The following is a 60,948-nucleotide window of genomic DNA, read 5'->3' on the forward strand; positions in this document are numbered from 1 at the left end:
AAGGGAAGAAAAGGAAGTTTCAGGGTTTTAGGGTTTTAGAGAGAGAAAGTGTTAAGGTTTATAGAGAGAGATTCATGTACCAGTTTGGGTTAATACGTAGTTGTTTGATTAGAAAAGTGAAACACGTACTCTACGTATTCCTGATGTAGCACGTGATTATTTAATTTTAAACATATTCCGATTTTTAATTTTATTTGAGTCGAATTATAGCCAACGAATCTATTATTATTATTATTATTATTATTATTATTATTATTATTATTATTATTATTATTATATTGCTGTTGTTGCAGACTTAGAGTAAAAGTAGCTAGTGGAAGGTGGTCTTTGACTTGACCTACATCAGGGAGCCGTCGTCTGAGTTGTGCATGAAAAAGTGGAGAGTGGTACTTGCAAGACACTCCAATGCTAAGTCAGTGCGGGGTTAAACAGGTTTAAATGTATTGGAACTTGAATATATTTGAGGGGTGTCAATGTATTTATAGTAGAGTAGATAATCACATTTGTTGGAGTAGTTCCATTTTTATTGATGGATAACCATTCTCTCTATCTTGGGAGTTTGTTAGGATTTATCTTTCAGAAAAGAAATAGATAGTTGGAGAGATTCGAATATACAATTATTTAGATAAACATAAACTGTCCCTTTGAATTGTGCCCAATCTCTTTAAGGAGATCGGGTATGCGGTAGAGATCACCTTTTTAAATGGATTTTTTATCTTTATTGGGCCTGACTTTTGTGCTTTGGATAGGATATGAACAAAAATAATAGATTAATTCATAGTATTTATATAGCTTAAATATTTTATGCATGTTCATACTATCATAATTTCTCCTAAAAAATACAATAGTGAATTTTTATTCAAGAGCCAGATTATGTCCATCTAAAAAATTTCAAAATGTGTAATTTATGAATTTAGGTTTTTTAAAATGAGAAGATTAATAAAATGATAAAGTAAAGATTTTATCAATAATTACATCTAAAATTATATAATTATTTTAACGGTAATTAATGAATAATAAATAAAATGAAAAAATAACTTAAAAAAAAGTCAATTTTTTTATGTAAACAGATCTGGTTTTTGGCGGTTAGGCCTTCACCATTTCTAGTCTACTTTAAGGCCCATATAAGTTCTTGGACACGGCCTAAACGGATATTAGGCTTTTAATTCTCTTGGGTTTAAATTCTCGCAATGGTTAGAAAAGCCCATGTGATTAAAACAATACTATTGTATGGATTCGGATTCACTAAAGTTGTATTGTTATTTTTAAAAAAAATATATATTATTAATCACTATTGAATTAAAATAATGGGGCTCACACATAATAAATGGTATAAATTCAAAGATGATTAAAGTATTATTTTATCATTTTACTAACATTGTCACTTTAGAAAATCTTTTTTCTTATTGTATTATCTAGTAAATGATAAGTGGATCGTTACCCAAAATAAAATGATAACTGGATCATACTGTTGGATTAGTAGCTCTTCGAATAAATCAATCGTTCAGTCCAATCCGCTTAAATAAGTATTGGAAATTTATATTTTATATTATTTATTCAATAATTTATTGGCCAATAACAAACTCTTAAATAGAGCTCCAATATATAATAAATTAGTTATTGAGTTATCGAACTAAGAGACACCACAAAAAACGAGAAAAAAATCACTTAATCCAGTCCAAAATAAATATAAATACACCCGATAAAGTGTTTAGTGATTACCATGTTAGATTCTTAATTAAAGTTATTAATTATTATCATATTATGTACCTCTATTGAAGTTTTACTAGGAGAAAATAAGAAAATCCGTGATTTGTTTTTTTTTTCAAATTTATATTACCTAACATGTAGAAAGTGCTAAATAGTGAATGAATAAAATTTTATATGCAACACAACATATTTGAGTGAAGAGCTTAATTAAGTTCTTTTTAAAAAAATAGTTTAAACAATAAATGGTTATATTAAAAGTAGTTTATAAATAAGTTATTTTGTATTTGGATTTTTAGTTCTAAAAATATTTATTTTATAAAAATGTGATAAAAAAATAGTAGTATTATGAGAGAAGTCGTTTTTTTAACTTCTCTATAAGTTCTTAAATAACTTTTTAGAAAGCTGCAATTTGGTTTTGAAAATTGCACCAGACATTAATACTACTACTTTTCATAAGTCAAAAGTTTAAAAAAATTACTTTTGAAACTTCCCAAACAAGCCCTTAACTAAATCTAACTAAGTTATTATAACAACTTTTCAAATCACGCGCTCCTTCTCTTTTTTCCATTTTCTTCTCCTCCTCCTTCTTCTCCTTCTCCTCCTCCTCGTCTTTCTTCTTATTCCAATAATTAATATTCATTGCTGCCGGTGCTATCAAATTGAATTGGATTTAAGCTTTACAGTGTATCTGGATGACTGCATTTCTATTTCTCTGGTCTCTCTAGCTCATTGCTGCTCTTCTCCTCCCTTTTGCTTAAGAACCTCCCATTTATCCTCTTCATTTCAATGTTTAATATCTTATACTTATACTATATCATTTTTTTCTTTATTTTGTTTCTGAATATACTTGTGATGTATTATTTATGATTCTATTGAGATTGATTTTTAAATTCAATCTGTGATACTTATTTTGTATTGAATTTTTGTTCTGAGTTATTGAATTATTAGTCCGTATGATTGAATATTTTCTGCTACAATGAATTGAATTTATTTATTGAAATTTTTAGTTGAATTTTGCTTGTTCTGTATCATATTTTGAATTGATTAAAATGAATGATAGAATTTTTATTGTTGTTAAAATTAAATTTTTGTTGTTATTGAATATTCATTTGATTAAAAAGAGAAAAAAGGAATTAAAAGAAAAAGAATAAAAAAAGTTAGTGTATTTACTGTTGGCCTGTTGCTATTGTAATGAGATGATGATTTTGTTGTTTACATGAATATTGCATTGGTGAATGGTGATGATTGAAATTAATCTTTATATGTTTTATTAATCATGAACTACAATGATGAATTTTTGTTATTACATTGAGTTCAATTGTTGAATTTTTTCTCTTATACTCTGACTATTCCTTATCTTGATGATGATGAATTTGAAGAACTTCTTTGAGGATCTCTTCTTCCTTCTGTTGATAATGAAGATGGTAATGCAGAAGTTTGTGAAACTCGTGAAGATTTTATGATTGATGAAGAATAGAGTGACTATTAAATGCCTTGTTTAGATTTTAGTTAATTAGTTGTTCATTATAGTAGTTTGGTTAGTTTATTTGTTATTTGAATTTATTTTAGTGTCATATAAATTTGTGAATTATGAATTTATGTTTTAATTTGAGTTGTGACTTTTGACTAGTTATGGTATATATTAATTATAGTCCTATGGATAATTTGGTTTATTTGAGATATATTTTTATTTGTAAAATTAATTTTTGGTATAAAAAATTTTATAACTTTCATATTTTACGAGTTACGTTTACATTTCGTCTTTCGATTCAACAAATTACAATTATGAATTAGCTTAGTAAGTCCACGTAAAAACTACAAGTTTACTATCTTAAATATATCAATTAATTAAAAAATAAAATAATTTGACAAATTATATTTATAATTTGTATTAAAAAATTGGTATAAAATAAATATTATACTTTTGGAACTAAAAGAATAAAGGGAGATTCTACTATGCTGAAGCCAATTGGGATGACATGCGTGGAGAGAAAAATCAAAGGGAAAGCTAACTCTTTACTGTGTAGCAGAACATGAGTCTCACATAGCTTTATTTTGTCGGGTACCTACCCAAGTGTTTATGATTATAACGTTGGGTTAACTAAAGTGTTAATTTTTTTGTAACTATTGTTGGCAGATATTGCAAAAACTGTGATGGGTTATTTTAAAAAAGAGTAACTCAGATTCAAGAGGACTAACAGGTTTGGGTTTAGCCAAAAAATACCTTAGTCTTATTACTAAGAGTGGATTGTAAAATTACCAAAAAAATTATTGGATTGGATTGACAAAAAAAGGAGGTATGCTTATTTTTTGTTTTGCTGAAAAGCCTTAAATAAAAGAGCAATGCTAGGGAACCAAAAAGGTATTAGTCAAAAACCAACCAAAATATTTTTGGTGAATCCAAAATTTCTACGAGTTAATATATATGGATGTTTCTTCTGTTAAGTATCATAATGTTTCTTTTTCATTCTAAATGGATGTTCTTTTATATATTTTTCGAATTTTTTTATATTGCAAATGTGAATGTGTCTATTTCTTTAAGAATTTCATATTTTTTTTAAATTTTATAGACAGTTAATTATTTTTGCTAAAATATAACTGGATATTTTAGGATGTTTTTTTCCATATTAAATGAATGCTTTTTTTTATATTTTTTGATAAAACCGTCTTCGAGTATTGCTTCCACAGCCTACCAAGGGGCCAAATCGCCAGCGGGTCGAATCGTTGTGTTGTCCGTTGTGTATGGAGATTCCGGAATTTTGGTTGGGATCGATTCTACCTTGCGGTAATTGAGTTGAATTGGCCAGTCATAGAGAGGCGGGGAAGATGTTGCAATTTTGGAAGACTACAGCAGCGTTACCGAAAATAAAATCAACGGCTTCATAAATGTGGCGGTCGCTGTAGAATTGACGCATGGAATAGACGTAGAGTGTGTTTTGGTAGCCCTCGAAGCTGCACATGTAGAAGGTTGATAAGCCAGCTCCGCTTCTAAGGGAAACTGCTTGGTGCTTGCTTGGTCCTGCTGTGTTTCGGAATGCTATGTTCACTGCTACAAAATAGAAGCGGAAGCGATCGGAGGAGGGTGGAGAGGGCTGAGAGAGGTCTGTGTATGTGATTGTTAGAGGTGGATAAATTAATGTGAGAGAGAAGAGGAAGGTTTTTATAGGTTTCAATTAGGATTAGTTAATCAATTTTAAATTTTTTAAATTTTGAATTTAAAAAATTTAAAATTAATTATTAATATAAATTAATGTGGTTTTGTTTAGTTTTTGGCTGGTAACCTTTTAGTTCCAAATACGTTTTTCTAAATAAAAATGTCATAAATAAAAAGCCTATAAAAATGTATAATTTAATAATTAAAGTTGTGACCATATTTGTTGGCAAGGTAAAGGATAGTGATAATATAATTTTTGAATTGAAGATGAAGTGTTAATTTTTTTACGAAATTAAAGAGCATTTCTTAAAAATTAATTGTCAATAACAATCACCTTTATTTACTTGTAACGTAGAGAGTACAGTACTTCCAATTATTTTATTACTCAGTTTTCTCATTGTTACATTTATAATTTTTTTTAAAATTGTTAATAATTTCAATTAACATAGATAAGTGAATGAAAATACAAATAAAAATAATAAATATAAATATGAGGAAAAAAAGTAAAAATAAAAAAATTATAAAAATAAATTAAAATAAAAATACGAAGGCTATGAAAATAAATAATCATAAAATTAAATAAATAGTAAAAATTATTAATATACATAGTATGGCCTATAACAGAAATAATAATTATGGTATTAAATATTTTTGTTCAATAATTTTAAGTTTGCAAACAGTCTATTAGAGTAATGTGTCATAGAAGAGAGCCTCATATCAACATTACACGTGAGATGAATAGTGAGAAGCAAATATTTTAGAATATAAATTTTTATTGTATTTATGAAAGACCAACAAAAATAATGAATAATGATATTCCTAGTTATCTTGTTCTTGAGACCGGTTTTTTCTTTTTTCCATCAAGACATTAAAAACGGAAATTTTTTTTCTCAAGTTTTAGGTGGTCATTTTTTTTCCTCTTTTTATCTCCTTTTATTTTTTCATTTTTTATGTAAACAAAGTTTTAAATCAACCTGCCAACATTTGTCATAGTTATAGAATATGTTGGTGTGATGTTAATATTGTAATTGTTACAGAAAAAATATTTAAAATTTTTATTTTTATTCATGATGGTTATTAGTAAGACAATTATTTACTAATAATGTTGTTATAGTTATTATTTATGTTAGTTGTTATTATTATTAGTATTATTGTTATTATTATTATTATTTTGTTTGGAATAAACTGAGGTGGCTTATAAAATGCTATCCTTATGTGTTCTACGAATTAGTGTTAGCTGAGAAAGAAAATATTAGTGGTGTCAGCGGTGCTTTCTGTCTCCTTGCTCTATGAAAACACATTTTCTGTTGTATACTTAAGTGATAATGAGCACCGATGGTGGTCGTTTTCGGTTCTACGCAGTGCGAAGGGGTCGTGTTCCCGGCGTTTATCGCTCATGGTAGGAGTGTGAGCAATAAGTCAATGGATATCGAAACAGCGAACATTGTGGGTTCCGTGATTTGGTTGAGGCTGTGGCTTGGCTGCGCAGTCAGTCACGCGTACGCATCGCTCCTCGCTGCCATCTTCTTTGATTCTTGTGCTGCAGAAATTCCATCAAATTCCGCTGAATGCTACCTAAAATAAACAAAATTGCAAAAGACTTAAAAGTAGCATCCATATTGGCAAAAAGGATAATTAATTCTTTATTAAATTCAACAAATTAGATGCAAATTCACTAGAAAAAGATAGGAAAGATGCTCACGCATCACGCAGCGCCGCAGTTTCTCTCGCCCGACAGCCAACACCGCCTGTTCAAACAGTGAGAAGAAGACCTTCGAAGTTGTTAGAGGGGGCCTTCTGTTCAATGTCTTCATTGCAGCTAGTATCTTCCGGAGTAGTTCCATCCAACAGCCAGGAATGTGGTGGTGGCAACAACCCTGTTGAACAGCGAGGTGAGATCCAAAAACTTTACTTTTAAAACTTTTATCGAAGTTTTCATTTAGCAAGCTTTTAATGCCAGAGTGAGTGTGATGTTGATGTGCAGTGGTGGAGCCAGTAAGTGAGAGGGCGTTCATGCATGTAGAAGACATGGAACTAATGTTGCTGAGAGCGTGTTCGTTCTTTCAAATTGGTCTCCCAATTTTTGTTCCCCGTGAAATCAACCCAAAGGATGATAATGTGCTTTTTGGTTTCACGGTGGTGCTCCCCCACAATGGAAGAGGATTGGATCTTGTGGCTCACGGTCCGTTGTGCTACGGCGAACGCTTTGCTCATCAAGAAGTTTTGTTCACAATGTTGGATAAGATTCTTTCTGCTACGGGTTATACTATTCGTGATTACAATCATCGCATTGTTGTATGTGTCATGGCCCAGTTAAATCAGGACAAGAAGAAAGAAGTTGACCGATTGAATGACCGAATTCGTAAACTGGAGCTTGAGAACGAGGAGCTTAGGGGACAAGTTGAAATATTTGGGAAAATGTTAGACGAATAGATTACGCCTAATAGTCTTCCTGTATGTGGTTCTTTTTTAAAGGTTCTTTTTTATTTGATAAGATGAGAGACTTGCCGTTATGGGGTTGTAAGGGACGATGAAAATGGTGTTTTGGTTGGGCTTTTGGCAACAAAGATACTTAATTTGGGTCCTAATAGAATAGGGTTTTCCGTTGGGTTCCCTCTAGGTTTAATGAAGTAGTTGTTAAGTTTTATTTATCAACTGGTTGTATGAAATATGTAAGTTTGTTAACCTTAATTAGATGAATGGTCATCAATGTAGTGAAAATGATCCTCGGGTCCAAAGAGGTTTTAAAATTTATTTTTTCAAAAATTGGTTTTCCAAAAAAAAAAGAGATGCAAGAAACTAAATTAACAAGCTAATATTGTCCAAATAAACGGATAGAATAATAAGCTAATGCAATTAATCGCTTAAGTTTGTAATCAAGTTGATGACCGGTCTTTTTTTCAAATTTGTTGTTGCACCAAATCGGAATAAATTTCTAATTCGATGATTAATAACTAAAATTAAGTATCCATTGGTGCATCAAAAAATCAGTACTAGCAATATTTCTAATTATCAGTCAAAGAAATAGTTGTTATAAAAATAATTTTTTATTTGACAATCACTTATAAAGTTTTTGATAATGAAAGTTAAAAAATCAACAAACCTAAATACACTAATGAGTCACCAGTCCGTATTTTCTTTTAAATTGTTTTGCGTGGAGTAATAAAAGTTTGTCTAACTTTTAAAAAGATTAATTTTATAAAGGAATGTTACAATTAAAATTTTTGTACATGAATAGTAACCGTTAAATTTAATATTTGTATTTTTAAGATTTGAGTACATGAATAATATAATTTTTTTGAAATTTTTAAACTATTAATGTTGTAGATGAGTGTTGTATTTGACATGTCAGTTAATGTATTTTTTAATAAATTTTGTCAATGAATTTATTTAAGTTATACAAAAAAAATAGTCAACACTGAGAACTAAAAAACAATATTCATCCACAATTATAATTGGAATTTATTTAAACATATTTATTATTCTTAAGAGAAAATGTGATTGGATTTATTAGTTATTAATTCATGCAGTCATTACAAAAGAAAGCTTTTAAAAATTATCTTCGGGTGAGAGTGGCGTGTACTTAAGCAAATGTTAGTAGTCATGTCAACGGTCATGTCACCGTTACCCTAAGGCCTATGACTGCATACATGGGGAAAATGCATAGCAGGTTGTGATCGAAAGAGTCATTCCAATCTGGTTGCTTCTTCTATAAGCCTCTTTGGTAAATAATTAAATATATTTCTTTTGGGAATAATATATATTTAGACATGCAGGAATAACTTTTTTTTAAAGGAATAATAATATAGTTGTGCCTGTTCAGTTGGGCCTAGGTCACTAATGGGCCACGGTATGATATGAGCCCATTTCATGATTTCATATAACACATGTGGAACTATTCATAACCATAGTCCATGCAAGTTTCGGCAATGGAGACATGTGCTACTGTGGAAGAGATACTTGGAAAAATGAACGAACAAGTTGATGCACGGAAGGAGAAAAATGACAATGTCTCTCTCGCAAGGTGAGTAATGCAATCCCAGTAATAAACCTTTGTGATTCTTGTTATGTGTTGTGTGTTATTTTTCCTCTGACAAGTCAACACATGGTTGTGTTTCGAGTAGTGAGGTCACTAAAGGGACGGACAGTTGTGACGGGACAATCGACGACTATCATAACATTAGGTTTATCCGCATGTTCCAGGAGGTTGGTTTTCTGCACTACATGTTGTGGCCATAGGTTTGAATGAGGTGTATAGTTGTTAGTAATTTTAGCTTACGTATGTGGCTGTATGGATATTGCAGATAATAAACCAAAATGAAATGAACAGGGAGGTGATGAAGACCCTGAATGACGACATTAGGACTATCTTTGGGATCCTAGTGGAACATGGGAAGATTCTCCAATCTCTGATTATTGCGGTTGGTCCACTGGCCGACCTGTAAAAAGAAGTCGTGCAAGGCAACACACGGATGGTAGCGTGTAGGAAGACGCGGGCAAAGGCAGCAGATGCACCAGAGGCGACTTTAGTTAGCAAGAAAGCTGTGGGAGTTAAACGTGGAGCCATAAAGATCTCACCGCCGTTGAAGCCCACAATAAGAGGGGACACGGCCCGCCAGAAGAAGACACAAAAGAACCGAAACAATGGCCCCACTAAATCCGCTAAGATGAAAGTAAGTGAAGTTTTTTTTGTTTTGGCAATTTACGTCCAAAAGTATCAACTTAGTTGCTTCATTATTTACTGTTGGTGCAGCGCAAGTTAACATTTGAAGACCAGAATTCTGCGTCAATAGAAGGTAGTGACGTTCGCCAAACTGAGCATAGGTCGTCGTTCATATATCACACACACCCTGCCTTCCATGTTGCATCTAAGATGCCGCAAGTAATGAATTTAATGTTTGGGTGTTTAGTAATATTTCTCTCTTTTGTGAAGTTTGATGGTCTTAGTCCTACTGGAATTTACTCACATGGATTTTGTGTTGCTTTGCTTGGGTAGTGTCTCGAGTTGGCATTTTGGCCACCAGAAGGAATGCATTTTCAGAGGTCAGAGTTTGCCGTGGCTGCTTACATTTTTTCTAAGAATCTGGATGAACGGTAAGTATGTATGCGGCATGGATTGGTGAATGTGAATTTTCGTAACGTTACACTTGAGAAGTATTCATGTATCGGAGCGTGACCATGCTTGTTTACCATTTCTTTTGGTAGGGAGATTCTAGTTGCGGATGAGCACGCACAGGGTGATCGGCGTGTATTATGGAGCCTGCGACTGGTGCAGTAAGTTGTTGACGACGTAAGTAGTGGTTCACATACGTTGTTGTTATACGTTGGTGTGTGGGAAGCTTTTGTTTCAGTCTTGGATAACCGTCTTTGTGTCAATAGGTTATCAACATGGTGGCCTTCATGCTCAGCTTCGACAACATGTCTCCTAAGTGGTTTTTTCCAACAACCTTTGCGGTAAGATTATGTTCCCATATCCAGTAAATTGTGCTAACGATTCTTGGAGCTGGAAATGAATTTGTCGTTACAGAAAACGCTGTGAAAAATGTGTAACTTTATTATTAGAATTATGACAACTTTTTCTTTTCGGGATGAAAGATAGCGATAACATAATTCCCGTTTGATAATTGAAATAATAGTTTGATTACATATGGAATAAGTAAAAAAAAACCAGTGAATTTAGGTTCGAACAAAATATGGTACGCAGTGATTTTTGATTTCTTATCCATGGTTAATTACATTATGCCTATTAGTGGTGTTCGGTGTTGTGAAATTTATTTTAAGCAATATTGGAATGTCAAAAATTTGCTAGCATTTATAAATTTTGAAATTAAATTTTAATTTTCAATGTTTATTATGAAATTAGACAACATTTTCGGAAAATTACTTGTCAATGGCAATCTCCTTTTTTCACTTGTGACATAGATAGTACGTCACCGTTAGTAAAACCTGAGGCGGTTGACTCGTGTATATGTATGATGTAAAATTGTGTTTCCATGTCCAGCAAATTGCGCTAAGTCCTGTGAACCATAGCATTGACACTTTCGAATTCATCCGGTCTAACTTTATGGGCTATGCGGATAACTTGCATCGGGTAACAATCTATTTCTGCATTTTGATTGACAATATTCCTTTGCTGTTATTTTAATGTTGTGTTAGAGTAGTGGATAAACTCAACTTCTCATGTGCCTTGTACGTTGTTGCTGTCTCGTAACTTATTTACTTCATTTGTGCAGATATATGTTCCAATGTACAGGGAGCAACATTGGTACCTGATGATTGTAGATCTAGTGTTCTGCAGGCTAATTTACCTGGATTCTGCGAAGAATGCATCGGAATATGAAGCCAGGATTACTCAAATGAAATATGTGGTGATGACACAGCACGTGACCCATACCAACTCCTCATGCATTTCAGGCATTAATAAATGTTTCGACCTTAGTAGCTTTGAGTACAACTAATAAATTGAGACCTTTGCAGGCCTTCTTCATAGAGAATATATTGCAAGATACGAGATTCTGGAGCAATAAGGGACATTATAAACCACATCCCTCCTCCTTCGACCTCGACAAGTCGGAGGTTGGCCACCAAATTGAGGGCTCGTATGTATCATACTAATCCATATTTTTGTTTGTTGTACCCTAAAATAATTATGTAGTAACACACATGTGACTTTACTGTTCCGTGTAGAAACGACTGCGGAGTGTGGGTTGTTCAGTGGATGATGCAATCTTGGGTCTTTAGAGATTTCATGTTAGAGGTAACAAACACTGTCGAATCGAAGTGATGCTTTAATTGACATTGCTCGAAGCCATTGCTGTTACGTTACAAACCTATCTGACCCACATACTAGTTCAACTGATACTATAGTTATCATTGCTTGAAATCTTTGTTGCTACTGTACGAAATTAGCTAACCCAATTACATGATGGCTATTGTAGGATGCACCAATCAAACTAGGATGCAGCTTGCTCATGATTTGGTCATGGGTAGACATAACCCGATTGCTTGCGAGGTAGGTCGCAGGGCCATGGTTGATTGGGACAGAAATATGTCCCGTTTCAAGCGTCGTCACAATGGCAACAATGCACCGGCTGATGCAGGTCCATCCCCAGCTTCTAGGTGATATCGTGGATATTTTGTTGTGCGGTGGATATTTTTCTATGATGCATTGTGCACCAAGTTGCGTGAACCTCACGTGTCTCGTTGGGGATAAACTTTGGGCCTCGCTTTTGTTAATATGAGGCTCGGGGCCACCACAAATGAATCTTTCTTATGCTAATGACTCAACTATTATAATAGGAGTACATGTATTAAACTGACTAGATATTCCCTACATGTGCATGAATATATGGTAAAACTTGCAACTCTTTTGCTATTGTTTCTTAATGCTAGCTGAAAACATCGAGAAGTGATCAATAAGATCCACATCGTGGCAGTCGTTTCAAGCGAATTTTATAAAATAATTAGAAGCCATTCTGTGATTAAATTGTAACAAGTTAGGAAGTTATGGAAGACTATGATTACACATCTGGGCAAGTTATGGAAGACTATTATTACAGATCTGGGCAAGAATGATAACATGGAATCACAAGCCCGAACCTTTCGATACACACATTACCGTAACTCATTTAGGAAAAACTAGTTGTTTTTTTTTTTTTTTGTCAGTGGGAAAACTAGTTGGTTGAACCCAGTTTACTAATTTCCTTTTTGGCAATAATTACTTAAAGCCCAAAAGCTGACTCACCCGGCCCAGGTTTAGTTTTTAATCAAGCCATGTGCTTGCTTGGAATGATAAACCTAGCGACTTACTCCTCAGGTTGGGGAATTGTTATTAAGGTAACATGGGCTGCATTATAAAAAACCCAACAAGTAACTCCTGAAGTCAAAATATCATTATTTACTCTCACGATTGCTTAACCTCCAAGCCCCAAATTCATTCTCTAGAGGCGCACATGTTATCATTGCTATTGGCCCTTGCAAAATTTTCCAAAAACAAAATCAATTATACTTGAAGGCAGGTTAACAAACATAGCTACCCTCATCTTACAATGTTGAGATAAGATGCTGGGAAAAAAGAACAGACACCAGATCCCTGAAATAATTTCTTAAATGCAACTTTAATCCGGACCGTGGGATAATGTAAGCCAACACCATTATGGTTGGACTTCGTCCGCATCACCAACAAGCATAATAAATTGTCCAAATTGTCCAAACATAGTAAAGTGAGAAATATATTAAAAGTTTAATAGGCCTTCTTCATAGTAAATATTCCCTAAGTTCCTGTTGTGCGTGGTACCATCCACCATTGCATCTTTTTCTTTCTGTATCACCCACATTATCACAAGGAGTCATATGTTGTCCACATCCTTTTCCAGGTAATTAAAACTGCTTTCCTGATAAAAACAAATTGAATTAACACAACGTAGTCCTCAAAGTTGTTATCCCAAATCAAATTGCATCACCAAATTAAGAAACATACATCAGGTTATTCCATTCAAACGATTCAGGGAAGTAAATGTATCAACCTCCAAAAGAACAATTAAGTGGCCTATCAAGGTGCTTCTTCAGGAGTATTATAAATACGATAGCAACTAAGAGTAACAACAACTACGTCAAGCATAAAAAGGATAAACACGCTACAATACACCAAACATACATCAACAAATAAGCAGACTCAACTAACTCAGCACATAATATGCTTCTCGTTGCCATGCCAGTGACAAGGGACCATACATTATTTAGTGGGATAGCATCTGCTAGTGGTCGGTATTTCCCCAACCTTTGCGTGGTCCTTTCTGTAATCTTCTGAGAAAGACCCTAAACTGCATCATTACGGAAGCAAATACACATACAATTTTTTTGCAGTCAACAGTTATACGCATACAACATGAACCAAAATACTTGGATCATCGCAAGCTTTTAACGATGATATAAAAACACATGCAGGAATCCTAACCTCGTTTGCCCACTCGTCATGATGGTGCATCCTGCCTTCGCATTGTTTCCTACATGGCTGTCGGAGGTCGAATCAGCGAACTGTCTCGTTAAGTCATCCAGGTTTCGTGCATGATTTCTAGCCTTTCCAGGGCCAGGTCCCCCTCAACGACAGAAGTTAGTTGAATGACATTGCTAATACGTAAAGAACACATGACAACTACCATGTGAAGTGAATACCTTGAAACTCGGAGGTGTCATCCTGGATGAATCATCTTGGCATTCTGCTCTGGCCACACCGTGCTGGTTCGCGTTGTTGGCTGCTGACGACTTCTTCCCCCTATCCTGGGGACTTTTTCTTTTCGTATGGCCTACGTGCTTGCAGTTAGCACATCGCCTTCTCTTGCATAATAGCCTTTGTTTGGCAAGTCGAGGGGCGCCCTTTGGGTTCGCAACCTTGGGATCCCGCACCACCTTCTTCATCCCCCTTGTGTCCCGTTCATTTCCTAACCCCCGACATGCAGATTCCAGAGTATTGCACAAGTTAACTATGTCATCCATTGCGTTCCGAAACAAATTTTCATCTTGTGAACCTACGTAAACAAGCCACTGAGCCTTTGTGTGGAGCGCCCAATGTCTAACCAAAAAACTTCTTTGGGTGGAATCATCCACCTTATCGTCGTATTAATCTGTATCTTTGGCATCTTTTCTCCATCGTCGCAGGACCAATCTTTCAGGTATTTTCCGTAGATGCTCTGCTTTCATCACAAAGAACATATGCCTGCACGGGTACCCGTTCTTTTCCCAAAAAAAGCATTGACAGTCGAATTTTCTGGTACTTCTCCCGAAGGCGGCCATTACCTGAACATCAGGTTTCTCATATTCCTCTAGATAATAAATCATTGTAGTCAAGCACCATTTTTTCATAAGTAGATTAACTGCTCCAGCTCCTTCAATCTCTTTCCTAACATCTGTGAACAACTCTCGAGTATAAACACTAGCAGCAGCTATCTCTATTGACCTCAAACATGTGGTCATAACCGGATTGGTGTAAATGGAGTTAAACTGTAGCAACATCCCTTTGTTCCGATATGCACGAACGACTAGCTCCAGATTTTGCACTAACTGAAGGATAGTATGGCTTGACTTCGAAAACTTGTTAACCACAACATTTATTCACTCACATCGCGACGTAGTCCGAAATTCGGCGCAAAACTTGTCACGCAAATACGCGTTTGCCCATAGCTTTCACTTTTCATGCATGTGCCTTGCCCAACTACTGTCATGCATCCCAAACTCCTCAATTGTTTCAGCCCAATCCTCTTCAAATTCATTAACCTCCATGTCCATGTACAACCAACGCTTGAACAAAATGCGGAGGCGTTCGTTTATTACATTTAATGTCACATTTTTTTCCACATGCCACGCACAAAAACGATGGCTTGCCTCCGGTAAAACAGACTTCATAGCTTTTATCATTGCTTTGTCCCTGTTAATAACAACTACACAAGGTTTCTTTTGGCACATAACCTCTAGCAAATTCTGTAACATCCACGTATATGACGAGACAGTTTCATCAATCAACAACCCAAAACCAAAAATAGTAGTTTGCTTATGGTTGTTTGAGCCAGAAAAAATCACTACTCGACGTTTGTATCTATTTTTCCTGTAAGTGGAGTCAAACGCTAAGACATCTCCAAAACACTGAAAATCAGACCGGCTATGCCCATTAGCCCAAACCATGTTACCAAGCCTTTCATCTTTTGTGAGGTTGTAGTGCGCAACATACATAGGGTCAACAACAGGCTTTCCCTCAAGGTAAACCAACGTTGCATTCGCATCACCATCAGCTATTCGTGACCGCCTCATCTTGTCCGCGTAGTTGTACGCATCCTTTTTCAAAAATCCCAACAAAGAGTATCCACCTGACTTACCAGCCATGTGATCTAAGATTTTCGACGTCCCAATTCCATACGCATGCATCCCGTCAATGTGAGCCTTTGCCGCGTCTGTCATTTTGCGATGACTGCGAATCAGGTGGGACATCCCAACAGGTGCTAGCTCATGGTTGTGATCCAGTAGTACCTTCCTAACCTTCCACTTGTGCTCACTCTTTTCCAAGTATATTGATAACATTGCTTTGCAGCCAGTCCGTGTTTTTGGTTTGTGTCCCCGCTGCCTATCAATCCTGTTATAGTGCTTGATTTCCCTCAATCCTTCCTTGTTACAAAAAAATCGATATCCCACAACATTACCGTCGCTATCTTTACTTGAGTCCCCTTTTCGTACCCCAAATCCGTTGACTCTTTCATACCTTCGATAAAACTCATACGCATTTTCCACACTTTCCCAAACTTGGTTCAAAATATCATCCGCGCTCAAGTCAAACCCTGGTGGCAAATGTTCCTCCTGAACCTCATCACCACCAACCTCTTACGCATTCATCTCCTCGTTCACGTCACTTACACCACCCCCGCACTCCCCTATCGCCTCACCTCCATTTGCATCATCTGCAACTCCAAACATTACATAAACTGAGTACTCGTAAAAGTCTCATTACTCTACAATTTCCTTTAATACCTGTCCTGTCTAAACTATACATGCATGAACCAAGTACACCTAGTTGGGTGCAAATTAGAAACTCCCTACTTTGGACGGAAAGAAATTGAAGCATTTCCAGCTATTATCCCATTAAACCAAGGTTGTAAAAAGAAATGAACACAAGGTCAAATCAATTACTTGTCAATAGTCAAAACATTAACAAAGAGCAACCAAGCAACATTAACTGCTCATATGAACACGTTAACAACATAAAAAACCGTTATGTCCTCTTCAACTAATTATTCAACTTTATAGTCGGGAACAAAAACAACAACCTAAAAAAAAGTCCAAAGGACATCGCCTCACAAACAGTTCATCAAATTGCCAGCTCATGACGACCAACAAACTCGAACTAAGATCAAACTCAATACTTACGTTAGCAATTCCGCAAAAATTCAACTGCCTGACACACACTTGAAGAACAGATCCTCAAGAACAATTTTATTCAATATCATGTTAATAATAAAAAAATCATTAACTTTCAAAACCACCTGAACAACATTTAAAACACTTCAACAAACAACATAAACAACGACCAGCCACGAACCTAAATACCTGGAACACTCAACTCAGACGGAGATCCTATGAGGGTTGAACGGCGGAGTAAGCACGACAATACCTACTCGTATGATTGCCGAAGACAGACCAAAACTCCTGCCAAAGATACCACCCCGGCCAGTCCACAAGCTCCTACAAGACGGCGAAACCAAGAGACAATGACGGAGAAGAGCGCCGCAACCACGCGGAGACATATTACCCACTTCCCTCCTCACAGACGGCGCCGTGGGCTTTCAACGTCAACGACGGTGACGGTGCAGGCCTCCATGGCTGACACGTTCCGGCATTGGGCGAAGAAGGCTTCTTCAGGTTCGACAGCATGGAAGATGTGGGGACTTGGTCACTACTTGAGAAACGACACCTCTGTATAAGCTAGGGTTTTCTTTGTCATTCAGGATATCCCTTTTTTGGCCCTCTACTCAAATTTCATTTTCTATTTCTTAGTATTGCTTCCTCCTCTTTTTTTTCTTTAAAAAAAATCCACTTCAACAAAATTACAAAAATTAAAATCAACATTCTGATATTTATTGTTTCTGTTATAGGCCATACTATATATATTAATAATTTTTACTAATTATTTAATTTTATGATTATTTATTTTCATAGCCTTCGTATTTTTATTTTAATTTATTTTTATAATCTTTCTCTTTTTACTTTTTTCCCCTTATATTTATGTTTCTTATTTTTATTTGTATTTTCATTCACTTATCTATGTTAATTGAAATTATTAACAATTTAAAAAAAATAAAAATTATAAATATAGCGATAAGAAAACTGAGCAATAAAATAACTGGAAGTACCGTACTTCTTACGTTATAAGTAAATAAAGGTGATTATTATTGACAATTAATTTTTGAGAAATGTTCCTTAATTTCATAAAAAAATTAACACTACATTTTCAATTCAAAAATTATATTATCACTATCTTTTATCATACCAACAAATATGGTCACAACTTTAATTATTAAATTACACATTTTTATAGGCTTTTTATTTATGATATTTTTATTTAGGGAGATGCTACTATGCTGAAAGAAAGATTCTTCAGCAGGTGTTGCTCTTGTTTGTCTCAATATGGTGGGAACACGTGTTCCGTTAAAACATTTACTGCTTCTACATGTGTTGCAGTCGAAGGCAGGAAAAGGTCCCACAATTCAATAGGGGTGCAAAAATCGAGGTTTCTAATCAAATAGAATAGAAGTAACAGTAAACTAATTAATTGTAGATTAAATATAATGTAATGTAATTGGTTTTTGGTTTTTAATGCTCGGGCCTCAGTTTGGTTAAAAAATTTGAATGGACTTGGGAGAAATTTATATAAAAAAAAAAAGGACCCAACCCGTCAGCTTCACCCACACCCTCCGTCACTTGTGATTTGTCCTATGCAATATAATATGAAATTTTAAAATACATAAATAATTTAGTTTAATTACATATATTGTTATAACATATATCAAATAAATCTCAAATGATTAATCTAATATATGAAAATGTGAACTGCTATAATATGATTACAAAAATTATTCATAATTTTATTCTCCCCTTAATATATTATTAAGATATTAAATAATTATTTTAATATTATTGTTTATAGATGTCCACAAATACTAAATTGCATTTTTCTTAATCATGTATAATATTAAAAACGACTTTTTCGATGATTCATTATTTTAAAACTCATTCGACTATTTAAATTTCAGGATACTGTTTATATCTAACATTTTTTTAACCTTCTTAATTAAAACACACAATCAACTAACTAACTGTAAGATTACTTTATATTTTGTTAAAAATAAAGTTAAAATGCAAAAAACAACCCCTTGCACTGATTTAGACATTTTAAAACATAAAAAATATAACATACAGAAAAATCAGACTATTTCTAACATTGGACTCAAACATAAAAGTTAATTAGGCATGCATTACGTTTACCCATATGCCTAATCCTTTTTTTTTTCTCTTCACACCATTGGATCTTTTTTCCTCTAGACCAACACATCTACATGTTTAATATTCAAGGCCCATCTAGGTAATTATTTAACGGCCCGCCCATTTAATAAAAAAATTAATTACCCCAATTATATTATTGTACTACATTTATTATCATCAATAAATCTTCTGCTAAGCACGGATAACTGTCACAGACCTTGTCGATTGCGGGGCCACCGTGACTTTTCTTAAGATTACCATCCACTATATTAAGAACGACATTAGTTTTTTCTGTACATGCGTTCTAATTATGGCCAAAACACGTAATATCTGTGGGTGCTGAAAGATCTTTGGTTCAGCACAGTAGAATTTTTCTTTTTTTTTAAAGTTTTTTAGCAAAACAAAAAATTTTGTAACATGATAAGCATATCTCCTTTTTTTTGGTCAATCCAATCCAATTCTTTTTTTGGTAGTCTTACAATCTGCTCTTAGTAATAAGACTAAGGTCTTTTTTGACTAATTCCAAACCCATTAGTCCTCTTGAATTCGAGTCACTCTTTTTTAAAATAACCTATCACAGTTTTCAAAATAACATTAGTTACAAAAAAAATTAACACTTTAATTAACCCAGCATTATAATTATAAACACTTGGATAAGTAACCGACAAATAAAGCTATGTAGAACCCATGTTCTGCTGCACAGCAGAGAGTTAGCTTTCCCTTGATTTCTCTCTCCACGCGTGTCATCCCAGCAGCCTCCTTATGTATGTTCAGCATGTAAAGAAAGAAAATGGTTTCAGCATAGTAGAATCTCCCAATTTATTATGGATAATGCTACGGTGAGAAAAGTGATTTTTTTCCTCACCTGCTGAAATGTGTTGGAGGAAGAAGAAGAGAACACGTAGAATATTAGTTCTACCTTCTCCGACAAATGCTGTCATATTTGTAGAGTGATATGAATTATAGACTAGACTGTAGTTTATTAATTGGAATTAATTTTATATATAATAATAATTTTTGAGCTCATTTTTTGAATAAAAAATGATATTGGCTTCAAAATTTGTGGGACTTATCATGATAATAAATAGAACAACAAAAATAGTAGATAAAAAATATGAGTGTTTTTTATTCAACAAAAAACCTGAGCTTAAGAATTACTATTATATTCAATTTTATTAAAATTGAAACATTCTTACTTGTTTATTATTATTAAAAAAATTATAATATTAAAACATCGTAATATTAAAATAAAAATTATTATTATTATTATTATTATTATTATTATTATTATTATTAACGAATGTTATAGTATTAAACATGACCTTAATCTTTTAAAGATCAAATATATTATTATTATTATTATTATTATTATTATTATTATTATTATTATTATTTATAAAACCATAATATTAAATAGACCAAAGTAATTTGATTATTATTATCTGTAAAAATAAAATTGTTCTTATTATTAACATCAGTAACAATAACAATATTAACTTAACAACTCAATATATTTATTAATAACACCAATCATGAATATTTTAATTTAAAAAATACAAAAAAAAATTCTGTTACGATTAACATACAATAACAATAAAATATTTAAAATTAAACCTATAGACTTTTAATTATATTTAACGTAAAAAATTGAAAAATTAATAATAAAAATATAATACTTTTTACTATTCACACTAACTAAATAATATAAAATATATATAAAGAATGAAATATACCTAGTGGAACTAATTTCACGGTGTAAAAAATTTATTTGAAAAAAAATTGGAATAACGGTGAGAAAACATTTGAAATTATTATTATTATTATTATTATTATTATTATTATTGTTATTGTTATTATTATTATTATTATTATTCATGGTGCTTTTGTAATAAATCTTATTATTAATTTTTTTTGTTAGCTCCACACATTTATAAAGAAAAACAATAGCTTTTATAATTTAAATTTAGTCCACATTTTATATCACTCTGCAAATATCACACTACTTGCCTGCAAATACCACATCATTTGTCCGACAATAGTGAATCAACATTTCACGTGTTTTTTTTTCTTTCCTCCAACATTTCAGTAGGTGAGGAAAAAAATTACTTTCTTCACCATAACATTGGCCATTTATTATACCATAATGATAAGTAGGAAATGGAGCAAGAGGATCCATGGTAGAAAAATTCCAGCCATGTTTGTAGCTGAATAATGCATTGAACAGTTTTGTTAATTTCCAGTACTACATACACGCCCTTTGATACTAAATTCAGATGAAGAACAGTGATATCAGGCAGGGTCCATTGTACTACGTACGTGGCAAAAATTAGTTAAAGTAAAAAAATGCAAAAATATGATCCGTTACCATTAAAACTATTATTTAATTATAAATTATTGATAAAAAACAAAGCAAATAATTTCCGGCAGCGATACATCGTATCATATAAATATAATAATATAATATAATATCATTTTTTCCATTGAAATAAAGATCACAGCAAAAATACAACTACATATACAGAATTATCTAATAGAGGCACGTTTGATAGCTAGGGTAAAGAAATTAAATAATCTTTTATGTATCTCTTTTTAGTTTTTTAGGATAAAATAATTTTCGTAACTAATTTTAGTGTATATGTAATATAATCTCTTTTTTATATAATATTAAAAACAATTTTTTTATTAATTATTCTTATAAAAATATTATTTGTATATTAAAATTAATTACTAAAATTAATCACCAATATATTTGTGTATAAATATAAGTGTGGTTAATTTATTTTCAATATATATTTATATTTTAATATGTATTTTATACTAATAGCTCACTTTGATGGTTAATTTTGGTGTACACAGTATAGTCTTTATTTTTAATACTAAGAAGAGAAAGCATAAAAAAAACACAAAATTGGTGCATATAAAATTATTCTCTATCAAAAGAAAAAAAGAAACAAAATTTAAAAGAAAAAATAAACATATTAATTAATTATTAGTTGAAAAAATTAGTCATATATTTTTTAATGTTAGTTTCCATGGCTAATTATCCCATACATATGCTATATCGTATGCTGCTTATCCTATAAATAGATATGAGATGAGCCATCACTCTCACACCACAAAGAAAGGCAATAGAAGTGAAGCTTGAGAATGATGAAGCCAACTCTTGCTTTTCTCTCCCTTCTCTTCCTCTTTTTGGTATGCTTTTTTTTTTAATTCATTCTTTCACACTTTCGATTATAATAATGCGCACTTCGTTATTGTCTTTAACTAATTTGTTCTCGCCTTCTCCTTCTTCAACACCAATAACCAATCAATACTCAATAGTAACTTAATTAGAGTTATGAATATATGATATAATATGAAAATAAGATTGATGAAATAATAAGAGGAACATCATCATATATATTTACTATTTTTTTTACCTTAGAGACTTGAAGCTCAACTTGCATCAAGAATCTGTAAAAAAAAATTAAAATTAAATATTTTTGTAACAAGTTAAAAAATTAAAAATAAATTAAATTTATTATTAATCGATGTGTTGAACTTGAACACATTGTGTAGCCTTCATTTTACTAATTTTTCCTTCTCACTATTTTTGTGGATAAGTTTGCTACTAGTTCAGAATCAAGAAAAGAACCGGGAGAATACGGGAAAATGGTGATGAAAAATAATGAAATTTCTGAAGGAATCCAAGGCCTTCTTGTCGATGGATTGAAGCACAAATGTGAAGACGACAAGAAGACAAATATTGTCAGGAATTTTGAACCCATACCAAATGTTTCTGTTTATAAAGAGGACATTAATTATTAGTGCCGAGGAGAAGAAGCAAAATATTGTGAAGAATTTTGAACCGAAACCAAATCTTTTTGTTTACGGTGAAGCTAACAGGAAATAATGAATTAAGTTTACGATGATGATGATTATTATCACATGGCTGAACGAAAAAGAAGAATGTATTAGCACAAAAAAAAAAGTCGTATATTATGGTGTTCCTAGTTATCTGTGTATTAGTGTATTAATAATAAGGTATGTTATGAGATCTTTAATTTGGTTCTGAAATAATAGTTTAGTGTTAAATAATTATTTGGATGATTAGAACCTAGATTGCGATGGCAATTTGAGATCTCATGGTTGATATATGTTTTCGTGTAAAGTGTACTTTCGTTTTATTAATGCCGTTGTTGTTATTATTATATTGTTGTGGTTGGCAGTGAAAGTAGCTAGTGGTAATTATTAATTAAAATGAATAAGAGAAAGTATATTAAATTATGATCAGTATGTAACAGATAAAAGAAAAATGAGTAATCTATGTTATTGGATGAAATTTTATATCATTAAAAATATTATTGTTAACTATAAATAAATCACAAAAGTTGCTGGCACTCTAACATTCTTCTAATATAAATGTTAAAAATTTAAAAAGGTAAAGTAAAAAAATTTTTTGTTACTTGATTAGGGTGAAATTTTTTTAATTTTGGTGAATTAAAAAGTTGGCCCATTATTTAAGTTATTCAGATTTTTTGTTGTCTTCTTAACAAAAAACGATAGTATTTGATAAAAGTTAACTACACAATATGATTATTTAAAAGAGAAAGTCGAAGGACTAATACTTTTATTAAAATTTGACTAACATTTAATCAACAAAAGAAAAATGAGTAATTTCACATCATTAAATATAATTTTACACTATTAAAAATGTTAATAATAACTAATTGATGATTACAAATAACAGCAGCTGCCTGTCACCTCCTAGTACTCCTCTATTCAAAATGATAAACTAGATAGACCAAAGACCATTAAGATTCAAGGTTATGCTTATGAAGATAATAAAAAAGTTTTTTTTTTTTTTTTTTTTTTACCTTGAAGGCACACAGTTTACCACACAACATCCATACATTATTGATAATAGTTTTATGTAAGTGGAACATATGCATACATTAATTGCTAACATCACATGGCGAAAAATCCAGCATCGGATTGAACCACTTTTGGAACAAAGATAAGATTATCGGCAGGGAAAAAGTGGCACACTGAAGTGATTCCAGGCTTAACAGCAAGAACTTGAAATGAAGGATGAGAAGACCCCCATTGTGAAGTATCCAAATGACAAACAACGATAGCTTCCACCTTATCACCATTCTCACCTTCAAGTGGTACCCTATAAACCTTCTCATCCTTCATTTCAAGTTCTTGGTCTTAAGCCTGGAACCTCTTCAGTGTGCCACTTTTTCCTGCTGATAATCTCATCTTCGTTCCAATAGTTCTTCAATCCCATTCTGGATTTTCCGCCATGTGATGTTATAAGTACCACATCAAAAATTACTGTATGCATGTTCCTCTTACATCAAAAATAGTGATTTCGTTATGACCATCAAGTCCTAAAACTTGAAATGGACAATTTTTTTTTTGAAATAGTTAAATAATAATACTTCATGCGTATCCTTAGTTATCTTTAATGTGAGCGATAGATACAGTATCGTCTTATAGTTTCCGGTTTTTAGTAATGTATGATTAAATATTTCATTAATTAATATTATTGTAGGTTTAATTTAGGAAATTAATTCAAGATTGAAACTTTCAATTTTTAATCAATTGAAATGTTCTTTAATGAAAAAAATTATTTTTCTTTTTTTTTTAATGGTGAAATAGATAGTCACAGTAATAATAACATGTCGAAGGTCCCATGTTGTTGGAAAATAATTGAAATGGACAAAACTTCTTTGGAATCGTTAAATAATGCTTCATGCTTCTAATATTTTTTATTTTATCTTTTTCTGATGAATTGATAATCATTACATATAAAAGGGACCCGGCCAATGCTATATTGGTATAAAAAAATTATTTGTATAAAAAAATGAATTATTAAAATTAGTTATTAATATATTTATATATAAATATATATAATTTATTTTATTTTAAATATGTATTTATATTTTAATATATATTTTATATTAATAATTAATTTTAGTTAGTTAATTTTAATTTTAATATACTAACGAGTTGAATGGCAAAATATTAAAATGTACAAAGATATTTTAGAATAATCTTAAATAGTGCTTAATCTACTTCTACTTTACAAGAAAGGGATTGAGATAAATTCTGTGACAAACTTTTTTCTTTTTTATTTTAAACCTCAAACCCACATAATCTATTGCATCATTGTATCCTTTTTATATATATTAATAACTAAAAAACTAAAACGCTAATGTTTGTAAAAGTATTTTGTCGTAAAACAGATAATCATAATATACAGGATTTCATGATTTACATAATATGCTTTATGCTTCTATATGCACTCATTAGATTAATTTTGTAACATTTACTATCGATATCAAATTACTCTTGTAAAATTATTTTAAATGCAAAACCAAACGCAATATATATATATATATATATATATATATATATATATATATATATATATATATATATATATATATTGTAACTTTATTCCTAAAGTTTAAATTATTCCAATTTTGTTCAAAATATTTTAAAACCCGCGGTCGAATCAATTCTAAAATCAGGGACAAATTTGGATAATGATGGATCAAAATTTGTAAAGATGAGAATTCAAATATTTAAAAGAGTAATTTGTAACACTACAAGAATAATTAGTTTTAACGACAAGTTTTTAGTGACAATAATACAATGGCTGCTATTTTTTATTTTTAAGTTATGTTTTTGTGGCTATTATATATTTACCACTAATATTATATATTATAATGACAATTATTATTATTGTCACTAAAAATATAAAAATAAACTACTTTCAGTAAAAAAATTTTAGTAGCCATATTATTATGGCTGGTATAAATTTTATTAAAATAATTTTTTTTATAACAATGGATCAATTACATAAAAAAAAAGAAGACCCATCCAATAACCCAAAAGAAAAAGACCCACCCGTTTTTTTTTCTGAGAAACTAGAGAGAAACCCAACCCTAAATCTAGCCACCGTCACCATCCCTCATCGCCAAACACTTCTCCTCCGGTAGAGGGTGCTATCGCCGTCGGCGGACAGACCGTTGGTGCCGTCGCATTTCTTTCATCGCTGAACTCTTCTCAGTTCTCATCGTTCCTCTTCTCGTCGCCGTCGCACGAAGGAAGCATTGACCTCGTGGCGTATCCGTCGCGAAGGTTGCTTGGTCGATCATCGTCTCTCTCTCTCTCTCTCTCTCTCTCTCTCTCTCTCTCTCTCTCTCTCTCTCTCTCTCTCTCTCTCTCTCAGGTCAACATGCCTCTTCGAGTGCTCTATCACTATCTGTCCGAGCTCACTCCCCTTTCTCCGTTGCCGTCACTTCCGATTCCTCCATCGCCGTCACTTGCCTTCCTCCTTCGCCGCCGGTAAGCACTGTTGCTTCAATTTAATTGATCGCTTACTTTGATTGTAATTAACTGTATTTTGTTTGTAATTTGTAGATTGTCGATTCCTGTAATTCTATTTGCAAATGTTGAATTTTCATTTTGATCAATTTATTGTTTGGTTTGAATATTTAGTCTCTCCTGACAAAAATCTGGTAAATTATGTGTTGCAGGCAATTTGCTCAACATTCACGAGTCTGTAAATTTCAATACATAGCTGAATTAGAAAGAAATGTACAAGGTTTACAGGTAGATTTTAGCATTAGGAAATGATATGCATCATGTTTTCTATGTTATTTTGGAAATTTTCTTATTCTGATTTATTATTTTTTTTTTTGTTATTTACTCTTTTATGTATGTCAATTCATAGGCAGAAGGATCTAAAGTATCTGCCGAGCTTGAATTTCTTAACTAGGAGAATCTCATCCTGAGTATGGAGAACAAAGCTCTCAAGCAACGGTTAGAAAGTTTAGCATATGATTAGCTTATCAAATATTGTAAGTTTCTACCATTGAACATAAGCTAATAGGTCTTATTATAAGTTGGAATTTGGAAGTCATTTGTTTATTGGTGTACCAATCTAAATACCTGCATTTTGAGGGAGTGTTTATATATTCACTCATATACAACTAGGGAAATTCTTAGGATGTTATGCTGCATTTTAATTATCTATGTTATGCTGCATCTTTATTCAACCGGTGTTGCATCGCCTGTCACCGAATTGCACCCTCTCCCTCTGTAGGATTATGCAGAGATTTCCAGTGTATGCCCTTCTCTTTATCTAGTTACTTGTTGACATGGAAGCACAAAGTGAACTCCTGAATAATTCAATTTTGTTTCGTATTTTTGGATTTTATGAGTTTTGTTTTTAGATTGTGTGTTTGGAATATGCATAAACTTACCATGCACTTTTCTGTTCTCAAAGGCTTAAGTCTTGTTATTGAAGTTTTGATAAAGGAAAAAGAAAATGACTTCAAGATTAGGTAGTGATAATGATGCTGATAATAACAAAGGTAGCATGTGGACTTTGGAGCAAAAGCTGGATCAGCCAATGGATGAAGAAGCTGCAAAGCTAAAAAATATGTACAGAGAAAAAAGTAAGATATGCAAACTAATTTTTCATGTTCTTCTTTCTCTTTCTAATTTACTGAATTGGAATTCTATTTGTTTTCTAGGAAAACTGAAAAAGTATCCAGTCTTTCCTAATTAGTAATTAGCCTTTAATTAACTTTCTTAATTAATTTATGGAATTGAGAAATTAATGGTATACAATTGAATAAGTGCCTTATTTATACTTTCGTTTTTTTCAATTGTATTTTTTGTATTATAGAAAAAAGGATACAATTGAAAAAAATGCTATTCTTACTACATTTTAGTGATATGCTGTTTTAACTAGGTAGTATAATAGACATGCTTGTGCTATACTTTGAAAAGTGTTGTGTCGAAAATTCTAGTAAAACATGTAAATATTTTATTAGAATTATGGATGTGGTTCAATTGAGTTCAACTGGGTTTCTAAGCTTTTTCAAGTCTTATATATCGTGTATTTGTAATGTGCTACATTATATTTGAATAATCTGCTTCTGGTTTTCACTTTTCAAATAATAATAAGAGATGATAGTTGTGTGGAAAATTCTGTCTTGTTTATGAGTTAGGACTTTCATATGAGAAACTTCTACTATATGAATATGAAATCTAAATGTGATGATATATATTTTTTAGTGCTAAGTTGCTAAATATCCCTTATGGAACTTGTGAAACGATAATGAACATAATTGATTATATTAAAACTGTAGATAATACAGGATATATATATATATATATATATATATATATATATATATATATATATATATATATAAGCCACAGAAATGATATATCAATTAAAACTTAAGCAATTCAAATTACATAAAACACTTTAATCACTTCAAAAGCATTATTATATTCTAGCTATTTCTTTATACATACATAGATAGCAGGTATAGTACTAATGTAACCAATGATCATCAGCTAGTTAACTTAATATTTAGCTATACATACATATAGTTAGGCAAAGCATGCACGCAATGATTAAGGCTCCCAAGTCTCAAACAATGATCAGAAAATATTGTGTGGTAATTACCTTATCATTTATTGGTATCTTTTATTAATTCTTTTTTTACTACTTGATAAATAATAAATTTCTGCTCCTTGTTTTTGTTTTAGATAACTAAGGATCTAAGCCCTGCATATTTGTTGAGATAAGGGCATGGCTTTCATTGTGTCATATATTATTATTCTTTGGTTCATTCTTTTTTCACTAATATAGTTTCTTTTTCATTTTTCTCCCTTGTTTTACAGGTCTAGGTACACTTATTTTTCAAGTTATCCTTGGTTGCTCGGTATTATTTCATATTTGGTAATTATTGGATCTTTGACCAACCCTAATTATTTTTGGTATCCTTCTAATTATTATGTTTCTATCTTGTGATTCTTTTCTATTGTAGAAATTAGAACTTGTAATGAATGTCCACCATTATTGTATTACAGTATTAATTTTATTTAGTGACTGAAGTTGCATGTTGGTGGTCCTGTTATTTCTTTTAAAAATAAAAGATGAGTTTTATTCAGGACATGACAATGACAGATAACAACATAAGCACAATATCATCATGCAAACAAACAAAAGGGTAACTAATTCATTCTAATTCAATCCCTCAAAGTAGTTTTTCTCCTGGAATCACTGGTACTTACTCATTTTCTTATTCTTTTCTTTAAACTCGTCATAGGGTCTATATATTTCTGATTATCTTAGAAGCAGCTTCAATTGGAATCAAGTACCAAGGAAAGCACCAATCCATTTCAAGAATTACAACCCACTATTCTGGTTTTTCTCACAGCAATATTTTGTCATGCCATGACACCAATAACATCAAAACTTGGCTGCCAAATTGCCATTATCTTCTATGTTTCTGGGCTACTTGGCTGCGAGACCCTACTTTGGATTCTTGTTGCGCAATTTTGGTGGTGGTATGTAATCATCAATGTGGTTCCATTATTAGTAGTCTTATTGTGCATTTGAAAGTTAGATCTCTAACATGGCATGTAACATTTTTTGTTGTTTAGATTTGTAACATGATTTATTATTTTTGAAGAGAAATTTGTGTATTAATATTTTGAGTTTAATAAAATATCTCATTTTATAATAATTAATTTCAGTATATTTATATTATATATAATAATAATAATTGTTGGTAAAACTAATTGAGATTCTAGAAGAAAAAATAGTTCGATGCTTCTAAGAAAATGAGTATAATATAACTAAAAAAAGTCTAAGATTTTAGTGGCAATAGTAATAGCAACCAAAAGTAAATAATATTACAATTCTAGAATTATTTTTAGTGGCCATAAAAATTGCCGGTAAAATGGAATATGGCGGCAATAGTAATGACCACTAAAAGTGAATTTAGAATAATTTTTGGTGACCATATAAATTGCCAAGAAAATGGCCGCTAAAAGTTATAAACTTTTTGCGGCGATTAAAAAGGTCTTTACCGGCAAATGTTATAATTGCCGCTAAAACCTTTTAGTGACAACGCATAAGACGGCTAATATCTATTTGCCGGTAAATGTATTAATGGCTATTTTTATTGCCGCTAAAAACAAAATAAATGGCCGCTAAAAATGATTTTATAGTGTAATAACTTATTAGAAAAAACAATAATTGAGTCTACCTAGTATTTTTAACGCTCATTTCTCTTTTCTTAATATTTATGATTACAAAAATGCTTAAAACTTAAAGGAGTAGTATATAATTTTGTATTGCAATTTTTAAATTTTTCGGTTATTCTAGAAACCCGTCCGCTACCATTATTTTTTTTTAAAATATATCAAAATCAATCATTAAAATTAACCACAAATATATTTGTATATAAATATAAGTATAGTTTAATTTATTTTTAATATGTATTTATATTTTAATATATATTTTATATTAGTAACTAGTTTTAGTAACTAATTTTAGTATACACGTAATATTATTTTTTTTTATATATAATATAAAAAACAATTCTTTTTTTATTTATTTTTTATTAATTATTTTGAATACTGAAAATAGAAAGCATACAAAATAAACATATTCTCTATCAAAAGAAACAAAATTTAAAAGAAATAATAAACATATTAATTAATTATCAGTTGGAAAAAATAGTTCTTATATTTCATTTTAGATTTTCCATGGCTAATTATCCAATACATCATATGCTGCTTATCCTATAAATAGATGATGAGATGTGCCATCACTCATACACCATACACAAAGGCAATATATATATAGAAGTGAAGCTTGAGAATGATGAAGCCAACTCTTGCTTTTCTCTCCCTTCTCTTCCTCTTTTTGGTATCCTTTTTTTTTTTTTATAATCAATTCTTTCACACTTTCGATTATAATAATGCGCACTTCGTTATTGTCTTTAACTAATTTGTTCTCGCCTTCTCCTTCTTTAACACCAATAACCAATCAATACTCAATAGTAACTTAATTAGAGTTATGAATATATGATATAATATGAAATAAGATTGATGAAATAATGCGAGGAACATCAGCATATATATTTACTATTTTTTTTACCTTAGAGACTTGAAGCTCAACTTGCATCAAGAATCTTTAAAAAAAATTTAAAATTAAATATTTTTGTAACAAGTTAAAAAATTAAAAATAAATTAAATTTATTATTAATCGATGTGTTGAACTTGAACACATTGTGTAGCCTTCATTTGACTAATTTTTCCTTCTCATTATTTTTGTGGATAAGTTTGCTACTACTTCAGAATCAAGAAAAGAACCTGGAGAATATGGGAAAATGGTGATGAAAGATAATGAAATTTCTGAAGGAATCGAAGGCCTTGTTGTTGATGGATTGAAGCACAAATGTGAAGAGGAGAAGAAGACAAATATTGTCAGGAATTTTGAACCCATACCAAATGTTTCTGTTTATAAAGAGGACATTATTAGTGCGGAGGAGAAGAAGCAAAATATTGTGAAGAATTTTGAACCCATACCAAACATTTCTGTTTATAAAGAGGACATTAATTATTAGTGCCGAGGAGAAGGAGCAAAATATTGTGCGAACAATTTTGAACCGAAAGCAAATCTTTTTCTTTATGGTGAAGCTAACAGGAAATAATGAATTAAGATTACACTACAAGAAAATAAGCTTTCTGCCACGCTTTTAAAGTGTGCCAAAAAGTGCTTAAAAGCGTACCGATAGCTTTTCGCCACGTTTTTTGAACTATCGGTACGCTTTTGAAAGGGTCACATCTGCGAGCGTGCCGATTGCTCTATCGGCACACTTTTGTGGATCTATCGACACGCTTTTTCTTTCGCCACGCTTATATCTCTTGCCACGCTTAAAAGCGTGCCATAGATGTTAACCTATAGCTACGCTTGAAAAGCGTACCAAAAAGTTCACATATTGATACGCTTTTGAAGCGTGCCCATAGGGTAGAATATGGGTCACTTTTAAAGCGTGCCAATTTCCAGGTTATGGCCACATATCTTAAACGTGCCTGTTGAGGCCAATAGTAAGATATAGCCACGCTTACGTGCCTGTTGAGGCCAATAGTAAGATATAGAGATCAGTAATTTTTTTTTCATTTATTTCATGCAAAATTTATATATAATTTTAAAATCAAAGCCAATTTTACATTGTCCATATCAACCAATCAAACATATATATAAACTTCCCCATAAAAAAACGGCCTTATATATAAGCTTGTCACCACAAAAGTAGACTTTGATCACAAAGTACCAAAAATCAAAGTCATAAAAAGAAAATAAAAATTACAATTCAAAGTGTCACATATCTATTTCCTTATCCTTGGTTACAAAATATCAAATTTCATGAGTAGTGTGTTCATCCATTATGAGCTCCATTATTTTTATCACTGCCCTGCAGAATTTTAAATAACCTGAAGTTAGTGCATGTTATAAAGGCTACTTTAATTAAGTCCAACAAATCCAATTCCAAATCCAAATTGATTAAATATGAAAATGGCAAGGCCACTTTAATTAGGTCCTGCAATAATACATATTCAGCCATCACATACCTATCCTAATTCAACACAAATCAAAAACAAAAAATAATCCCTATACAAGGTCACAACCATATGCTCCCCTTGGTACTTTTTTATCTAGCACTATCACATACCTATCCTAATTCAACATATACTTTATTTTTGTACAAACTAAGAAAAATAAAAGGTCAGCTCCTGCAATAATTGAATTAAACACATATACTTATTTCTTTCTATTTATCTATGGAAATTGAAAGAAAAACTCATGACAAAGCAGCAAATTAAGCAATCACCAGTACATATTAAGCCTAAAAGTAGAATGAGGCAGGAAACTTGCCAAGGCCAACAAATAGATGAGAAGATAAAGCATAGAAAAAATTATAGTTAAGCAATCAGCAGTACAAATTCAGTCAACAGTACACTACAAGAACAAATTATAGTAAAACAAATTCCACTTGTGATTTTATTTTAAAGGTTCTATTACAGAACAAATAAGTAATAACAACTTAACATTCATTAGCTTAGTTGCCTCTATAGAAGCTGTGGGAGTTTTTAAAATTAAACTAAAATAAAAATAGTCACCTAGCACCCAGAAACTAAATCTGTGCCCTAACAGCAACAGCAGTACCGCAGCAGAAGCAAACCAAGAGAGGTGGCAACGGCAACAACAGCGAGAAGACAAATATTAAAAGCCTAGAATAAAAAAAAATAGACTTAAATAAATACTAATAAGATTCAGTTCAGGAATAAAACTTATAGCAAGCAAACAAACCCAAGATTCAGTTCAAGCAAACAAATGATATTTATTATGCAAGCACGAAAAAGAAAAGAAAAAAAAAACTTCTAAGAAAAAGAATAATACTTAAAAAGATACTCTCTTTCTCACCTTCAATTCTAAAAAAGTGCAAGCTACATAATGAATGCCAAATTTTCAAAATTAAAATTTGCACTTCCTTCAATTTTAAAATTATTAGAATCCATGGAATAATTAAACTTTATTGTTGTGATATAAGGAGATTCCCAAAATAAACAATTTAGGTTTCTTATATAATTTTGTAAATTATTTTCGCCTTTAAATTTCATCAAGAAATTTAGTTAATTAAAAAGTTAATTTAAAATGGAAAATGCTAACAATAAAATCTTGTTCCTGTTAAGTGAATTCAACTAAAGTGTGAGACATGAGCTCTTTACGAATGCTAACCGATGATGGATTCTAGAATCTGGCAAATAAACATACACTAAGCACATTTCTTTTGTTATCATTTATGCAAGAAAAGAAGTTGCCTAGTCTAACTTAATCTAATACCATATATGAGGTAAGACAGCTGATTACCATGTCTTGCATTTTACCATAGAATGAATGCTTGTAGCAACCACACCGTCCTCGAAGCTGTGACTTGGTCCAGCTACAAATCTTAACACCAGTATACGAACCAATAATTTTATACCTGTGCAAATTGGCAGTGAACATCAATAAACTAATATGGATCCATTCTAGTTTGCTTGCTTCCCTAAACCAAAAATTTACAGAAATGAACCAAATGCATGATGTATCATAACATCAATAAACCAAATTAGCCACAGAGCTCTTTACAGTCCTCAATCTGATTTGTAAATGTATTTTCCCGAAAACAACAATTTGATATATTTGGTCTATTGAAGACTAAATTGAGACATGCTTAAACTTTCAAGGACTGGTTTAAGTTTTTAACTATTAACCCTAAAATTAACATACCTTTTTCTTAAAAAATTGCTATCAGCTCTTGCCTAACACCAAAGCAGGGAAAGTACCATAGGAAAATACTTTTTAAGTTTTAACTAGTCAACGACACTTATATGTTAAAAGGAAATGCAAATCAAAGATTGTGTAAGGTACAACTTATTGTTATTTCATCACACAAATTCACACACATAAATGATGCACTTCACAAACTACACACACAGAAACATAAGTAGCATCCACACAGATAGGGTTGGGGGCTTTTTCTTTTGCAAGTTTGTGACAATCATGAAATATAATGAACCTTCCTGAATATAAGATAATAAAAAAAGAAAAGAAAAAACATAAGATAGTAAAAATAGTAATCATATGATTGAGGCAGCTTAATAATATGAAATTTCTATCCAGTCCAAAATGCCCTTGGTTCTTTTCCCTACAATCCTTTTTTTCCTTTTGCCTTGATTTGCTTACCCAATTTTTTCTATAGAAGCTTTTCAGTTCCATTGACAATTAGATGACAGAAATGTGATCGTTTGTATTACCCTGGTTCCTGCTTTTGCTTTTCAATGAGATCCCTTGTTGTCAAAGGATAGCATCAGAATGATAATAGTATATCCCAAGTCCACCACCAATATTTAAGTAGTTAACTTCAAAACCTTGATCTCGGATTTGGTCAATGTAGTTGATCATAATAACAGCAGCATCCCTAAAGATAGAAACCTATAAAAATAAAATAAATAAGGATGGACCTAAGCAGAAAAACAAGGGTCTCTTAAGATATTTTTAGAATAATAAACAGGACATCAAACATACAAATAAGTACACTACAACTTTAGAGGTTTCAAGTTGGACCAACAGTGATGTTGTGCACATAGCAGTTAATCATAAAAATAGCAGCAAGAGGGTGAGAAACCACAATAACAATTGAAATGGAGGGTTTTACTTATGAATGTTGCATATTGACACATTTTTAATGTTACATATCACGAGCTTATATTATTTGCTCTTTTCTATCACCTTTCAGATCCAGAGAACCAGGACCTTCCCCTTGTACCTTTCAGAACATAACATGTATCGAGTACAAATTTGAAAATTTTACTCCAAAAACAAGCTGACAGAATCACGAATTGAAAAAGCACATGAATTTCACCAATTGAAACCACAAACACAAATTACTAAAAAGTAGCATTCATCAGAGATACACGCATTCAAATAATAATAGCAGAAAGTGAGATTAGGATGAAGAAAAGAACACCTCACAGTATTCCTGTGCTGCATTTCCTTGAGGAGAGAAATCTCGCGAAATGCAGTGCTAGGAACGCCTTCATCCTCCTGCTCAAGGCAAATCTTCTTGAGAGCGATGGTCTCATTGGTAACGTGGTCGCGAGCCTTGTAAACGACGCCGTAGGTTCCTTCCCTAATCTTCTCAACCTTCTCGTACTGCAATGAATGAAGCAAGCAAAAAGTGATGAATCGGAATATGAGGAAAAAGAGAGAATCGGTGAATGAAGTGAGGATTAAAACTAAAAGGCGTAGAATCAGAAATTGTGAATGTAAATGGAAGAAATTAGGGTTTACATTTCATCTTGCATGCAGTGGGGGAAGCGCAGGCGGAGCAGCGACTCTTCTGGAGGTGAAAGCTGCGGTGGCCGCACCTCACACAGAGAGAGGCGAGCAGCACCACGACCATGGCTGGGTTCGAGAAGATGAGGCTGAGCAGAACCGCGACACAGAGAGAGGCGAGCAGCACCACGACCAGGGCAGGGTTCCATCGCGAAGATGAAGCTGACGGCGCCTTAGCTTTTAGGGTTCGAGAGGGTTCGAGCGAGAAGAAGATGAACGCTGAATTTTTAGGGTTTTATTGTTTTAGTTAGTGTGTAAGTTATTAGTGTGTGTTGTTGGGTAAAATTTGATAACTTAGAAAAAGAAAGGGTTAAGTGTGGGAAAAATAGGTGGGAAACTAAATTTTAGGGGAGTAAATTTTATCGGTACGTTTTTTATGGTGTCAAAATACATAAGGTATAGTCACGCTTTTTAAGTGTGCCGATTACTTTCTACGGTCACGCTTTTTAAATGTAGCAAAAAAAGCGTGGCCATATATCAAATCAGTGGCCACTCTCGTAAAAGCGTGCCGATTTCTCTCTATGGGTACGCTTTTCAAGCGTGGCAGTAAGAAAGCGTGGCCAAATTTCAAATAAGTGGCCACCCTTAAAAAAAACGTGCCGATTTTTTTCTATGGCCACACTTTTCAAGCGTAGACAAAAAAGCGTGGCCAAATCACAAATCAATGGCCACCCTCGTAAAAGCGTGCCTATAGACCACTTTTGGGCACGCTTTAAAAGCGTGGCAAAAAAAAAGGGTGTCGACAGGCCTTTTTTCTTGTAGTGTTATGACGATGATTATTATTATTATCACATGGCTGAACGAAAAAGAAGAATGTATTGGCGCAAAAAAAAAAACGTGGTATATTATGGTGTTCCTAGTTATCTGTGTATTAGTGTATTAATAATAAGGTATGTTGTGAGATCTTTAATTTGGTTCTGAAATAATAGTTTAGTGTTAAACAATTATTTAGATAATTAGAACCTAGATTGCGATAGCAATTTGAGATCTCATGGTTGATATATGTTTTCGTATAAAGTGTACCTTCCTTCTATTAATGGCATTGTTGTTATTATTATATTGTTGTGGTTGGCAGTAAAAGTGGCTAGTAGGGGTGTGGACCGGGTGAAATGGGTTTGATGTGATTTAGATCCGACCCAAAATATATACCGGGTCTATTTATTAGACTCGAATCTGACCCTAGATTCGATAAAACCTGTTAGAAACAAGAGACTAAACTGGAGAGAGGATTTGTGTATTATTGAGTATATTCAAGTTGTCTATTCAAATTGTCTAAAATGATATAATATAAAAGGATATTTATAGGTATTAAGAGAATCGTAATAATAAAGACATAATCTCCTATAATAAATATTCATATATATTAAATAATACTAATTGATCCTAATTGATCCTAATTATATTCTAACAAAACCTATACACTTCCGGGCCACGATTATACCGGATAAAAACCGGGTGAAAATCGGGCCGTTAACATTACATTACATTGATACTTTTTTATAAGCTAGCATGTGAAAATATCCAAATTTTCAAGACTTCAACCATTATTTGACATGGTAAAATTCACTTAGAAAAATATAACAAGAACCAACTCATCTCTAAAATTAAAGCAGAATCATAATCAATACTAATATTGTCTAATAACACCAAATATTTAAATCAATACAAATAACACAATATTATGCATTAATTAGCCTAAAATCTTATGCATTTTAAACATGAAACATTAACTTATAGTCTTATAATAACTAATAACACAAAATATTAAGGTATACAATACTTAAATTCCATATAAAAATAGCCATCATCCATCAATAATAACACAAAATATTAATTGTGTATGATAATCGGGCCACCGGACCGATTTCGGGTGACCCGAGCCATGGCCCCGACCCAATCCGAAATAATGACCGGGTCTATTTTTTAGATCTTTACCCGGCCCTAAACCCGGTGAAATCACACCAAATTAGCCTCTAAAGTGTTCGGAGCTGGGCCGGGTCTTCGGGCTGGACCGGGCCATGCACACCCTTATGGCTAGTCGTAATTAAAAGGGGTAAGTATGGTTTTGTCCCCAAAGCTTAGCACCAGAATCGAAACCGTCCCTCATCTAATTTTCGATTTAGAATCCTCCTTAACGTTTTTTTTTTGTATTAAAATCATCCTTTTTTTTAATAAAAATACCCTCACCACTACCAACACAATTACCTCCTCCACCACCATCACTACCAACACCAAAACCACCGCCACAACCTCCACCAACACCACTACCAGCACCACCAACACCACCACCAACGCCGCCAATGTCCCCTCCCCCTTTCCCCTTCCCCTCCCCCTCCCTTTCCCCCACCCCGCGTCCCCTCTCCCTCCCCGTCTCCCCTTCCCCCCACCTCCACCTCCAAGAATAACAGCATCAACAGAGAAGTAGAAAATTAACAAATCAACACAAATTTAACACAAGCAGAAACAAAAAGTAACAAATCAACAAATCAACACAAAGCCAAATCAACAAATTCAAGCACAAAGCCAAATTAACAGAGAAGCACAAAGCTAAATCAGAAATTCAAAGCACAAAGAAGTAGATGCAGAAGGTGAAGCAGGACCACCGGCAGCTCGTAGGCGACGGAGCGACGGCGGCTGGGTAGATCGGCGGTGGCAGGAGCATGCATGAACGGCGGCGACACACTCCACGGCTGGGTAGATCTGCAACGTCTTTTCGGCGACGCACTCCATGGTGGCGGCAGAAAGATACATCAAGGGAAGGCGGCGACGTCTTCCTCTGGTCGTGGTTCCGGCGGCGGTTCATGGGCGGATCGGCGACGATGCAGGTGTCGGAGGGTGGCGGCGGCTATGGCGATGGACTCCTCCCCTCCTTCCCGCATTTCCTTTTCCCCACCCCCACCCCCAACGCGTTTCCTTCTCCCTTCTCCCCAACACGTTTCCTTTGCCCCCCTCCCCCAAAACGTGTTTTTTTTATATTAAAATTGGGGTAGTTTAGGAATTAAATTAAAAATTTTATTTAAAAGGACGATTTTAATACGAAAAAAAACGTTAAGGATGATTTTAAATAAAAAATTACGTCGGGGACGGTTTCTTTTCTAGCTAAAAATCTTAGGACCAAAACCATACTTAACCCTAATTAAAATGAATAAGAAAAAGTATAGGTGAATAATATAAATGTTAAAAATAAAAAAAAAGGTAAAAAAATTTTTGTTATTTGATTAGTAAGGTAAAAAATTTATTCATGTTATTCAGATTTTTTGTTATCTACTTAATAAAGAGATAGTATTTGATAAAAGTTATCTATAGGATATGGTTATTCAAAAGAGAAAGTCTAAAGACTAACATTTTTATTAAAATTCGGTTAGTATTTAATTAACAAAAAAAGTTAATAATTTTACATCATTAATATAATTTTATACTATTAAAAATACTAATAATAACTAATTGATTACTACAAATCACAAAACATTATTTCTATTCAAAATGATAAACTAGATAGACCATTAAGATTCAACGCTATGCTTATGAAGATAATAAAAAAGAGTTTTTTTACCTTGAAGGCACACAGTTTACCACACAACATCCATACATTATTGATAATAGTTTTATGTAAGTGGAACATATGCATACATTAATCGCTAACATCATATGGCAGAAAATCCAGCATCGGATTGAACCACTTTTGGAACAAAGATAAGATTATCGGCAGGGAAAAAGTGGCACACTGAAGTGGTTCCAGGCTTAACAGCAAGAACTTGAAATGAAGGATGAGAAGAACCCCATTCTGAAGTATCCAAATGACAAACAACGATAGCTTCCACCTTATCACCATTGTCACCTTCAAGTGGCACCCTATAAACCTTGTTCAGAGTTGTCTGGCTATGGCAATAGAAAACACCATAAGGGTAAGGCATGGTGTGACAAGCCACCATCTTCGGAGCTTCCATCTCTTTTATGTCTTCTAACATTGTATAATTCTGGAAACTCACACTAGACTTAGTCTTGTGAGAAGTCGAAAGGACTCGAAACCCGGAATCTTTTCCCAGAATGCTTTGAGCGAAATCAAGCATGGAATCTAAGGAAGTTGCACAGAACTTGACCTCTCTTTTGATAGGCTTGCTCTCACATTCCCTCAGGGTATCTTCCATGGCTTTCGCCTGCGCAGAATCGCCGGCGAAGCCAAAGAGTTGGAGGAGTTGTGGGAGTTTTTCCAACGAGAAAGGAACTGAATCAGCTTCTTGCTTTGGCCATAGCTTTGGTGAAGTTGAAGGATCTCTCTTGGGAAAATAAATTGGCATCCTTTGACCTACCTTCAAATCCTTCATTGTCAAGAACACCATTAGAGAAGGGTCTATGTCATGATGATGATGATGATGATCATGTTTGTGATCATCATTAGATGTTATTGCTCCATGATTCATACCCAACTCCCTTCCAATGATTCCATAAGATGAACACTGCAAAACAATAATAAGATTACTATAAGTTTCCATAAATTGCATGAATCTAAGAATAATTGAACATAATTTATTATACCATGATAAGTAGGAAATGGAGCAAGAGGATCCATGGTAGAACATTTTCAGCCATGTTTGTAGCTGAATAATGCATTGAACAGTTTTGTGAATTTCAACTAGTACATACACACCCTTTGATACTAAATTCAGATGAAGAACAGTGATATCAGGCAGGGTCCATTGTACTACGTGGCTCAAATTAGTTAAAGTAAAAAAATGCAAAAATATGATCCGTTACCAGCATTATTTAATTCTAAATTATTGGTAAAAAACAAAGCAAATAATTTCCGCAACGATACATCATATCATATAATAATAATATAATCTTATCTGCACGTCATTTTTCCATTGAAATAAAGATAACACCAAAAATACAACTACATATACAGAATTATCTAATAGAGACACATGTTTGATAGCTAGGGTAATGAAATAATCTTTCATGTATCTCTTTTTAGTTTTTTTGAGTAAAGTAATTTTATAAGATGGTATCAAAGTTTTTATGACGAAAAAAAAAATATAAGATAAAAAAATATTTATGCCAAAAAAATTATAAATTCAAAAGAGATTTTTATATATTATCAATTATGTGTCTTCTTATTAATTAACTTAAGTTTTTGCAAAGAATTGTTTCATGATATATATTGTAACGATTATATTGCTAACTTTTAAGATTTTTTAAATAAAAAATAAATTCACGTTTTAAACGAAAAATATGAGCTGAAGATTTTGCTTAGAAAGATTATATTATCAAAAATTAAGATAAGTTTTAATAAAATAATAATAAAAATTTATATCACAAGAAGTTACATGTGTTTTTGGTTTTGTGTTTAAAAATAATTACAAATGCACAACTAAATAACTAAAAACGTGAAAATTATGTTTTGATTTGAGAGAGATAAGAAAGAAAAAGTGAAAAAAAATATATTATAAAGTCACTCATTTTAAAAGTTTAAAAAAAGAAATAGTATAAATAGTTATATTTATAATATTCTCTTTTAAATAAAAGCTTTTGAAAATTGTAAAAAACTTAGAAAAGAGGAGTTAAATCTATGACTTTTTTTTAGTTTAATGAAATAAGACTTAACTTATAAACTTACACTAAGATTTTATTTGAACTCAGCAGCAAAAAATTTATAAAATAATTTTATTTTGTCTCATGAATATTTGAGAATAAAACATAGAAGGAAAGAGAGAAGCTGACACCATCATGTATTCTTGTGCAATGCAACCTACATCTAATCTCTACCGCAACAGTGGTGCAATTTCCACTATAATTAAAATATTACACACACCAATTCTACATAATTGACACACTTGGTTATGCTAATACCTAACTCTTCACTTAGTGTTTACCCAACTAAGAAAGGGGTACCTCACTGGTACAAGATACAAGACACAAAATAACAACCCCACTATGGTAAAAATAGCCAAGAACCCACCTTGGTTGGCTAAACTAAGAATGCATCTCTTACTCTCAAAGAGTCTAGAAAAAAATAAGCACACAGCTTATTTCAATATATAACTCAATCAATTCAACTCATAAACAAAAGGGGTAGATATATACGCATATTTATACTAGTAGGGGAAGGAAAACTTTCATGACTCTGATGACGTGGGACTAACTCATAACACAATATAAATAATATATGTTAAGTTATACTATTTTAATTAACGACACAAACATAAAGATACATGCTCCCGCATCATTCTCCCTGGATTGGAAAAGACTCCTACATTATTCTCTCTAAGTTGAAAAAGGCTCATCTTGTATTGGCGAAAGATTTTATTGATGAGTGCATTTAAAAGATGTGAAAAGGTATAGCTCAACTTGATTCTTTTAACCATCTACATATTGTAACTGTTAATACGATCTTCTTGTCATCTTTGATAAAGGAATATGTATTTTTAAAACCCTCATAAATAATTCGATAATTATATTACCAAGAACGTCCTAACAGTAAATGACAAGCGTCCATCAAGATGACGTCATACCATACTTTATCTTCAAAAAATTTGTCTCAAATCACCTAATCCCCAGAAAATCACAGTATCAATATCAAATCTAAATTGTTTAAAGATCATTTTGGTGCAAATCCACATGTTTACTTTTACGCTTCTCACTTCTTTAAAAAAAAAAAACAAATAAAATTCTCGTATACTCAATAAATCCCCACTGTACTCCCTTCAATCTCCTCCCTCATCGACCAACTAAAGTTAGAATGGCCGACAACCTTTTCGCCATATATTCCAACAGATAGTAGAATAATAAAATTTGCAACAAACGAAATAAGCAAATTTATTTATAATAGTATAATAAAATTTTTGAAATACTAAATATATGTTTTTTTTATAAGTGATGATTAATTAGTTGCTGATTTTCTTTATCTACATGCATGTAATATGATTGAATATTTTATAATCTGCGATATACATATGGTGTAGTATAAATTTAAATTAGTTATTACCGTAACTCATCACTTTCTTCGTGAAATTTGTCATAAATTCTTGGTAAAAATTCAGGTGAAGTCGACTTTATGTGAAGTTAATATTTGCAAATCATTAGATAAAAATTTAGTTAAATAATCAATCAAATTATCTAACGACTCTCAGATATCAAATTTACGTGAAGTTAGCTGTACCTGAATTTTCACCTAAACTTTAATTTTGAGCACGCTGCACGCATGCTAGTAGTTGCCTAATAATAATATATGAATGGTTCAGATACGGAGCTGATCGAAAACATTCACCAAATCTTGTCTTCTCATGTAATTTTATAACTGTTCAATTTCCGAGCCTGTTAATGACTTGTATTTTATTCAAATCGAAAATGAATTTATAAAATAATGTCGTGCAAAAAATGAGAGCATTTTTATTTGTTTATTTATTTTAAGATAAAGCATCCTAATAAAAAACTAAATATAGGAGTCACAATATGTACCCTATTCGTAGGTATCCAACTCTATCCAATTCAGTTGAATAGGGTTGCCAATCCAATATGCGATGATTAGGGTTGACTGCGAAGTGGATAGGGTGCGGATTGAGTATCAACCCTACCCGATCAACCTGCACCCTATATATATATAATGTTATAGGTGAGTGTTAAACCAAAGAACTCTCACTTAGTACAAAAAATCTTTACTATTAAACCAATATCATCAATTAATAATTTAACACTTTTGTATATATAAAAACTAATTTTATTTTAGTAATATAAAAATACAATATTATATCATAATCTTGTATTTGTGTTTGTGTTATTAAGTTAAGCAAAGACTCTTATGTAGAATTGAATATTTGATGTGATTATATTGTTTATGGTATAATTGTGTTGTTTGTGAAATGATTATTTGTATTGAATTTTTAATTTACATGCTTATTAGATTATATAATAATATAACATATTTATAAAATTTTGTGGATAGAATCGAATATTGACAGATTAACTATAGATAGAATTAAGTTTAGGTTGTTCTTAACCGGCAGATAGAATTGAATTTTAGTAACAAATTTAACCTGTCCATAGAATTAAAGTTGAGTTTAAACTATATTCTACTAAACTCAACTCTATCTTACCCATTGTCATTGTTAACTAAATATTCATAGCTGCCCAAACACATTATCATAACTAATCTCTTGCATAATGTTACTTTTTTATGCAAATATAATATGAGTTTAATTTTAATGTATTAACAATGTCAAATATTTTACACAATTATATAATTACATTCGTTCTTTTAGATAATCATTAATTATGTGGTCAATACAAAATAATAATTACTTTTAATGATGTTAACAATATATCAAAATTAAATTCATATAATATTTGTAACGTTTTAATGTTGTGGTTAAAATAATAAATTTTTCAAAGAGGGTTTTTATTCTCAATCTTTGTCAAAATTTTAATTTTATATTTTTAAAATTTAAATTAATTTCAATTTTGTTATGAATATTTTATGACTAGTTCAGTTTTATATTTAAGATGGATATAGTAAAGTGTACATTGAACCAATTCTAAAATTATTTGAAACAAATCCAGAATTCACATAACGAGAGAGAAAAATTATAAACATGGAATTAAAATATTTAAAGAGTAACTAGTAAAGCTGTCAAAAAGTTTGCAATTGAATCTAGCGGTGTATTCAAAACTCATTCATTCTTCTTAATATCTTCTGTGATAAAACAATTGATCTTGCCTGGGAAAAAGATCGGCTTCTACTCCTTGGGATCGGCCGAGCTATAGGCTGGAATGTTGAGCGTCCGTCCTTCTGAGTTCGAGCTTCTTATGGTTATTGTTATGCAAGAATGCGGGCAATGAAAAACGGGGGGAGTGTACCTGCAAAGGCACTCCGATGCTTAAGTCAGTATTCGGAATACAGTAAAAAAAACTTACCTTAACGAGATGTTTTTCCCCCCTTTACATGGAGAGCTTCTCGTCCGTTTATATTTTTAGCAATAAATCGTCGGTTTCTTATTGTGCCATTTTGAGACGTCGGTTGTAAAAATGTTAACGTTACCGAGTTATAGCTCATCAAGTCCGAGTAATAACGGATGATGACGAGTTATGGTGCTTGCCGATAACGGTTAGGAGACCGAAATATATAACTCGTATTAATGATGACCATATCACAGCCCCCAAGTTTAGCCTGTGGAAAGTTTTTTAATGAAGCAGGTTGAGCTTTTTGTGATGAGTTATAACTCGGTTGAGTGGATTTCTGAGTGGGCCCCCAGTTCAACGTACTTCATTAAAGGAACTTTGTTTGTGCCACGTTGGATAACGTGTTTGTTGTTTATTGAGGAGAGAGAATGAGTGGGTGCTTCATTAATGTTTTGGTAGTTTCCAATGTTCCGTTCGTCCTTTCGTGTGATTGATGCAATGGTGATATTTGAAACGTTTTTATTTTGATTAATAACTTTTACTGATTGGAACTTCTGCATTTTGATTTTCTCCTTCTCTGTGAAGAATGAGCAAGAGAGGTATGGCTATGTCTGCGTTTTTGTGATTTTTTTCTTCCTTCTTCTTCTTTCTGTTTGTTGGTTGCATGTTTGTTTTATTGTGTTTTTGATGGGGTTTGAGAAGGAGAAGAAGGGTAAAGTAGATTGGTCTTACGATTGGGTTGGGGATGATGTGAGGTCTCGGGTGTCGTTATTTTGTGATGAGGCTGCCGTGAGGGAGGTAGATGTAAGTAAGTTGGTGAGGCCTGGTTCTGGAGTTGGGGTTGAGTTACTGCCATGTAGTGTAAATGATAGGGTTTATCACCGTGGGAGTGGTTTTGAATTTTTCTACATGCGCAGCTGTGTTCTGGAAGAATTGAGAGTGAGGTTACCCTTTACAGATTTCGAGTGTCAGATCCTTAAACAGTTGAATTGTGCTCCATCGCAGCTTCATCCGAATGGGTGGGCATTCTTGCGTTCTTTTGAAATTCTAATGGAATTTCTGGAGCAGGTACCCTCTGTTGACCTTTTCTTCTCACTATTCCAAGCTAAAGGGGTGTGGAAAGGGGGTTGGGTAAATTTCAACAGCACCCCTGGGTTTGGCATTTTCAGGTTGTATAAGTCTTCTTTCAAAGATTTCAAGGAGATGTACTTTAAGGTTAGGGGTTTGGAAAAGGATTTTCCATTTTTCGTAGATGAAAATCTGGCTGAGAAGTTCCCATTATATTGGTGCTCGAAACCTCAGAATATACTCGGACCCGAAGTTATTCTTCCGAGAAATGCTTGTTTGATTGAGTTTCTTGTTGAGAACATCGGTCGGGGAGACCTGATTTCAATGTATAAGCTTCTGAAGTGGGAAGAGGATAAAGATGCTGTTTTAAAGTATTTAGGTGAGTGATAGGGTTGTTTGTGATGTAGTTGCTATTTCTTTTCAGATATCTGATGCTCCTTATTTTTTGTAGGTGGTAAATATCCTGGGGTTTCAGCTGCGTCTTTGAGGACACGTTTCAAGAATAAGAACTTGGAGAAGGAAGTTTCATCTTCTAATGTTGAGAAAATTGCTGGGACTGGTGAGGTTACCCAGCCTCGGCAAGGTCGGAGGAAGGTTATTGTTAAAAGGAAGAAGAAGTCCGATCTTGTTGACCTGTCTGATGACTCTGAGGAGAAGTCGTTTGGGGTTCCTGTCGAGGAGATACAAGCTTTTATGGGTAACCAAAAAAGGCTTCACGAAATTTCTGAACAAAGTGAGGGGTTGTCTGTCTGGGGGAGAGAATATCCTTATATGGCTGTAGTGGACGAGTATTGTCAGTCGTCGGCCGATGTTTCGCTTGCGAAAGAGGTTGGAGACATGGCGATTGGTCAGTATATGCAGGTAATGGGCTAACTTTTCTGCCTCACTTGGTGTTTTTTGAATTTTTTACAAGCTTTTTGTATTCTTTTGTGTAGGTTGTTGGTCTTCGTCTTGCCAGTCTTGGGCGTAGCCAAGAGTTGAAATGTAAGAAAGTTTCTGCAGATAGAGGGGAGGTTTTTGTTCTGAAGGAAGAGTTAGTGAAAAGTAAAAGTGTTGCTGCCGAGCTTCAGGTACGGCTAACTGAGGCCGAGAAGTTATTGAAGGAGACGAAAGATAATTATGCTCGGGATGTGGAAGATCTGAAGAAGAAAGAGAGTGATTTGGCGAGCGTACAATCTCGTCTTATTGAGGTAACTGCTGAATTAAAGGATGTGCAGAAGAAAAAGGCTGATGAAATTCTGGATTCTTTTGTTGAGGGGTTTGAAAGGGCTTTGTTACAAGCAAAGTTTTTGGCACCGGAAGCTGACCTGTCCGGCATGGATCCGGGGAAAGTTGTGCGTGATGGCAAGATGGTTGAAGATGATGGTGATGCTGAAGATCAAGCAGAAAATGTAGTTTGTTACTTTGTTTGGTATTTTGGTTTTATTTTGTAAGTCGGTAGATATTTTGAACATTGATAGATTGGTGATAGTCCTTGAAAAAACATTGATATCTTGGTTTTGAATTGCTTGAATGTTTATTGGAAGTTAGTGCTCTCCTTTTTGTGGTAAAGCATTTTGTTTATTGAATGTACTGCCGAGTAATGGCAGGTTGCATATATAGCCGAGCATTGCTATTTACCGAGTTATTTTGAGAAATGATAATGATAGGAGATACAAATTGCATAATTTGACTGTAATGAGATGATGTTGGTGGTAAATTCATAATTGTTTGAATACAAACTTTCAGGTAGGCTGGCCTCGTTAAAACCTCTCCAAGCAAAAATCCTTTGGGACAAAAACTTGGTAGTAGGAAAAAGAGTACCAGCCTGTCCCTGATTTTTAACTGTAGAACTTCTTTAGGGATGAAACATTCCAGGTATTGGGCAATACTTTTCCATCGATTAATTCAAGTATGTATGCCCCGTTGCCGAGTACTTCTGATATTCGGTATGGACCGTCCCAGTTTGCGGCGAGCTTCCCATGTGAGGGTGGTTTCCGAGCAGCTTCGGTTTTGCGGAGGACTAAGTCTCCTTTCACAAATGATCTGCTTTTAACCGACTTGTTGTATTGTCGGGCGATTGTTTGCTGTGTTGCGCGTTGCTTCAAGGTGGCGATGTCTCTTACTTCTTCAAAGATGTCGAGCTCGGTTCTACGAGCTTCGTCTTGATTGTCGATGTAAGTTCGGATGGATTCCTGGGAGATCTCCAGGGGAATCATGGCCTCCGAGCCATATACCAGTCTGAATGGGGTTTCCTTTGTTGATGTTTGTGGGGTGGTGTTGTATCCCCAAAAGACTTCAGGTATTAGTTCGGCCCAAAGTCCTTTGGCGTCATCTAGCTTTTTCTTTAGTGCATGAAGGATGACCTTGTTTGCAGCCTCATCTAGTCCGTTTGTTTGAGGATGTTCAACAGAGGTGAAGTGTTACTTTATTTTGAGATTCTGCAAAAAAGTTTGAAATTTCTGATCGACGAACTGGCGTCTGTTGTCAGTTGTGATATGTTGAGGTATGCCAAAACGACAAATAATATTTTTCCAAACGAATGAAATCATTTGCTGTGATGTTATTTTTGCTAAAGGTTGGGCTTCCACCCATTTGGAGAAATAATCAATGCTGACAATAAGAAATTTTACCTGGCCCGGTGCCGTAGGAAAAGGCCCGAGTATATCTAAACCCCATTGGTTAAATGGCCAATTGATGTCGGAATGATGTAATTTCTCGGCAGGTATGTGTATCAGTGGTGCGTGCCTTTGGCAATTGTTGCATGACCTGATTTTTTGTTGGCTGTCCTGTTTCAAAGTCGGCCAGAAGAATCTGGCTCGGAGGATCTTGGATGCTAAACTCCGAGCTCCTGTATGTGTGCCACAGATTCCTTCATGTGCCTCTGCCAAAGCTATGTCGGCTTCTGACTTGTTGAGACATTTGAGTAGAGGCCGAGTATAACCTCGTCGATATAGTGTTCCATTGAGGATTGTGAAGGAAGATGCTTGCCGTCGGAACTTTTTATTGCTCTCGACCCCTTCTGGTATACTACCTGTTTGTAAATAGTGTATAAAGTCGTTCCTCCAATCTGTTACCTGTGAAACACTTAACACGTTTGTCAGAGTAACAGTGGGTGATGTTATTGTGAACTGCTGCAGTGTAGATAGCTCGGACTGTGTATTGCCGAGCTTAGATAAGATATCCGCTCTTTGATTTTGTTCGCGTGGTATATGTTCTATTTCAAATTTGAAAAATTTTTTTGTTAACTTTTTTACTAATAGCAAGTATTTAGAGAGTAGGGGATCTTTTACCTGAAAAAGGTCGTTTACCTGCTGTACGACTAACAATGAATCACAGTATACCTTGATCGTCGAGATTTGAAGATCTAAACAGAGTCGGAGTCCGGCGAGTAGTGCTTCATACTCGGATTTGTTGTTGCTCGCTTTGAAAGCTAAGTGTATTGAGTGTTCCAATATGAATCCATCGTCGGCCTCCAGACGAATTCCTGCACCACAGCCTCCGTTATTTGAAGAGCCATCCACATATAAGATCCACTGTTTTGCATGATCCTCTTCGGATGGTATTGTAAGCTCGGCGATGAAATCCGCCAGGAATTGTGACTTAATCGGTCCTCGGGATTGGTATCTGATGTCGAATTCAGATAGTTCGACTGCCCATTTTATGAGTCGACCTGCGATTGCTGGTTTGTGTAACACTTGTCTTATTGGGTGATCGGTTCTGACGTGGATAACGTGGCTCTGGAAGTAAGGTCGGAGACGTCGCGCCGAGAATATCAGTGCTAGTGCGAGCTTCTCAATCCTTGGATAGTTGAGTTCGGCATGCTGGAGGGTCTTACTGACAAAGTATACTGGATGCTGAACTTTGTTTCTCTCTATAACAAGGGCCGAGCTTATCGCCCAATCAGTAACTGACAGATATAGAAATAAATCCTCCCCTTGTAGGGATTTTTGTAAAATCGGCGGTTGAGAGAGTGTTGTTTTTAATTTTGAAAATGCCTTCTCTCAATCGTCGTTCCATTCGAATTTATTTTTCTTTTTAATTGTTTGGAAAAAAGGAATAGAAGTTGAGGCAAGGCAAGGAACAAATCTGGAAAGTGCAGCGAGTCGTCCTGTGAGGCGCTGAACTTCTTTTACTGTTTTAGGGCTGGCCATGTCCAGCACTGCTCGGTATTTGTCTGGATTTGCTTCTATTCCCCTGCATGTTAGCAAAAAACCCAAAAACTTACCCCCTTGAACTGCGAATGCACATTTCTCGAGGTTGAGGCGCATGTTATACTGGCGGATCTAGCCGAATATTTCTGTAAGGTCGCTGATGTGGTTATCTCCGATTTTTGTTTTGGCGACCATATCATCGACATAAACTTCGATATTCCTGCCGATTTGTTTGGCGAAAACCTTATCCATAAGGCGTTGGTAAGTTGCACCTGCGTTTTTTAATCCAAATGGCATAACTTTATAACAATAGTTACCGAAATCAGTGATAAAAGCTGTTTTATTTTGATCAGAGGGGTGCATCATTATTTGATTATACCCTGAATATGCATCCATAAAACTTAAAGTAGCGTAGCCTGACGCATTGTCTACTAAAGAGTCTATGGATGGCAGAGGATAAGAATCCTTTGGGCATGCTTTGTTTAAATCAATGAAGTCAACGCACATGCGCCACTTACCGTTTTGTTTTCTTACCATTACCACATTGGCTAACCAGGTGGTGAATCTGATCTCTTTGATAAATTCGGCGTTGATGAGCTTTTGTGTTTCTTCCAATGACGCTCTCTTTTTTTCTTCGCCGAGTTTACGTTTCTTCTGTTGCACTGGTCGGATTGACGAGTTTATTGCTAGTCTATGATTGATGATATGTGGGTCGATTCCAGGCATGTCTGATGGTGTCCATGCGAAAAGGTCGGCGTGTTCTTGCAGGAAGGTTGTTATAGCCTGCAACTCAGATGCATTGAGTGAGGTACCGACATATGTGAATTTATTAGAGTCATTGTTGAAATACACTTTTTGTAGGTCATCGGAGGGTTTTGGGCGATCGAGAAAATCAGCTCTTGGGTCCAGTTCGGCTAGCGTGTGCTCCTTTTGGTTTAGGCCGACGTTGTTGACTTGTTGCGTTGAGCGATTTTGGAATTTCATGCTGATGTTGTAACATTGTCGTGCCTCTTTATGGTCGCCGTGGATTGTGACAACCTGGTGGTCCTGCAGTGGAAACTTCACACAGAGATGAACTGTAGATACAATGGCGCCAAACTTATTCAAAAAAGGTCGGCTGATGATAAGGTTATATGGACTAAAACAATCGACTACTAAATATTGAATATCATTAGTTTTGGAAAGAGGTTGCTCACCCAGTGTGGTTTGTAACCACACTGACCCGAGTATTGGAACCCGTTCTCCTGAGAAGCCGACCAAGTCTCCTCCTGTGGATTGTAGCATGTTGTCACTGAGCTTCATCTTTTGAAATGTGGAGTAAAACAGAACATCGGCACTGCTCCCGGGATCTAAGAGTAGTTTTTTCACTAATAGATCTCCTAGCTGGAGGGTGATTACCACAGGGTCGTCCAAATTTTGTATGTTGGAGTTAAAGTCGGCATGTGTGAAAGTGACTTCTGGTTGTGGATTAGTGATTGTTACATCTTGTTTCGGTCCGTCTACCGAGCATATTGCTCTGAACGATCTTTTCCTTGCCGAGTTTGAGTATCCTCCACTTGCGTATCCTCCTGAAATACAATTGATTATACCTCGTGGTCTTTCATATTGGTTTGAAGATGCCTTCTCTTTTCCTCGGTGTTGTTCAGAGAGGTCGTTTGTTGTGGAACTAGGGCCGCGCTTTTGGATGTGACCACCAATGTATTTGTCAAGGTGTCCTTGTCTTGCTAGTCGTTCTAAAAGATCTTTGGCGACCACACAATCATCGGTATTGTGGCCGTGTTTCTGGTGGAAAGTGCAGTACTTTGATTTGTCCACGTTCTTTGCATCTTGGTATGTGCCGGCTTTTCTCGGTGGCTTGATTAGTTTGGAGTTCAAGATTTCCTTGATTATGTCTTCCCTCTTGGTGTTAAACTGCGTATAAGAATCGAATCGAGGTGTTAGTTTAAAACTTTTCTTAATGGATGAGCTCTTATCTTCTTCACGGAAGTGTGACTTGTCAGATTTCCGAGCTTGTCTGAGCTCCTCGATGTCAATTTGTCCTTTTGCTTTCTCTCTAAATTCTGCTAGAGTCTTCGGCTTTGCTACTGCGATCGTCTCCTGGAACTTCCCGGGTCGGAGGCCGCTTTTAATTGCGTGCAGATGGACCTCGGGGTGGAGATCTGGTATGCTGATTGCGATCTTGGTGAAGCGAGTCATATAGTCCTTTAAGCTTTCGTTTGGTCCTTGCTTGATAGTGTTCAGGTAATCGGAGTCGTGCAAGTATATTGCAGATCCAGCGAAATGTTCTTCAAATAACTTCGCCAACTGATGAAAGCGCGAAATGGAACCTGCAGGCAAAGCACACAACCAATCAAGTGCAGGACCGTCTAAATAATTCGGAAAACAACGACATAAAATTGTATCTGATGCACCATTGACGATCATTATTGATCGGAATTTCTTTATGAACTTCCTCGGGTCTCCGAATCCATCATAAGGCGTGAGGGTCAACGGCAGAGTGAACCTCTTCAGCAGTTCGAAGTTCATTACTTCTTCTGTGAAGGGGCCTACAGCATCCTCGGACTCTTCTTTCTCGTCTTCGGGCTGCTGCTCTTCGTTTCGAGCGGTTTCTAAAACATGAGTCGGTTGGGACTGATGCTCCTCGTCTTCCGCCTGACGAGCATCGTTGTGTTCAATCCGAGCATGATTTAGTTCGGCAATTTGAGCAGCCATTATTTGGTTCTCGTCAGCCGCTCGTTGATTAGCTTGTTGCAGCTCAGCTACCATTCGCATGAGTTCGGACAGTGAAGGAGGTGGTACGTCAGCCATGGATGCAGATGGAAGCGATGGGACCAAAAAAATATGATTTCCTTTGCCCCACGGTGGGCGCCAATTGATCTTGCCTGGGAAAAAGATCGGCTTCCACTCCTCGGGATCGGCCGAGCTATAGGCTGGAATGTTGAGCGTCCGTCCTTCTGAGTTCGAGCTTCTTATGGTTATTGTTATGCAAGAATGCGAGCAATGAAAAACAGGGGAAGTGTACCTGCAAAGGCACTCCGATGCTTAAGTCAGTATTCGGAATACAGTAAAAAAAACTTACCTTAACGAGATGTTTTTCCCCCCTTTATATGGAGAGCTTCTCGTCCGTTTATATTTTCAGCAATAAATCGTCGGTTTCTTATTGTGCCGTTTTGAGACGTCGGTTGTAAAAATGTTAACGTTACCGAGTTATAGCTCATCAAGTCCGAGTAATAACGAATGATGACGAGTTATGGTGCTTGCCGATAACGATTAGAAGACCGAAATATATAACTCGTATTAATGATGACCATATCAACAATCATTAAAAAGTATTTTATTTTTTGTATTAAATTATTTAGATACTTGAGTTGAATTTTTAAACTTTGGTTATTTCATTTAACCCATGAAATCAGTCTATCCCAAGTCGCTAAAACCCTACGTTAGACGGTTTTAGAGGGTGGACTCAAATTGCTAAAATTATTTGAAGGTTTTAATTTATGTTGAACAATTATGTGCAGTTAATTTTGCATAAAATTAATAATTAATAGTTATTAGATAAAAATTTAGTCAAATTAATTAAATTATTTAACAAATTTTAATTATCAATTTTACGTACAGTTAACATGACATTATGAATGATTTGAAATATTGATACTCTTCCTAGCTAAAAGGACGTCTAACAACCATATAAAACAACAAACAATAAAAAAACGTGAAAATTATGTTTTGAGGTAAAAGGAAAAAGGAAAAAGCTGAAAAAGCAAAAGTGAAAATGAAACACGCACTAGGTATAATTTTATCTCTTTTTTCATGTGTGAATAATCATTTAAACTAGTAATTAATCATTAAACGGAAATACTTGGTAACTAATCAATATATAAGCAATATAATTATGCGATTGAATATAGTAGCTATATAGCAAACACATTGATATATATATATATATATATATATATATATATATATATATGTGTGTGTGTGTAATCACCTTTTTTTGTGAAATTTATCGTAAATCGTATTATTTTCAAGCAAATCTTCTGATCGAAGAGATTCACTAAATCTTATTTTGTCATGTATATGATTGTACAATTTCCCAGACCGTTAATAACTTGATCATGTATTTGAAGCTGCCACTTTAATTTGTATTTTATTCTAATAATAAATATTATTTGTATATTAAAATTAATTGTTATATATTTTTATATAAATATATATATATTAATTTATTTTTAATATATATTTTATATTTTAATAATATTTTCTATTATTAACTAATTTTAATAATTAATTCTGATATACACTTAGTATGATTAAAATCTATACAAAATGAAGATAATTTAGTGCAGTGCGAAGGCCCCCACATCACATAGTAAGAAATCTTTTGCATGATGTTTATTTTGATGTAGAACGTTTATGGTGTGCTTAATGATGAGATTAAAATACTAATTTTTGGAAGGGAAAAAGCAAAAGTTTTACATACCCTCACCTTTTGTCAAAATTTTAATCTTATTCTTTAAATCTATTTTATTTTATTCCAATTTTATTTTCAGCATTTTAAGATTTATTCAATTTTATATTATTTAAAATATAGACTATATAATTAGGGTTCTGATCACCAGATTTGTTTTAGTTGTCTTATTAAAGAGAAATTGAATAAATTAGGTATTATTCAGCATAGAAATTATATATATGTGTGTTACCTAAAAAAGATATTGAAATTGTTGAACATTATTTGTTGCTTGAGTTGTTACTTTATTGAATTCTTTGTTATTATTTAGAATATGTATTTGATTAGTAGATAGGAGAATATCTTTTTGTAAAAAAAATAATCAGTAGTTATAAATCATCGCAAATCAGTATTTATTTAGCAGTGATTATATTAGCTGTTAGCTGTTGTTGAAAATCGTCGCAAAATCATTTACCAACTCCTTAAAGGATGGAGACCATTGCTAAGCTGTTTAGCGGCAGTTCAAGAAAAATTTGCCGCTAAAAGCCTTCTATGGTACAGTGAGAAGTTAGAGAAATTATTCACATAAATCATTGGTAAGATATAAAGAATGGTGTAACATTTGATTGTTGATGGTTTTGTCAAACATGAAATTGAAAATCGATTATAGTCTCATTAGATCTAGTATATATATTGGTAGGTCTTGTTATTAGGTCGGGCTAGTATATTGGTAGGCATAAAACTAGTCATTTTAATTTGCTTTCTTATTGCGTTTTTATTTAGATAATTTATATGATTTCGTTCTACCCTGTTCTACTGAGTTTCTTTTCTCTAAAAAAAGTTACGAACAAATCTAAATTTTAAATAATGATGGACCAAATTATTAGAAGGCTTTCCTAGAATTACATCGTGCATTATATTGCATATTATTGATACTCTTTCTAGCTAAAAGTCTAAAACATACAATATAAATAAAACAACAATAATAAATTAAAAATTGAACAAGAATATGGGACAAGGGGATTAGATAGATAGTCGATGATGAGGATCCTAGAGAATCTGATTGTCTCATTGAATAATTCTTTATTAATAATACTTTTTGTTCCACCAGCTTGAGATAGCGATGGCCATGACATCCTCGAGGTCTCCGACCTAGTCCTTTTCTTGGGCTTTGTTAAAAATAAGAAACTAAATTAAAAAAAATTATGTATTATTAAATATATTTAAGTTGTCTAAAATGATACAATATAAAATAGTATTTATAAGTATGAAGGGAATCGTAATAATAAAGACGTAATATTCTATAATAAATATTCAGATTACTAAATAATTCTAATAAATACTAATTCATTCTAATATATTCTGATAGACTTGATGAGTTTGTCAAAGACAAAAAGAAAATTAATATTAAATATTTTAAGTCAAGTTTGTAATTTTTTTTTCAAGGTAAATTTTAAATTGGTACTCGAAAAATTCTAACACTGATAAAATGGTACCTGACTTTTGTTATTGACAAAATATTCCCTGAAAGATTTTAAATTTTGATAAGCAAGTCCCCGAACTTGCTTGAGCATATCTCTAGCGACCACGCTACTGACGTAGTCACCGTATTTTGCTAAGATGGCAGCATTCCTAGACTAATTACTTAGATGTAATTAATAATTAAATTAGATCAATAATAAGTGAAAATTTTCCAATCCTAATCCTCCCTTCCTCCACCCCAATACACTCTTGCTCTCTCACTATGAGACGGGCCAAAACGACGTCTCAACTTCTCACCCTCAAAAAGCCGCATAGTCATTGCCTTGTTGCGTCATCCCTGCACCGTCCCGCTTCTCTCCATGCGGTCAAGCAAAAGAACAGGACACACAGCAGCGGCGCCTCACTCATCGACCTCGTCTCCGTGCCTCTCGCCGGTAGTTGTGCCTCGTCTCCCCGCCGCCAATCGCTGCTCGCAACAGCTCGTTGATATAGCTCGTGCTTCGATCCCAACAGCTCGCTGCTCACCTCTATTTGCCGCTCATATCTGCTCGATACTCGCCGTCAGTCGCTGCCTTGTCGTGTCTCTTCTGTCTGTGTTGAAACAGTTGTCTTGGCTTCACCGTGATTTGCCTTATCTGCCTCCGCCTCTGCTTCTGTGTGTCGTGCTTCTCAACCTTCTCAAAAGAATAAGAACAACAATAATAAGAAGGAATATAATTTGTGACTTCTCATTTTTTTCTGAAATTGCTGTGGGGTAAGTATTTAGCCATTAAAGTAATGATCTTTGACTCACTTTGGAAGAGAGTGAATTGTGTTTATGGTTTGAACCTGGATATAAAAGGATCCTTCTGGGTTTGGTACTTTCTTAATAATGAAGTAGAAAATGTGGCTAGATGAGATATCTTTATCTTTAGTTGTAAAGCTTATGAACATATTTTCAAGTTTTTATTGCCATCATAATAGAAACTAAGAGGAGAAATTTTTACATTGACATTTAGCCATTCTCATATGGAGTAGGATTCTTGGTAGTTTGTTGCTGGTAACTTTTAGTATATGTGTGAGGATGAGAAGGGAGAGAGTGTGTTGGGTGGGGAAGAGAGAGTGCATTGGAGAGGGGAAGGACTAGAGTTGGGGAGGATTTTTGCCATCTCAGCAAAATACGGTGGTCACGTCAGCAGCGTGCTTGTCGGAGATGTGCTCCGCCAAGTTCGAGAGCACGCTTGTCAAATTTTAAAATCTTTTAAGAATTATTTTGTCAATAATAAAAATTAAATACCATTTTCTAAATACCAATTTAATATTTATCTCCTTTTTTCTCTTCATTATGCAATGAATTTTCTTTATTAATTTAATGTATATGTTTGTTTTTTTGGTTAATTTACTGTTTTATTTTTTGACAGTGGCTCTCATCAGTATTTAATTGTCTTTGGTTGATAATATCGATGGAGATGACTAATTATATTTTAGAGTTGCTTTTGTCATTTCTCCTATTTAATTTTATGGATATAATTGTTGTAATAATCTAAAAAAAATTGTATATATAAAAATCTTGTTGTTGCAAAAAGATCTCTTCACAATAATACATAAAGTTATATATTCTTTTACACTTTTTGATATTCAAATATATATATATATATATATATATATATATATATATATATATATATATATATCATGTTCTCATAAAACACCACATTTTGAATATCAAAAAGTGTAAAAGAGTATCAAGAAGTTAAAGTACAACAGGAATTAAACTTTCATAATTGCACTTATTAGTGCCAAAATGTAGCAAAATATTGTCGAAATTATTTGGAATAATATGGTAAAACATATTTAAAATATTTAGCATATTATCAAACACTTAGCATGCAAAAACATAAACAACATAAAATAACATTAATAAACATTTTTCGTAATACCAAATTAAAATTCAGTATTAATGGCATAAAAAATCAGCAGCATTTTGCAAGAATTTAATAAAGTATCAATCAATAAATTCAAATAAATTAAAATTCAAACTCAAGAAGCTCTTAAAAACATGTTTAATTATGTATAAACTAACATTAATTCTAACATAAATTCAACTAACAGCAACAAATAATCCTAACCAAATTAAATTAACACTACAATCAACATATAACTAATCCTAAATTAACTAAAATAGATTAGAGAAGAAAAGGTGATCTGAAAACCTGAGTCAAAGAACAGAGCAAGAATCAGGAGAGAGGGATATACAGTGGCAGTGACCAGTTGCTGCTGCATCTGAACTAGCTGGAACTAGAATAGCTCTGTTCTGATTCTGCGACTGGGAATGAGGGAGGCAGGGGTGAGCTAGAGAGCCACAATGCAAGGTTGTGATGAGAAGAAGAAGATGGTCACAGAGACATTGGATGGTAGCCAGCGGCGAGACAGAAAAGAAGGCAGCAGACAGGAAAAAAGAAAGAGAGAAAGGGTTTTTACGGTGGTTATTCGGCGAAGGTGGATGATCGATGGTGGTGGTTATATGATTCTAACAGAGACGCTGGGGTGGTACTACGTTGCTAGTCAAAGAAAAACTAGGTTGGAGAAAGAAGAATGATTCAGACTTTAGAATTCTAGAATTCTGGTCGAGTGGATGACAGAACACTTAGAGCACGGGCTTACGACAATTAAAAAATTAACTGCTGCTATCTTAATTTTTTTTATAGCAAAAATCTAAACCGCTATTATAACTGCTTCTATCTTATTAATTTGTAGCGATTTGATAAATAACCACCAATTAATCTCCGTTATCCTTCGTATTTGCTATAGTGATATTTACAATGTAGCTTGATACTCTTATTCATTCAGAAGCTAGTTAACTTACCACTAACTATATCCTTCTTGGTTAAATTCAATGATAATTTAAATTATACAAATACTTAATATATTAGTAATAATACTTTGCCTTAAATATATTTTTGGTATATTGACCGCAAATTTTAGTTTTTAGTCACTAATATTTTTCTATTCTTTTGGTCATTATTCAACACAAGTATTTCTGAAAACATTTGGATTAAATCTCAATAAAATCATTTTCTAATATCCCTACAAGATTAATTATAAAATTTTTAGTTCAACTCATTCCAAATAACAATTCGAGCTTTCTAAAATCAATTTACAGAAATCCAAATTCTTTAATAATTTTTTGGACCTACATATATATACCAAAACAAAATATTTTTCCAGATGAAAATAAAATAATTCTTTTGAATTTTCCATAAGTTAATTATAAATAATAGTCATCCAGTAATAATTTATATGATATTCCACTATCATATGCTGCTTATCCTATAAATAGATGATTAGATGACCTATCATTCCACACTCATACATACTATACAAACAAAGCAATAATAGAAAAAGTGAGGCTTGAGAATCATGATGAAGCCAACTACTCTTGCTTCCCTCTCCCTTCTCTTCCTCCTTTTGGTATGCTTTCCTTTTCATTCATTTATTTGCACTTTTGATTATAATGGTGTACTTCATTATTGTCTTTAACTCATTATTTGTTCTCGCATTCTAGTACTCCTTCATTAACGTCAACAATCAATTCATACTCAATAGTAACTTAGAGTATATATATATAATTTAATTATTCATAAATCTTTATAATTTTACTAAATTTATAATTAAATATATATATATTTAATTAGATTTTTATATTATTTTTAATTTTATAATTAAATTTATTTTTGTATCAAAAATATTAAAAATAATAGAATATTACTTCTAAAAAATATATGATCTAATATCTAATTAAATTTTTAATTGTGAATATTTTTAATTTATAAAAAAAAAATTTGTTAACTCTAATAATTTTTATATTGACAAAATTTTAATTATAAAATAAAAAATAACCTAAAAATTAAATTTAAAAAAATTATAAAAATCTAATTATAAATTTAATAAAATTATAGAAACTAACAAAGTAGTTAATATATATCGAAGAAATATTACGAGGAACATAGCATATACACCCCGCTTTTTTTGTGCTAGGCATTATATGCTTCATTATATTCTAAAATCATGCATAAATAATTCTACAGTGGAATTTTTAATAATTAATCTTGAAATTATTTTTAATTATTCATTTTTATATTTGTTTATAAATTAAAATTATCTAATGTTACCTTCCTGAATTGGGAGTTGATGAGATTATTGTATTGATGTTCTCATATTTTTTGTGGATAAGGTTGTTACCTCTGTGGAATCAAGAAAAGAGCCAGGAATGGTAGAAGGATTTCAAAGCCTTCTCCAATTGAAGGCTGAGAATAAGCCAAATGCTCAAGAGATATTACTTGATGAAGGTCCTAATAAGCAGAAATGTGAAGAGAAGAAAGTGATAATGGAAATAGAGATGATTCTAGAAGATTTTGAACCAAGACCAAGTGTTACAGCTTACAATGATGACAATATTCATTCTAAGTTGAAGAATAAAGAATTTGAGCCAAGACCAAGTGTTACTGCTTACAACAATGATAACATTCAATCCAAGTTGAAAAATAGTGGATTTGAGCCAAGACCGAGTGTTACTGCTTACAACAATGACAATGCTAATGTCATGATAAAGAACAACGAATTTGAGCCAAGGCCAAGTGTTACAGCTTACAACAATGACAATATTCATTCCAAGTTAAAGAAGAGTGAATTTGAACCAAGACCAAGTGTTACTACTTATAATAAAGAATTTGAACCCATTCCAAGTGTCACTAAGTATAATGACTAGATGGACTAACGCACAATTGGAAATTTGAGTGCAGTTATTACTTTCTATGTATTGAATACATAATAAATCGGCCAGTTCTTTCATGGTCCAAATAATAATGGTTCAGAATCGGAGTCTCATGTAAATTAGAAAGGGGGACAATGATTCCCTCTAAATCTTAGGCTTTTTTATAAATTATATAAAATTTTACTTCAGTCCCCCATAATATTATTTAGTCTAATCTCTTTATATTATAAAATTAATTTTTGCTTCTCTCTAAAAATTTAGTCTAATTCCGCCTGCGATGACTAACGATGGCTTTGCTTTGATTGGTAAATATCATGGGATGATACTACTTTTTTTCAATAACTTAATCTGATAAGAAAAACTAATATGAATAATTATATCTCTCATAAAATTGAACCAATTCTAAAATTAGGGACAAATCCATAATTTAAATAACATGTTAGGTATATATTAAAATTAATTATTAGTTGAATACACATTAAAATAGAAAAAATATATTAAAAATAAATTAATTATACATCTATT

At 33.1% G+C, this 60,948-nt stretch overlaps 6 protein-coding genes and 2 long non-coding RNA genes across 19 annotated transcripts; 3 read left to right on the forward strand and 5 right to left on the reverse strand.

Moving 5' to 3' along the window:
- Positions 1 to 15,046: 15,046 nt before the first annotated feature.
- On the reverse strand, positions 15,047 to 17,278 carry LOC112770742 (protein FAR1-RELATED SEQUENCE 5-like). The gene is made up of 3 exons (XM_025815138.1): positions 17,161 to 17,278; positions 16,236 to 16,308; positions 15,047 to 16,112 (listed from the first exon to the last, which is right to left on the reverse strand). The coding sequence occupies exons 1-3, from the start codon at positions 17,276 to 17,278 to the stop codon at positions 15,047 to 15,049; spliced, it is 1,257 nt and encodes a 418-aa protein (XP_025670923.1).
- Positions 17,279 to 21,978: 4,700 nt separating this feature from the next.
- LOC112788960 (uncharacterized) lies at positions 21,979 to 23,079 on the forward strand. The gene is made up of 2 exons (XR_003196135.2): positions 21,979 to 22,081; positions 22,493 to 23,079. It is a non-coding gene; the product is annotated as an uncharacterized lncRNA (long non-coding RNA).
- Positions 23,080 to 25,752: 2,673 nt separating this feature from the next.
- On the forward strand, positions 25,753 to 29,436 carry LOC112788963 (uncharacterized). Of its 5 annotated transcripts, none has more exons than XR_011876823.1 (7): positions 25,753 to 26,230; positions 26,422 to 26,497; positions 26,619 to 26,745; positions 27,174 to 27,345; positions 28,589 to 28,646; positions 28,859 to 28,917; positions 29,017 to 29,436. It is a non-coding gene; the product is annotated as an uncharacterized lncRNA (long non-coding RNA). The 5 variants fall into 5 exon arrangements; XR_011876828.1 differs by having other exon boundaries at positions 25,770 to 26,230; positions 26,619 to 26,707; positions 27,262 to 27,345; XR_011876826.1 differs by having other exon boundaries at positions 25,771 to 26,230; positions 28,844 to 28,917.
- Positions 29,437 to 31,976: 2,540 nt separating this feature from the next.
- On the reverse strand, positions 31,977 to 35,941 carry LOC112788964 (uncharacterized). 8 transcript variants are annotated; one of them, XM_072226148.1, is made up of 6 exons: positions 35,601 to 35,913; positions 35,278 to 35,462; positions 34,494 to 34,742; positions 33,636 to 33,750; positions 32,885 to 32,995; positions 31,977 to 32,178 (listed from the first exon to the last, which is right to left on the reverse strand). In XM_072226148.1, the coding sequence occupies exons 1-2, from the start codon at positions 35,792 to 35,794 to the stop codon at positions 35,279 to 35,281; spliced, it is 378 nt and encodes a 125-aa protein (XP_072082249.1). In that variant the 5' UTR covers positions 35,795 to 35,913; the 3' UTR covers positions 31,977 to 32,178; positions 32,885 to 32,995; positions 33,636 to 33,750; positions 34,494 to 34,742; position 35,278. The 8 variants fall into 8 exon arrangements, with proteins under 8 accessions (XP_072082249.1, XP_072082255.1, XP_072082220.1 ...); XM_072226154.1 differs by having other exon boundaries at positions 34,565 to 34,742; positions 35,601 to 35,911; XM_072226119.1 differs by having other exon boundaries at positions 34,565 to 34,742; positions 35,283 to 35,462; positions 35,601 to 35,901.
- Positions 35,942 to 39,167: 3,226 nt separating this feature from the next.
- Positions 39,168 to 40,382, reverse strand: LOC112788965 (BURP domain-containing protein BNM2A). Its single transcript, XM_025830652.3, has 2 exons — positions 40,182 to 40,382; positions 39,168 to 40,102 (listed from the first exon to the last, which is right to left on the reverse strand). The coding sequence occupies exons 1-2, from the start codon at positions 40,254 to 40,256 to the stop codon at positions 39,290 to 39,292; spliced, it is 888 nt and encodes a 295-aa protein (XP_025686437.1). The 5' UTR covers positions 40,257 to 40,382; the 3' UTR covers positions 39,168 to 39,289.
- A 7,046-nt stretch (positions 40,383 to 47,428) lies between these two features.
- On the reverse strand, positions 47,429 to 49,858 carry LOC140182859 (uncharacterized). Its single transcript, XM_072230469.1, has 4 exons — positions 49,816 to 49,858; positions 48,899 to 49,497; positions 48,532 to 48,664; positions 47,429 to 47,970 (listed from the first exon to the last, which is right to left on the reverse strand). The coding sequence occupies exons 1-4, from the start codon at positions 49,856 to 49,858 to the stop codon at positions 47,429 to 47,431; spliced, it is 1,317 nt and encodes a 438-aa protein (XP_072086570.1).
- Positions 49,859 to 49,873: 15 nt separating this feature from the next.
- LOC140182861 (uncharacterized) lies at positions 49,874 to 52,549 on the reverse strand. Its single transcript, XM_072230472.1, has 2 exons — positions 52,153 to 52,549; positions 49,874 to 52,068 (listed from the first exon to the last, which is right to left on the reverse strand). The coding sequence occupies exons 1-2, from the start codon at positions 52,547 to 52,549 to the stop codon at positions 49,874 to 49,876; spliced, it is 2,592 nt and encodes an 863-aa protein (XP_072086573.1).
- Positions 52,550 to 58,978: 6,429 nt separating this feature from the next.
- On the forward strand, positions 58,979 to 60,622 carry LOC112788967 (uncharacterized). The gene is made up of 2 exons (XM_025830653.3): positions 58,979 to 59,120; positions 59,884 to 60,622. Exons 1-2 carry the CDS (start codon positions 59,070 to 59,072, stop codon positions 60,415 to 60,417), a joined length of 585 nt encoding a protein of 194 aa, XP_025686438.1. The 5' UTR covers positions 58,979 to 59,069; the 3' UTR covers positions 60,418 to 60,622.
- The last annotated feature ends 326 nt before the right edge of the window (positions 60,623 to 60,948 follow it).

This window comes from Arachis hypogaea, chromosome 3, assembly GCF_003086295.3.
Source record: "Arachis hypogaea cultivar Tifrunner chromosome 3, arahy.Tifrunner.gnm2.J5K5, whole genome shotgun sequence".
Taxonomy (NCBI): Eukaryota; Viridiplantae; Streptophyta; class Magnoliopsida; order Fabales; family Fabaceae; genus Arachis; species Arachis hypogaea.

Bases quoted from the DNA above. Each gene is read 5' to 3' on its own strand.
- LOC140182859 (XM_072230469.1), bottom strand. From the start codon at position 49,858: ATGCGCCTCAACCTCGAGAAATGTGCATTCGCAGTTCAAGGGG. The intron at 49,498-49,815 runs GTAAGTTTTTGG...TATATCTGTCAG, and splicing joins TGCATTCGCAGTTCAAGGGG to TTACTGATTGGGCGATAAGC. The intron at 48,665-48,898 runs GTAAACGACCTT...AGTGTTTCACAG, and splicing joins CATTGTTAGTCGTACAGCAG to GTAACAGATTGGAGGAACGA.
- LOC112770742 (XM_025815138.1), bottom strand. From the start codon at position 17,278: ATGCTGTCGAACCTGAAGAAGCCTTCTTCGCCCAATGCCGGAACGTGT. The intron at 16,309-17,160 runs GTGGGTAATATG...TTGGAGTTGCAG, and splicing joins CGCCGTCTGTGAGGAGGGAA to ATGATGCAAATGGAGGTGAG. The intron at 16,113-16,235 runs GTAAGAGGTTGG...GTTTTATCGAAG, and splicing joins GTGAACGAGGAGATGAATGC to GTATGAAAGAGTCAACGGAT.
- LOC112788967 (XM_025830653.3), top strand. From the start codon at position 59,070: ATGATGAAGCCAACTACTCTTGCTTCCCTCTCCCTTCTCTTCCTCCTT. The intron at 59,121-59,883 runs GTATGCTTTCCT...TTTGTGGATAAG, and splicing joins CCCTTCTCTTCCTCCTTTTG to GTTGTTACCTCTGTGGAATC.
- LOC112788964 (XM_072226096.1), bottom strand. From the start codon at position 35,794: ATGGAACCCTGCCCTGGTCGTGGTGCTGCTCGCCTCTCTCTGTGTCGC. The intron at 35,463-35,600 runs GTAAACCCTAAT...CATTCATTGCAG, and splicing joins CACTGCATGCAAGATGAAAT to TACGAGAAGGTTGAGAAGAT. The intron at 34,743-35,282 runs GTGAGGTGTTCT...TTATTTTTATAG, and splicing joins AAATGCAGCACAGGAATACT to GTTTCTATCTTTAGGGATGC.
- LOC112788965 (XM_025830652.3), bottom strand. From the start codon at position 40,256: ATGCATTATTCAGCTACAAACATGGCTGAAAATGTTCTACCATGGATC. The intron at 40,103-40,181 runs GTATAATAAATT...ATTGTTTTGCAG, and splicing joins TCCATTTCCTACTTATCATG to TGTTCATCTTATGGAATCAT.
- LOC140182861 (XM_072230472.1), bottom strand. From the start codon at position 52,549: ATGGCTGACGTACCACCTCCTTCACTGTCCGAACTCATGCGAATGGTA. The intron at 52,069-52,152 runs GTGCATCAGATA...CTTTGCCTGCAG, and splicing joins ATCAATAATGATCGTCAATG to GTTCCATTTCGCGCTTTCAT.